The 72089-nt window shown below is 39.7% G+C and overlaps 1 protein-coding gene across 1 annotated transcript; it reads left to right on the top strand.

Moving 5' to 3' along the window:
• The first annotated feature begins 5083 nt into the window (after positions 1 to 5083).
• On the top strand, positions 5084 to 49216 carry DBX2 (developing brain homeobox 2). The gene is made up of 4 exons (XM_055143011.1): positions 5084 to 5394; positions 26814 to 26909; positions 39502 to 39689; positions 48269 to 49216. The coding sequence occupies exons 1-4, from the start codon at positions 5106 to 5108 to the stop codon at positions 48623 to 48625; spliced, it is 930 nt and encodes a 309-aa protein (XP_054998986.1). The 5' UTR covers positions 5084 to 5105; the 3' UTR covers positions 48626 to 49216.
• The last annotated feature ends 22873 nt before the right edge of the window (positions 49217 to 72089 follow it).

Consider the following 72089-nt stretch of genomic DNA (forward strand, 5'->3'; position numbering starts at 1 on the left):
CTAGACCAAGGACCAAGCACTTTATGAAACATAACTGGTCTACCCCATGATGTAGTGGTAACATCATACAACAGGATTATCTATTAATAACTTTATTGGGGTTTGTTCATGTCACAATCTACTCTGTTTGCTGGTCTTCCATGTAGTGATTCCAGAACTTAGATTTCCTTTATTTTCTATTTTTGGGATATGTGTGTGTGTGTGTGTGTGTGTGTGTGTGTGTGGTGGGGCACTTGTGGTAATACTCAGGGGTTGCTTCTGGCCCTGCATTCAGGAATCATTACTAGTGGTGCCCAGGGGACCATCTGGGATGCCAGGGACCAAACCTGGGTTGTTCACATGCAAACCAAGCACCTGACTTGCTTGTACTATCTCTCTGGTGTGATTCCAGAACTCATGCTCTTTCATTTTATGACTTCACACACCCTTCTGACTTCAAAATCCTCATTTGCTTCTGGAACTAGATGTCCAAGGAGTGTTCAAAAAAGAACAAAGAGGGGCTGGAGCAATAGCACAGCAGGTAGGGCACTTGCCTTGCAAGTGGCTGACCCGGGTTGATTCCCAGCATCCCGTATCCCTGAGCACCACCAGGAGTGATTCCTGAGTGCAGAGCCAGGAGTAATTCCTGTGCATCACCAGGTGTCACCCAAAAAGAAATAAACAAACAAACAAAAAACCAAAGAATTTGGATAACTGGGGGATAGGACTGGAGGATAAATAGATCATTTCTTTATTAAAATTTCTTTTAGTTAAATCACCAGAAGATAAACAGTTACAAGGTTGCACACGATTGGGTTTCAGTCATACAATGCTCCAACACCCTTTACCAGTGTAAATTTCTCTATGGCAGCAGTTTTCTTCTTCCTTTCCTTCTCCTTCTCCCCCTCCTTCTTCACTCTCTTTCTCCCTCTCTCCTTTCCTTTCGGTCATTATGGTTTGCGGCACAGGTACTGTAAGGTATCATGTATATCCCTTTACCTACTTTCAGCGCTCAATTCTTGTCCAGAGAAATGATTTCTACCTGTCGTTATAGTGGCATCCTCTCTATCCTAACTGCCCTCTCTTCTTTCCCCCCTCTGTGACAAGCTTCCAAGCATGGGCCAGTCCTCCTGGCTCTCATTTCTACCGTTCACAGGTAAAAGTCTCATACTGTCTTTTTAAAATCTTAGAAATGAGTGCAATCATCCTATTGATCGTTTCTATTTTGGGGGGCCACCGAGAGCTGGGCTAAGGGTTTACTAATGGCTCTTTGCTCAGGGACTACCTTTGGCGGTGCTCAGGGAAACTTATGGGGTGCCTGGGAATGGACTTGGGTGGGCTGCATGCAAGGCAAACACCAGATCTACTGAAGTTTCTTTCCAGCACACAAGATCAGTTCTATTTCCTTCCATCAGCCATACACAGCATGCAAGTTAGACCTGGAATTGCACCTGTAGCTATTTGTCCAGTTGGAGAAAGGAAACAGGCAAGAAAGCAACAGGTCTTTGCAAAATATTTATCATTCCTCCCATTAAAAATCTTCTCTTTAGAAGCTGAGAGATATTAAAACAGGTAGGTAGGATGCTTGTCTTGCACAGAGCCAACCCTGGTGTGATCCCTGGTACCCCATGTGGTTCCCTGAGCACTTCCAGAAGGGATTCCTGAACACAGACCTGGGAATGAGTCCTAAGCAACAGCAGTTGTGGCCAAAAATTAAAAAAAAAATTTTCTTAATTATCTTCATGATGCCATTATCTCTTGATTTCCATCTTCAAATATTAAAAAAATACAGTTTATAAGTTCACAATAGTTTTGACATTTATAGTCATGGTGTGGTTACCTCACCTTGTCACCACCATCATGATCGTGGCTCACAACCCACCCCCAACCCTTCATTTCAACCACCTTCAAATTTTGACTGCTTATTTTTAGCTTTCTCATAGATACTTTTAAAATACACCGTCAGCTTTTTTCTTCATACTTATTTCTCTTCTTACTGCATTGCTCTCCCTGGAAGAATCCAAAAATATTCAGAGCATCATGTATCTTCATTTGCTCTTACCTTGTGTCTCCCCATGTAAAGTGTTCTCTTTGTTGAAGTCTTTAGATATCAATATTACAAACCTTTTCATCTTTGAATTTTGACAAATTGTGATGACCTAAAGTATCTCTAGATATTGTGAAGTGTCTCTTGAGGGGACAGGATCATTTTTTGGGGGGGTCACACCCAGAAATGCTCAGTGGTTACTCCTGGCTCTGTACTCAGGAACCTGGGTCGGCCGCGTGCAAGGCAAATGCCCTACCTGCTGTACTATTGCTCCAGCCCTAGACAGGATCATTTCTTACTGAGAAGTGTATCAGAGAGACTTATAGATTCAATTACTATAGTAATTTATTTCTGCCATTATTGTTTCTTGGTTTTATTTATTTATTTGTTTATTAATTAATTTATCTGTTTATTTGGTGGCTGGCCACCCCGGAGATACTAGGGCTTACTCCTGGCTCTGTGCTCAAAGGTCATTGCTGGCAGAGCTCAGAGAAACCATATGGGATGCTGGGGATGAAACCTGGGCTGGCCACATGCAAGGCAAGCACTCTGCCATGACAACTGTTGCCTTGGTCCCTCCTTCACTACATATTTGCCGTTTACCTTAGTAAACTCTAAAACATTTAATGTATATTTTTCCACTTGTCTTGCTATGGGACATTAACAGACCCAACAGTTAGTCTTGACTCAGATATTCATTGCCATTTTGTAGTGTAGAAGGAGAGAATTATGTTCAGTCTCCCACACACAGCTGGATGATATCTCTTAGTATGGCAAAATCAAGCTGATGGAGTGAAACAAAGTTTAAGAGCAGCGCTGAAAGATAGCACCGCAGTTAAGATGATCACCTGGAACATGACAGTAATCCCTGTCATGTGCAGGAGTAAAAAATTAGCTCTCCTGAGCACTGCCAGGAGTGACTCCTGAACAAGGAGCACGATAGTACTGAGTAATTTTTGACCTCAGCCCAACGAGGCCCCAAATATGCCTCCCTAAAGTTATTATACTCACATTGCTAACTGTATCTAGTTTCTAGAGATGAACAGTGATGATCTGGGGATGACAGCAATATGGTAATCTCTTCTTGCTAGTGTCTAAGGTCATTAGCATCCTATTCTCAAACACTGCTCACCTTTCAAGACTCAGTTCAGGGAAAACATCCTCTGGAAGCGTTCTTACACTTTTTCATTCAGATTAAAATCCCTTTCTCAGAAATTGTTTTTTTCTCTCACTAAGCTATGAAATTTGACCAGGCAAAGACTAGTGTTTTATTTTTCTCTATATATTTCAAAGCTCGATATATGAAATATCAGTAAAGGCATATTGATAACATCAGTCAATGAATATTCGTTGTATATCCCAGCCTTGAAGATAACTTTCATGTAGCAGCAGGTGGAGTGCTTTAAAAAACTCTCGAAGTAGATAGAAGACATCAATTTACTAAAAGATGACTTTTTAAAAGGAAATTTATCACACTAGCCTGGCAATCCCAGCTAGCTTTTAAGTAAACAGAAGCCAGGCAACAAATTATTTTTAGGGTAAGGAGGAAATACATTTACTTATGTGTATGTAAATGTGTATTCATATATGTATGTATGAATCTTACACACTGATATATCATTATCCTATATGATATCCTATATGAATACCTATAGTGCAAATAAACACTTGCATTTATATGTGTATATAATGTATACACACATATACACTTATATAATATCATGCTTTGAAGATGCTTTTTAAAAGGCTTATTCTAAATAAACACAAACTTCACAGGAGAGTGACAATGAAAAGTGTTAACTGACAAAGAAATCACAGTTTTAACACTACATTAATAGTCTCCTAAATGCAGACTTTAAAGCTGCCTTCAGGTTAAAGAAACTGAATTTTACACATACAAACAGACTCTTTTACTCGTCTAGTTTCTATTTAGCAGACTTTTTTTTTTTTTTTTTTTTTTTGCTTTTTGGGTCACACCCGGCGTTGCACAGGGGTTATTCCTGGCTCTGCACTCAGGAATTACCCCTGGCGGTGCTCAGGGGACCACATGGGATGCTGGGAATCGAACCTGGGTCGGCCTCGTGCAAGGCAAACGCCCTATCCGCTGTGCTATCACTCCAGCCCCAATTTAGCAGACTTTTAATAAACCAGCAAAACCCTCCCCAAATTTCTTGGGGGGTGGGGTGGAAAGGGTATCTGTAATAGCCAGCAATTCGGTGTCCCCATGCCCTTCTCTGTAGAGAAGGACGGAACTTGACCACTGATAACGGTTAGGAGCCCTTGGAAGATTCTAACTAGGAAATCTCTCACTTTTGGGGGGTGTGGGTGGGTGGTTTGTTAGTGCTTGGTTCAGGGGTGACACCCTGAGGAGTTGGGAGTCTATGCCACGTGATTCTGGGGCTTGAACCCGGGGCTCCAACACCTAAAGCCTTTTACCAGCCCTTCTGGTTAACTCCCAGGTCCCGAGAGTTGCTTTATCACCAGCTCCAATTGTATAATATCTTTTCTTAGGGGTGATTCCGAAATCAAACCTTCGGAGCGACCAGAGGGGATCATTAAAAACGAATAAATTTTACAAAAGGTTTCCAAAATAGACTCAGGGTCTTTCCTCTTTCAAATAAATTGGCGCCCACGACCTTAAATCCGCAAACTCACTAAGTAGGGGCCCACGTTTTTAAGTCCACAAGTTCTGTAACCAGGGGCCCGCGAGTTTTCCTAACTCACTCTCTGAAGGAGAGCTTGCCCAGACACCGGTGACTCCTGAGTTCCAAGGGCGCCCTGCGCTGGCCGCCCAAGTGCCACCCGTCCCCGAGGCTCGGGCCTCGGCGCAGGTGACGGGGCGCGCGTGGGTCCCTGGGGCGCGCGTCCCGCCCAGCGCCCGCGCTCGGGTCGGCCCGGGAGGGGTGTGCGCGGGTCCCCGCGGGCCGAGGGGCAGGAAGGGCCGAGCTGGACACACCCCCCGCCCCCGGGTCCGGGCCCCCGCCGCCCCGACGCAGCTCCCCGCCCCTCTCTCCTCCCACCGCACCAGCCGCCCGCGCCCGCCGTCCGCAGCGCTTCTCTGCCCGGGCGGGCGCCCACGATGCTGCCCGGCGCGCCCTGGCACGCGGCGGCGCCCTCGGAGCTCCCGCAGCTGCCCGCCGCGCCGGGCCCCGGCAGCCTGGGCCGCAGCTTCCTCATCGAGAACTTGCTGCGGGCCGGGGGCGCCCCGCCGCCGCCCCCCGGGCCCTTCGCCGCGGGCGCCCAGCTCCGGCCGCTGCCGCTCAAGCCCGGCCCGGCCGCGGCGCCCTACGGCTCGCGCTGGCCCTTCCAGGTGCTGCCTGGCCGAGCCCCGGGCCAGCCGGACGGCGGCTACGGCCCCGCAGCGCCAGGTGAGCCTCGGCCGCGCCGTCCGGGGGGCCGCCGACCCCCTGCCGGTGCCCCCCGGCGCACGGCCACCCCCGCCTGCCCGATGCCCCTGACCGGTGCCCCCCGGCGCACGGCCACCCCCGCCTGCCCGATGGCCCTGTCCGGTGTCCTTCGGAGCACGGCCAGCCCCTCCTGCCCGGTGTCCCCCGGCGCCGGCCATCCCCGCCTGCCCGATGCCCCTGCTCGGTGCCCCCCGGCGCAGGGCCAACCCCGCCTGCCCGGTGTTCCCTGGCGCACGGCCACCCCCGCCTGCCCGAAGCTCCTGCCCAGTGTCCCCCGGCGCACGGCCACCCCCGCCTCTCCGGTGTACCCCAGCGCAGGGCCACCCCCGCCTGCCCAGTGTCCCCCGGCGCACGGCCACCCCCGCCTCTCCGGTGTCCCCCAGCGCAGGGCCACCCCCGCCTGCCCGGTGTCCCCCAGCGCACGGCCACCCCCGCCTGCCCGGTGTCCCCCTGCGCGCGGCCACCCCCGCCTGCCCGGTGTCCCCCTGTGCGCGGCCACCCCCGCCTGCCCGGTGTCCCCCTGCGCGCGGCCACCGCCCCCTGCCCGGTGTCCCCCTGTGCGCGGCCACCCCCGCCTGCCCGGTGTCCCCCTGCGCGTGGCCACCTGCGGCTCAGGAGCCTCTGGAGGGTGCAGCGCCCCGCGAAGCGCTCTGGGCTCCGGGGACTGTCGTCTTGGGCTTCCCAAGTCCAGATACTCGGCCCCAAGCTCCTGTCCACGGCGCGCCCGCGGTACCAACTTCTGCAAAGTTCCCGACCAGGTGGACCCCGCGAGCTTTGGGGCGCCCCGCTGCCCGCGGAACCTGGGCAGACCCCGCGGAGCCCGGCGCGAGCCTCTCTGGGAGGAGAAGCGCACTGCCCTGGGGTATGGGCTTCCCTGGGGTGTGGGCTTCCCTGGCTCGGGAGCGAGCTCGCGGAGGGCCAAGGGGTCACCCACTGTTCCCGCAGCTCACGCTGCGCTGACATCGGCACCAGAAGTTCGGTAGCAGATGAAAATTTACTGAAACGGGCACTTTCTGCTTTGTTTAAATTCCCATGAAATCTAAGCCGTGGAGCTGGGGTGTGGACCGTTTAGTCCAATCTTAGTCCAAACGGATAAAGAACTGCCGAAATTGGTAGCCAAAAAAATTAAAAGCTCTCTTATCCAGAAACAGATACATTTAGATTAAGAAATTATTTTTTTTGAATGTGTCCTTAGGCGATCTTAACTCATTCTTCAAGCCCCATGGGCTTGTCCAGAATGACTAACAGACGCTTTTTCAGCAGATTCCATTGTCCCGGCAAACTGTCGGATCAAATTTATTGCTAATGACTTTATAGAATCTAACATGTTTAGAACCTGCCCTATCTTTCAACTTGAAATGGTTACTAACAAAATGGAACAAATGTAATTATATGAACACCGCTCTCATTCGTATAGCAAAGCCTAAATTTAGGAAGCTTCTGCTCCCTCTGCAAAGAATATAGTTAAGGCAAATATACATGTCTTGAAACTTTGGGTAACTTTGTTCTTTTTTTCATTAGAAAAATTAGAAGTTTCATTTATACAAGAATTGGTAAATGGTTTCTCATAAAAATAGCATTTTAAAGGTATTTGGTGATTTGAATAACTTTTGGTGGTTTGGATTATGTTCCTGTAAGTTATTATTCAAGGATTCTTATATTGTTGCTGAACATGATTGGCTTCTCCACCTGGTAAGTTATTTAATTGTCACCTTTCTACATTTTACAGATTAAATTTAAATACAGCAAATTCTAATCAGATTCAAATATCCTAATTTCTAAAAATAGCTTCATATACCAACCATTTCACTAAAATATCATAATGATTGAGAATAGGCTTGTCTAACTGCATTTAAGACATTTTCATGAATATAGTATTATTTTGTACACCTAAAAGTGTCAGATGCAAACAATGATTTTTGAATATTAAGGATATTAGAATTTACATTTATCTCTGAAGTGTTCTAATACAGTTAAAGCCTGTGTTTTTTCTAATACTTGATTCAGTACAAATAGAAAATTTGATGATCTTTTATGTTCATTTTCATTTGAATAAATAACCTTTGTATAAAAGAAATTACTGTGTCAAGTATGTTTAGTTTTAAAGAAGCAAGGAAAAAAATCCTCGGCAGTAAATTAAAATGTCATAATGTGTGTCCTAAAGTATAATGCTACAATCAGCATTGGTGTTCATTAATTTTAGTAATTTGGCAAAGTGCTGTTCTTTAAGCATTGCCCATGTTTTACTCAAATGACAGTCTTGCTCTTAGACCAAATATTGGTTTTAAGACCAACTATTATATCTCAGAGAGTATAGCATATCACTTGGTAATGAGGTGAGGATGAAACAGAGATTGATCTTCTGTGAGGCCAAAGGAGGAGGTAGAAAAGATATTGTTTTCAGAGGGAAAAAATATTTCCTGTTGAATTGTCAATGAAAAGCCAGTTTTGATAAGGACTAACTTGAGAGTGGGTCAGTAAATGTGATTTTTAGTAAGTATCAGGGTATTGATTATTCTTTCTCTTTATTTATTGAGAATACTAGTCTAAAAGTTGAATTAAAAAAAACCTGAATTCTTTTTGAGCATTTTGGTGAAGTACAACACTATTTAACTGGGGGATTTTGTCACTGCTTGCATTTCTACTTCTTAATTTTTGTTCCCACTATGTTCATGGGGCTGGAGCGATAGCACAGTGGTTAGGCGTTCGCCTTTCACGCAGCCAACCCATGTTCAATTCCCCCGCCCCTCTCGGAGAACCCGGCAAGCTACCGAGCGTATGGAGCCCTCTCAGCAGAGCCTGGCAAGCTACCCGTGCATATTGGGTATGCCAAAAACAGTAACAATAAGTCTCTCAATGAGAGACGTTACTGGTGCCTGCTCGAACAAATCGATGAGCAACGGGATGACAGTGACAGTGACAGTGATTATGTTCATGCCATGTCCCAAGTGTGAAGCTCTGTCCTAGCTCCTTGGAATAATCAGTACTCAAAACAGATAACTGTCCCTGAGGAATTCACATCCCATGCTTGGTACTTCTCTATGGTTTACCAAGCACTTTCATAATTCTTCGCTACTTTGATGCTCCTAATAGGCCAGTTTTTCTTACTACAGTTACTATTCCACTTGTTCCACTTGTTAATTTTGTTCGTGTCTATGGGACTGTAGAGATAGTACAGCGGGTCAGGCACTTGCCTTGCTTCCAGCTTATCTGCTCCCATATGGAATCTACTTCCGCTTCCTGAGCCCTCCAGTAGTGACCCCTGAGGGCAGAACCAGAGGTAAGCCTTGAGAATTGCTGGGTGTGGTCCTCTCAAAAATTTTTTTGTATAATAAATATAATAAACAACTATGGATTTGGGAAAGAGAAAAATTCCCCTAAATCTTCAGAGACCTTAAGTTTCTCTCCTTGAATATGAAAAACTAACGAGGTATAATGAGGTAATCAATGATATATCATCACATTAATAAGTTATTATTACTGTGTATCTGAGCCACAAGGAAAGAAATTGGCTTCACTTGCTTCTTTAGACCATGGTGGTCCAGCTCAAAGGTCAGGCAGACTTATAAGCCAGGGATCAAAGAAGAGCAGTTAGTGCTCTTGTCCCTGTAAAGTAGCAAATCTGTTGCCAAGTTGTTTATTTACCTGAAAAACATAAAAATTCAAGGCCCATTTGAATTTTGGGCAAATTTGGTGCAGTAATATATACTAAATAGATTCTCTTCCAGCTAGTTGTATTTAAAAAGAAAAGAAAAATGTCTTGGAGCTGCTATAGTTTATTGGTGAAAACCAGGAGGTCTTGTAAGTAAATCCGATCATCAAAGACCTTTCCCTGGAAATTAGGACTTGGTGAGTACTGTAGGAGATTAAACTATTCTTTTCATACTTAAGAGAGGATCTAAAAATGTAAAAACTGAAAATTTAAATCATCCTTTGTTATTTTCTCAAAAACATTCTTAAAAAATAAGGATAAATAAAGTTGATTGGTAGTTTTTGTATTAGACCCAGAGGTGTTTTAGGGCTGCTCCAGTTGTTCTTGGGGGACTGGGTGGTGTGGGGGTAGATGGGGCACCCACTTGGAAGGGTGCTCTCCAGTCCTATGGGAGCTCTCCAACTCCAGAACTGATATTTTAGTTACATCTGTCAATTTAACTATTTAAGGAAATGTTTGGAACAGAGTGATTTCCTTAAGATAACTTCTTAAGTCTACTTGTGCTGCATTAAAAAATTAGAAAGCAAATTTTTATTATAGACTGATGAGTTGAACTGTTCTTTTAGTTGAATTGAAGTAATTTTGCCAAGTGGCACTGTATAGTTTGTAGATTCAAAGTGTCTTGTTCTGACACTTTATTAAGTATGTTTTTTACCACTAATAGTTAATTTGAATTCTAACATATTCACCTTATGCTCCCAGTTACTGTTTGCTTGTTAGTTCTTGCCTTTTTTCTTAAAATACATCAGTGCATAAGTACATATATGTTTCATGCTCTACCTAATAGTGTTTACCATTTTTCAATGGGATGTTAAATAAAATAGTTTCTCTTACACTTTGGATACATAGAAGGATACGTAGCTATGCTGTAAGTATGGGACTCCAAACTAATTCAATACTTTTGATTTGAATTATTTCAGAGTTTATTGTTTACTTTTAATCATACTACACTTATTTGGGTAGATTAAAAAAATCACAGACTCTTGCATATTTGGGCTGACACAACTAAAACAATGTAATTGGAGGAATTCAGAATAAGGAATGATGAGACTCAAACTAGTGGTTTTTTGCTCTGACCTTCGTAATTTTTCGGTAGAATTTGTAGATATCAACCATGTTCTTCCTGTGTCTGAATGTTTTTAAAAATCTGCTTAGTGTATAGTAATACATTTGTTTTTATCAATTTACTGTTCATTTTTTAATACTTGATAAGGAATCAGGTCTGAAAAATTGCTATATGACCCCCCACGTTGAACACCTTCAAGTTCAAGGTGAAATTCTTGCAGTGATGAGATTGAATAGGAGTCCTTTGCTTCTGGTACTGGTTAGGTTAACCACACTTCTTATAAATGACCCCTGAGTCGTAATTACAACAGGGTAGCAATTTATGGGCACTAAACCTTCCAGTAAGCATCCCTCTTTCTTTCTTTCAATTCCTAACACATGCATCTTTTCTTGGGATCAACAATAAGAAATCGCAATCTATTAACATATTTTGAAGCTGTTGGTTTAATTAAGAAAGCAGGAGTAAATCCTGCCAGTTAAGTAAGTAAGGACATTTCATTTTTTATACAGAGAAGCATTTTTACTGGTGTTCCATATTAGCCTGTAAGCAACTTTTTTTCTTGTATTGGAGAGAAATGATGATTGCTAGTATTCAAAGAAGCATTTATTTTTGTGTGCTTGTTAATTTAATATAAAATATGCAAACATACCACCATACTATTATGATATGTACATTTATAAGGCATAAGCACACACACAAACTAAAGGAGTCACATGGCACACAAGTAGCGTTTCTTATGTTTTCTTTCATTACAGTGCTTTATTTCTTAGTGGTTATGGGCATCCTCACATGGAGTCCACTTTAATTATAAACCCTGAAGAATTATTATTATTCAACATGCTATTGTTATTGTGTATTTGTTTTCACTTTAAAAAAGTAAAGTTGTTATAATACATTATATGCATTTCAGCTGTGCATTTTTGCAAATAAATATGTATTCTACATTAAGTTTGCCACAAAATGTACCATTCTAGTCTTTACCTCCAAGGTAGTCATTTTTGTTTCAATTTACCCTTTCTTCCTCCTTTCTTTCTGGCCTTAGTGTATAAATGTTTATTTTTGTTTTATTTAATTTATCCATTTGCTTGCTTTACAATATGAGCTAAATCATAGAGAATGTCTTTCTTCATCAGACTTCATTTAGCACATTTAGCATAGCAGTATTCTATTAATGTTGCAAATGAAGATTTTGTCTTTTATATTGCTGAATAGCATTTCATTGTATATTTATGCCACATATTTTTTTCTTCTTCTTTTTCTTCTTCTTCTTCTTCTTCTTCTTCTTCTTCTTCTTCTTCTTCTTCTTCTTCTTCTTCTTCTTCTTCTTCTTCTTCTTCTTCTTCTTCTTCTTCTTCTTCTTCTTCTTCTTCTCTTCTTCCTCCTCCTCCTCTTCCTCCTCCTGCTCCTCCTGCTCCTCTTCCTCCTCTTCCTCCTCCACCGTCCTCTTCCTCTTCCTCTTCTCCTCCTCCTCTTCTTCCTCCTCCTCCTCTTCTTCCTCCTCCTTCTCTTTCTCCTCCTCCTCCTTCTTCTTCTCATTTCCTCTTTATCAGCTGTTGAGCATTTAGTTTGTTTTAATTTCTTGGTTATTTTAAATAATGCTACAGTAAATGTGGAGGTGTGTTTGAATTAATGTTTTATTATATTTTTAGTAAAACAAAGAAATGAAATAACAAGATTATATAGAATTTCTATTCTGTTTTTTGGTTGAGGAATGTCCATACTACGTTCCTGACTGATTGTAGCAGTTCACATCAGTTTGCATTCCCATTAGTACATATTGGTTTTCTTCTTTCCACACATCTACTACACTTGTTTCCATAATTTTCTAAGGTGGTCATCTTTTTCAGGTACTACAGATGCACATCATTATTCTTACTAAATTTCCCTAATAATAAGATACAATGGATATATGGACTGGAGCGATAGCACAGAGGGTAGGGCGTTTTCCTTCTACACAGCTGACCCAGATTCGATTCCTCTGTCCCTCTTGAAGAGCCCAAAAAGCTGCCGAGAGCATCCCGCCCGCACGGCAGAGCCTGGCAAGCTACCTGTGGCATATTCAATATGCCAAAAACAGTAACAAGAAGTCTCACAATGGGGACGTTGCTGGTGCCCACTTGAGCAAATTGATGAACAATGGGACAACAGTGACAGTGACAGTGACGATGAACATATATTGAATATATAGTTTTAAAAGACAACTAGGCCTAGGACACTTAATGTTTTGTTCAGTATCATCTGCTTTTTTCTTGATGGCTGCAGATATGTCAAGCTTGTTGGTGGTCATTGATAGCTTCCCTGAGTGGGATGGAGTCTCTCCTGAGTACAAGAAGTCACTTGTATAAGCTGCTGTCAAACCAGTAAGCTTGCAATTTTCAGGATCGTTGGTAACCTGGGCATATTTTCCCCAAATAATTTTGCCTCCCTGTGCGACAAGGCCCAACTCCCCATATCCATCCACTTATAAGTAAATTTTATGACTTCATCTTTCCTAACAGTATTCCATTGTGTAGATCTACCAAAGTTTCTTTAAGCAGTTATCTGTTCCGGGCACTTGGGTTGTTTCCAGATTCTGGCTACTGTGAACAGTGCTGCAATGAACGTAGAGGTGCAGAAGTCATTTCTACTATACTTTTTTGCATCCCTGGGATATATTCCCAGAAGTGATATTGATGCGGTCGATGGAAGTGCAATTTCTAGTTTTTTTGAGGAATGCTCATATTGTTTCTCAGAAGGGCTGGACCAGTCATCATTTCCACCAACAATGAAAGGGAGTCCCATTCTCCCCACATCCTTACCAAAACTGGTTGTTCTTGTTCTTTTTGTTGTGTGCCAGTCTCTGTGGTGTGAGATGATATCTCATTGTTGTTTTGAGTTGCATCTCCCTGATGATTAGTGATGTAGAGCATTTTTTCATGTGTCTTTTGGTCATTTGTGTTTTTGGGTTTTTTTTTTAATGAGGAAGTTTCTATTCATTTCTTCTCCCCATTTTTAATGGCAAACCTATCATCTTTATTTTTTGTTTTCTTTGAACATCCACAAGCCTTTAGACTTTCTTTCTTTCTCTTCTCATGGTAATCCAAGAGATACCCATAGTGCTTCTGGTGTAACTCAGTGCATTCATTTTGTGGTATGGTGGTGGCTTCAGAGTACAGCTGCCTGGATGTCAAGAAGCTCTCAAGAGACCCAGAGCAACTTGCACACACCTGGCTACAGGAACAGCATGGGTCTCTGTTCATGTGCCTGCTGACTTCTGTTGGTCCTCTTTTGAAAGGTGTATATGCTCAGTCAAACAGGGGCCCTTTCTGGTGATGGCCTGTGGGTGGTGCAGACTGGATGCTTCAGTGGTTAGGCTCAAAGATCCTGTGCTTGTGGAACACCAGACCAAACCTGGCAGTGCTGGGCATATGGTGCTGGTGATCCACTCTGGGCCTTTTACAGGCTAAGTGATAATTCTATCATTTAAGCTGTTTACCCGTCACTTCTGCCCATGCCTTAAAGGGGGGTTTGCTGTTCTTACAGTTGAGTTTTCTGCGTTGGTGTATGCTTTGCAATATTTATCTCCTGTTGAATATATGTTGTGCAGATATCTTACTCTCAGAAGGATGTGTTTACAGTTTGCTGCCAGTCCCTTTCACTGTGGGAAGCTTTGTAGTGGTCCAGTTTGCCTTTGCTTTTGTTTTCTTTGTTGATGAAATTTAAGTCTCCAAACACATCTTTGTAATTTCCTCATTGACTCTTAATAGTTTAATAGGTTGGAATGTTGTTTTATCAAAGTAGCATGCTGACTTGAATGCCTAGAGAATTGAGTGTTACAAAGTGATATGCTGATTTGAATGCTCAGAGAGCTGCACATGATAAAATAAAACAGATAGTTAAAGTTAAGAATTATGTCAGAAAAACCAAGGGATGCTTTGTTCAATTTGAAAGGATTGTCAATGGTGATTTTTTCTATATTTGTTTGTCAGAAATGTTGCTAATATATTGGAACCTAAGTTATATATTAGACTGTTGTCTCTTTTTGTAGATGTGCTACTTCCTTCTTGTTGTGTCACCAGAGGAAAAGTTTGTTTTTGCTGTAAGAAGATATTTTACTATTACGCTTGTGGCAGAACAATGATAGGGGTGGTAGCAACTTAAGAGTGAAGACAAAGAACACTAACAATAGATATTCATAAAATGCTGTAGGTTCTCTGCTAGTGAGAGTTTTTACAGAAGTGAAAAGTTATCACGATCACGATCACGAAATCCCATCACGAAATCCCACTGATCGTCGAATTGCTTGAGCGGTCTCAGTAACTTCTACATTCGTCCTATCCCTGAGATTTTAGAAGCCTCTCTCTTCTTGGCCTTTCCAACGATGCTGCACTGGAGGCCTTTCAGGGTCAGGGGAATGAGATTCAGCTGGCTTTGGCATATGGATACACCATGGGAAGCTTGAGAGGCTGTCCCATGTGGGCAGGAAACTCTCAGTAGTTTGCGAGTTTCCCCCAGAAGGAAAAGAAGGTTATAAGATATTGCGCAGTTACAAAGCGGCCTCGTGCTTCTGGGAGCTTGCTTTTAAGTCTCTGGATGTTGGTCGTTGATGGGATTACACACACCTGGGTTCCTCTGGCGGTATCTTCATGTGTGAGGCTTGTCCGAAAGTGTGGAGAGGGGCCTTGAGCATGGCTGTGGCTAGGTTCCGGTGGTCTTTGGCCACCAGGAGCTCTGCTCTGGGGCAGGGAGGAAAACTGGAGCCCATGCCCTCCGAGGGGCCCCGGGGAAGACAGCCAGGTGTGCGGGCAAGAGACTCTCTTCTATCATCTTTTATCTGTTATCATCTTTAAATATTTCAGTGGACATGCCCTTGTGCTAGGATGGGGGTAACATTTTATAACTTTGCACTCATCCTATGTTTCACCAAAATTTCTGTTGTTGACATCGTTCATAATTTCATGTCTCATTATTATTGTTTGGCTTTGGTGTCACACTTGGCTGAGCTCAGGACTTATTTCCTGTCTCTGTGTCCCGGGATCACTCGTGGTGAGGCTTGGGAGTTGCCCTGGGGATTGAAATTGGCATAGCCACGCGCAAAACAGGCAGTTGACCTGCTCTGCTGCCTCTCTTGCCTGGCATTAGCCATGACTTTAGAATCCATTTCATTACATATTCCAGAGGATTTGATTTACTACTTTTAATTCATCATGGGTTAAACCGAGGCTCTAAAGACGTTTTTAATCACGATAATTACTGTTTTCATAATTATTTATGAAAACTTTTGAAAAATTTTTATACCATTTTGACTGACTTAAAAGTTAAGTAACTTAAAAATTGAGTACTTTCATTAGTTATTTTATTCAGATATATTTGGAGTATGTCAGGAATAAAAAAACATGTTGCAAAATGAAACAGTATAATTTTTATCTAGGAATTCTTATTAGAATTCTTGTTTATAACTTCATTAGATCATGCTTTTTATTTTATACTCTTACTCAGAAATTGGATTTTGTCTTAATATCTAATATACTTAACAGACCCTTATATATTTTATTCCAATATATTTTATTCTACTTTTATTAATGTTTCCACTTTTAATAAAGTCTCCCCTTTTCATTCGTTTTAGCATCCAGTTAGTACTTCATTTGGCAATGTTGAGTGATTCATCACTTTATATAATGTTAGCAAAACTGGTTTAATTTTTAATAACATTACTATGTGGTCAACAAACTACTAGTTGAAAATATTTCATAGGCACAGTTTTGTGAGTTATATGAATAATAAACTTAAGGCTTAAAGATTTTCTCTGAAGTCAAAGATCAAACAGTATGTTTTTAAACTTCTGCTTTTGGGGTGCTAGGAACTGAGGGCAACTAAGGCTTAAGTGGAGAAAGCAGATGCCCGGGAGGGAATAATATTCGAGGCCAATTAATTCCCAAGTTATAAAAGCATAATATTGTCTTCTCGTGTCCATACAAAAAGGACATTGCTTTAAAGTAAATTATTCAAAAGGCACAAGAAGAGGAGAAAGGCAATATTAACTTATATAATATAAATTCAGTATCCTAGGAAGGTCTGACCTTACAAATTAGCAGAGTCAGATTAAGGGAAAACTGCGGATTAACTGTTTTGGGGAAGAGAGCATAGAGAAGTGATTATAGCTAAACAAAGGGATGGGAGAGATTCGGGAACACCTTGATGGGTGAGACTGGGGTAAGCCTAAACTCCGGGAAAAACCGGGACAAGCTACTTGTGGCAAGGGGGGAGAGGACAAAGTAATGTAATCCTACACCAAAGCATCCAAGAAAAGACAGAAAAGAATTTTTCTGCATATCACTTAATATTTAAATGCCTTATTTTATTAGTACTTCAAAGATAAAATAGGTTTTCAACTGTTGATTTATGTATTTGTCACTATGCTACAACAATATTAATTCTAAGTGACTATCAGAAATATGTTTATTTCTGACATATTTGTGACATATACCTTACTAAGTCTCAAATTTTCTCATTCTTTAAATCTCTGGTTATTATATGTCAAAGTGTAAATTATCCTTTGGAATGATTTATGTGCAAAAATAATATCCCTAACTATAGGTCTGATAATAGAATAAACTAGGATTTGATTGAGCCAGTTCTGTAGTTGTTATGGGTTTGAAACCAAAAGACATGTTTCTTCAATGAGAATTAAAATCAGTCCTATTTATTTACATAGCTTTGGTAGGCACTTTTGCACCACAAATGTATAGTTGCAACAAAAATCATTTGACTCAAAACTCTAATATATTTACTATCTGAGCCCCACAGTAAAAATTTGTCAACACTTTCTCCAAAGCAAAAATGAAAAACTGAATAAAATTTAAAATAAGCATAGTCATGAGAGCTGTTTTTTTCACAGAATTTAAATAATTTTTAAGCTTAGGTTCAATGTAATATTATTGATTGCAAGATTGGTAGTATACATATTATATTTTTTTCACATAACATTGGTAATTTTCCATTTCCTCATTTCAAAATGGAAACAGGCGTCAGGGGCCACCCTTGGCCATTGAGGGTCAGCGCCATAGCACAGCAGGTAAGGCACATCCTCTTGAGCCTCCTTTGGCCCCTGGCACCTCATATGGACCCCGAGCCCCACTGGCATGATCCCTGAGTGAGTTCCAGGAATAAGTTCCAAGTGCCGCGGGGTGTGACCCAGAAAGGAACAGAAGAGCCCCATAAAAAACAAACCGAAGCACCAGGTTTGGCCATTGATGCCCACTGATGAGCAGTGAAGAAAGCTCTGGAAAGCCTCGGAGCCATCCCAAAGTAAAATATTGGCACAGGGGTATTGTAGTGTGAGAAATCATCTCAAAGCTTAGAGGCTTACACTAATGACTTATTTTTCTTTCACAGTTTTATGGGCTGACAGGCTCAGGTGGGTGGTTCCCCTGTGGAATCTTACAAAATTACAGTTAGGTGTTAGCCAGGATTTAGTCACCTAAAGGCACAGCTGGGCTGTACATGTCTGTTGAGCACCCAGTTGGTGCTGCTACTGAGTAAATTGATTATCAGTTAGTTGGAGCTGGTATAGTACCAGTACATGAACTTTTCAAGCGTTCTCAGCCTCTTGTCATGGTACCTGAGTTACGAAAGAGTAAGCTTTTTTAAAAAAATTCTCAGTTGAGGTTCTTTGATTTACAAGGTAATGATTGTTTATTTACATTTAGTAAGTAATAAGTTAGTTCATATTGCTTGATTCAATAAAACATGAATGGTAAACAAAATCATAAGAAAATTAATAAAAGTCAAGTAGTGATTATTACTACATTTTCAACCTTTCTTAATCTAGTAGAGGATGACCAAATGCACCGTTGGTGAGTGCCATATTCAGTGCCACAGATGGAAAGTCTCTTCTGTCCTTTAAAGGAGTCCTTTTAATGCTTCTTGCAAAGATCCCTGAATTTTGTATTTGTAAATGAAATATTGCTTATCTCTTTCCCTTCTGTCCTTTGCAAGTTTTACTTTAGAGCAATGTTCTTTTTGTGTAGACACAGCAAGACAGTTGATGCTACGCTTTTGTAACTTGGAGGGTAATTGACTCCAAATAACATTTACTCATGGGCATCTGTCATATTTTCTTGACTGAATCCTTAGTTGCCCTTAGTTCCTGGCACCCTAAAGCAGGGTTCCAACGAAGGGACTGAATGACCCAGGGCACACTGTAAGCTATCCTGGCATAGAAATGGGACAGGCAGAGCACCATAATACTTAACTATAAGTTAAGAGCATGGTTATGGGCAAATTCTGTCATGGTCCAAAGAGAAGCAACTGGACAAGGACCCTTCTTAGGGTTAGGAAGGGCTCACCTGGCCTGAGCACTGGAGTCTGGGATCTATTGCGAGATGTCCCCAGGAGAGCCACTCTATAAGTTCAATGCATCTTTTACTGTGTCCATACAAAATGACTAATATTAAGAAGTAGAATTAATATTTGCACAGCAGAGCCCGGCAAGCTACCCATGGCATATTCGATATACCAATAACAGCAATAATAATGTGTCTCATTCCCCTGACACTGAAAGAGCCTCCAATATGGCAGCATTGGGAAAGACAAGTAAGGAGAAGCTGCTAAAATCTCAGGGCTGGGAGGAATGGAGACGTTACTGGTTCCCGCTTGAGTAAATCAATGAGTAGCGGGATGACAATGATATAGTGAATTGTTTATACTGGTGATCTGAGTGAGTGGTATATCCAACACACAGACACAACAAAACTGAAAATATGAGATCTAAGCTGCAACCACTGAAACTTTGTAATATGCCTATCAAGTTGGCAGGCAGGAATGGGGTGAGGATTGGAGTGGGAAGGGAATACGGGAACCCTGGTGGAGGAAGTTGACACTGGTGGTGACATATTATATGCCTAAAACTTAACTATCAACAAGTTAGTAAATAACACTTCTTTAATTCAATTTTTAAAAAATAGTTTCTCATGCACCTAATTATAGCACCCTACCCATCACCAGGGTACCCCTTCCTTTTTCAAGGACTCCAACATCCCTCCCTCCAAATATTCCCCACCCAACTCATTTGTGGATCAGCTATCCCATTATGTTGCCTTGGGACCATTGTTGCTTTGATGTATATCTTTAAGGTCCATGCATGAGAGAGATCATTCTGTGTCTATCCCCTTTCCTCCAACTAACTTCATTCAGCATGATATTCTCCAGTTCCCTCCATGTCACAGCAAACTGCATGATTTTGTTCTTTTAGAGCTGCATAGAATTTCATTCATGTGTATATACACCATGACTTCTTGATCCATTCATCCGTAGTTGGGCATTTGGATTGGATTGTTTCCATATTTTGACTACTATAACCCAGGGGGTAGGGCGTTTGCCCTGCACGCGGCCAACCCGGGTTCCATTCCTCCACCCCTCTTGGAGAGCCCGGCAAGCTACCAAGAGTATCTCGCCCCCACGGCAGAGTCTGGCAAACTACCCATGGCATATTTGATATGCCAAAAACAGTAAAAGAAGTCTCACAATGAGGATGTTACTGGCGCCCGCTCGAGCAAATCGATGAGCAACGGGATGACAGTGACAGTGACATACTAAGTGCGGTGATGAACAAGGACTGCACATAGCCTTTTGGATTAATGTTTTTGTGTTTTAGGGATAGATGCCAAGATTTTTGGAGGATCTCCATATAGCTTTTCCTAACAACTGAACCAGATACTCCTACCTACAGTGGATGAAGGTTCCCTTCTCACCACAACTCAAAGGATTAGTTATAAGAGCAAGTAGTTTATGGAACTCCCCAAATGACTGAGAGACTTTTCTTGACCTAGCTTTGGAAGTTGCAGAATGTCGCTTCTTCCATAGGAGTCAGGCAAGCCAGCAAGGCCATTCCAAATGCTAGTCTAGATTCTACCACTTAGGAAAGAGTAATCAAATATTTCATAGCCATTTACAATCTGCTGTAGGGTATAGTCAGGATAACCATTAACAGACAATGTTTTCCATTTCTATTGGAGTAGACTAGTACAGGCATTAATCTATGGAATCTTCAACCTGTATCTATCTCTAGGAACCTCCATAAAAATTTGAGAGCTACAGATCCTGTTTGTTATGATGTTCTCTACTATGACACAAACGTTTGAATACAAAGGAGAAGTGATTTACATTTAGCAGACGATATTTATTGTGTATCTATACTATGTTCGGACAACACAAATGAGAAGGGTGAAATAATCATTCCCCAGAGCTGACTAAAGGAGACTCCTTGAAAATAAGACAGCAGTTGTAGTGATCGCCTTCTCTCTTTCAGTCAAAGTACGAATCATTTTGTTTTCAGTGTTTCTTACAGCAGCACTTCTCAACTAGAGCGGTATGGCAAGCTGGAGACTCCAGGTGAAAATCACACAAGTGGGAAGTTGGAGGCTGCCAATGAGGACGGGAGGGGTGCACAAGACGGGAACGTAGCTGGAAAAAGATCATCTCAGAATATCATTGTTTTGTGTTCACTTCCTTGGTGTTGTCCTGAGTAAATATCCTATTCGCCTGTGCAGATTTTGAAACAGAATAATACTAGGGCTGGGTGATTTCCAGCCTTTCTGATATGATCGTAAGTTTGTGCTAACTGGGCATCTCTGTCTGGTTCAGCATTGTGTGAGAGTTCGGGGTTGGAAACAGCTGGTGAAGGAAACAGGCAAACGGCATCTTCATCTTGGAGAAGCTCAGGTTTGACAGCTCACAACTGAATTTGGAAAATGGAGAAACATTTAATTTCTTTTACTGAAGATTCAAAATCTGTCAATTAAGAAACATTAACAATATTCTTGTGGGGAGGAAAACTATTCCTTTTATTTTTGAATCCCAGTACAATGCAGTACTTGCCACTTAATGATAGACAGCATATGTTGCTTGAATGAGGACAGAGTCAAACATGTACACACTGCACTTGATCTATTGATTTATTGAATCACCATGTAGAAAGTTACAAAGCTTTCAGGCTCCCCTCAGTTACACAGTGCTCAAACACCCATCCCTTCACCAGTGTACTACACTGCACTTAATTTATCTTCTTGTGATCTATACCGTGACACTAAGATCTTTCATATTCTGTATTAATTTTGAATACTGAGGGAAAAATTGCTGGCTTCTGTTGTTTTCTGATGAGCGGAGAGGTAAAGAATGAATTTACTTAACTTGCCCTGTTAGTGAAGGCAAATTTGTTTGTGTGTGTGTGTGTGTGTGTGTGTGTGTGTGAATAAATTACTCCCAGGCTGTGAATGATAAAATCAATCAGACCTACTAGATTCTAGCTGACATTTCTTAGTCTACCTCTCAAATAGTTGGTTGCCATTCTTTAGAGTCTTGCTTATGGATCCATTTTAATCCAGATAGTTGATTCATTGATGTATTATTTTCAGATCAGGAATTTTATTTTTTTTTATTTCTGGTGTCTATGTACCCAGACTGAAGGCAAGCATTAAACGTATTCTTTTGAAATTATTTAATTCCCTGTTATTTTTCCCTCAGAGGAATTGTTGATCCTTCAGTAACTATAGTCAGATATTTTTCATTTTTTACTCAATCTTCTTATAATTTACTGTTCAATTGCATAGCAGAAGTTGGGCTATTGAAATCTATTTGAATATTTCATTAGTTTTGAATATTCTTTCTTTGATTTGTCAGCTCAAGTTAGTGAGGACCAACTTTCATTGATTGTAAAATGAATCCAGTTTGATACTACTTATATGTCCACTTTTTGTCAATAAAGGAGAAAAAGGAATAAAATTCGTCCTGAATTACCATTGTAATTTTTTTTAAATTTTTTAAATTTTATTTATTTATTTATTTATTTATTTTGGTTTTTGGGTCACACCCGGCGATGCACAGGGGTTACTCCTGGCTCTTCACTCAGGAATTACCCCTGGCGTTGCTCAGGGGACCATATGGGATGCTGGGATTAGAACCCGGGTCGGCCGCGTGCAAGGCAAACGCCCTACCCGCTGTGCTATCGCTCCAGCCCCCGAATTACCATTGTAATTAAATATTCAAAATATTCAATAGATACTTGGGATTCTACAGAAAAGTCAGAACTTTTGCTTAATAAGTTAAGAAGTTCATAAAGTTTTCTGAGAATAATTTGATTTTTTCATTTGGATTTAGACAAGTTCCAATTTAATTTCACATTTTTAAGATATCTGTTGTAAAGTGTCATTTTTTCCTGCAAAAACAGAGATTGTATTTGTTGTTTGAATACAATTTTGTATTTTGCTGAAATGTTTTGTACCAAGAGAGACTAGCATCATAGTGTAGACCCTGATGGTAAACTTTTTTTTTCTTTTTCCATAGGAAAGGCCATTTGTTTTTCTGCCAGGGAAAGCTTGGGAGAGTATATATTTTTAGAACTTTAGCTCTTGTAGTCTTTTTATGTGAAGCCCTTATCCCTCAAGGCTACTAATAAACATTATGTTAAATTTTTTTATGTTCCTCTTGTCCTTTAAAAATTGCTGAAAGAAATCATAATTATATTCCAGATTCATGCCCTTTGGGGGCTGAATGTTAATGAATGAGAGAACATGTGTAAAATTTATGGCCTGTTCATTGCCTGACAACAAATATAAATATTGGTCATTAAGTCTACAATAAATTGTTTCTCAAATGATGAAATGACTGCTTCTAGTGGTACTGATAGGCTTTGAAATGCATATCATCCAGGATGAAATTGCCTTGTTTTCTACCCTTTTCAGAACATCTTCAAAGTAGTTCTTAATGGTTTACAAATGTTTTAACACATCCATCAACCTGTCATTTTATTTTCTGTCAAACTTGATGGAAATAGTTTCATATGATTCACCTTTACTAATGCTACTTTTATTTAATGCTATGAAAAGTATGAGGTTTGCAAACACGCAAAATTGTAGGATATATTTTTATAATGCAATTGCCTTGACTTAAATGGTTATTTTCTAATGCCATTCAGCAGTCACAGGCTCAGCTGGTTTAACATTTGACTTATGTCAGAGTAAGAGCATGTAAAAAAAAATGAAGCACTTAATTGAAATTTCACAGTGATTTCCACATAAACCAGCTTAAACAAAATGTATTTATGTATAGCAATCAAGATTGACTAATCTCCTGTGTAAATATTTGTGTGTCAAAGAGGTTATTTAAAGTGGAAAAGAAATTCTACACAATAGAACCTTAAGCCCAGTCATGTAATTCTTTAGCTAAAACTACTTATTACTGTAGATAGGAAGTCATTTTGATTATGTTTTTTTTTTTGTTTTTGCTAAGATAGGGCAATATATAACAGTGTAACAAACTATTTAAAACTTTGATTTTTGAGAGGTGGGTATCTGGTTAAATTTAACACTAGGATCATATATCTCAGCACCTAACTTATCACAAACAAATTTCATTGGTCACTTCTCTCAAATGAACAATCCGTTTGTTTTTATCCTTTATTCTTCCATTTTTGGTGTTAGACTAAAAATTGTTTTGCATCTTAGGAATAAGAAAATTTGTACTTTGTAGATCCTGTTTCATATTATAATACAGTTAGTTTTGTACTATATCAATTTGTAGCATTATTTTAATATCACTCATATACTAGGTAATTTTGTTCTCTATATTTCATTTTTATGTATATTTCCAACTATAGCAATTTATGCTTAATTATATTATATAAATGCAACATAGAAAGTAGCACAATGTCCATTACTAAATGATTCTTTTGCAGTTGAAATGTTAGCTAACAGAAATGCTTAAGAATAGGTGTGAGGCAATTTTTATATATAGGAACATTAACATTTCTATTTACAAAGTAAAAAGTATCCATAAAAATAGAATGCAAAATGTAAACCTACCTAAATAATGCCATACTCCTGTAATATAATTAAAATGTTAAATTCAAATGAAATGATTTTGCATTTGTATGATGGTCTTACAGTACTTATGTAATGATGAAAACATTTAAAAATTTTAATATAACTTTTGAGCACCAAAGTGAATCTCTTTTTCTTACTTTATTTAGTTATCATATATATATATTTTTTGCTTTTTGGGTCACACCCAGCAATGCTCAGGGGTTACTCCTGGCTTTGCACTCAGGAATTGCTCCTGGCAGTGCTTGGGGGACCATATGGGATGCCGGGGATCGAACCCGGATCGGCCGCGTGCAAGGCAAACGCCTACCCGCTATTTAGTTATCATATTAAAAAAAATCCAGGTGAAAGAGCTAATAGCATTAATATTGACAACTTTGTATTGAATCAGAGAAGAAAAGAGATCTGTTTCATATTTTCCATTTGTGGGCATTAAAGGTCCAGAGATTATAAAATCAGTACTTGGTAATGTGCTTATTTTGAAGATGCTATGGAAAAAATATACTTTGCTTGTTAGTTAGTTAAAATACAAGTCTGACATTGTTGCATTCTTGTATTTGCATCAAAATTCAACTTGTAGCTTAAGGGGAATAATTACCATTAATTATGAAAGGAAGAGCAATAAAAGTATTTTCAAGTAATTGCTTTAATTTCAAGATAATTTATTTTGGGGGATACTGTGCTTCAGGATATGTCAGGAAGGGGAAGGGATTAATTTCTGTTCATCATTATTAAGAAGATCAGAAGTTTCCTGTTATATGCTTTTAAAGATCATTCATTCATTTATTGAAAATTTACTATTTGGAATGGACCACATGCTCAGTTTGGAATGCCATGATAAAAGGAAGTTGTCTACCTTCGGGAAACTTATCCTTATTTCTGTTGTATGAAACCATGCTACATTAAAAAAATATGGTGTAGCTAGGCACATCATGGAAGCCTGACAAGGTGCTCAAAAGAGAAGATTTGTAATTAATATTCTGTAATAAAATTTACAGCTTTTTTCTTCAACTCATGACAAATTTAAATTTTCGTCAATTTTCCAGACCAATAATAATTTTGACTAGCATGGTTTAATAAAATAAGCAGAATAAAGTGAGTTAGATTTCTCTTGAGTTAGATTTCTCTTGAGATAATGTCATTATCTTAAAAACTGTTCTTAAAAACTTTGAAACATATAGACATGATTATAAATACCACTTTGTTTTTAACACTTTTTGTTATGGAATTGCTTAGTAAACAGTTTTGTAATTGATTCTGGGATATAAATCGGCATATACACATATATATCAAAGAATCTTCTGGGGGCCGGAGCGATAGCACAGCGGGTAGGGCGTTTGCCTTGCACGCGGCCAACCTGGGTTCGATCCCCGGCATCCCATATGGTCCACCAAGCACTGCCAGGAGTAATTCCTGAGTGTAAAGCCAGGAGTAACCCCTGAGCATCGCTGGGTGTGACCCAAAAAGCAAAAAAAAAAAAAAAAAAAAGAATCTTCTGAAAATAAAGTCAAGTAATTTAATCTTTTAAAATTAAGCACAAAATATTTAAATGCTTTCATTGATAAGTGATGTATACCATTGATATGATCATTTAACGTCATGCTTTCAGTTAAATTTAAAATCATCATCATCATCATCATCATCCTGTTGATCGTCAATTTTCTTGATCAGTCTCAGTAATGTCTCTATTCGTCCTAGCCCTGAGATTTTAGAAGCCTCTCTTTACTTGTCCTTCCCAATGATGCCACATTGGAGGCTCTTTCAGGGTCAGGGGAATGAGACCCAGCTTGTTACTGGTTTTGGCATATGAATACACCACGGGGAGCTTGCCAGACTCTCCCATGAGGGCAGGAAACTCTCGGTAGCTTGCCAGATTCTTCGGCAGGGAGAACTAGGCTATAAGATGTCCGGGAGCTTGGTTTTGTAGTCTTTGGATATTGGCCATTGATGGGATTACATGGCGCCGGTGGCAGTCTCTGGGTGTGACCACCTAGCTACTGGAAAATGGGGGATCTGGGCGGAAGAGACCTAGCACTGATCTGAGCACGCTTGGAGATCTCAGCTCCGGGTCCCGAACACCTGGGTTCCTTCATGCGTGAGGCTCGTCCAAAGAGTCTCTTGCCCCTGCACCTGGCTGTCTTCACCAGGGCTCTGGGGCCCCTGGGGGGAGGTGTTGAGTTTCCCTCCCCGCCCTGAGCAGAGCCCCCGCAGCCGAAGACCTCAGAAACTCAGCCACAACCATGCTGAAGGCTCCTCTCCACACGTTTGGATGAGCCTCACACATGAAGGAACTGGCAAATTTAAAATAACACATTAATAATTTAGATACTCAGTCTAGCTGATCATGTTTCAAATGCTCAGCTGTTGCATGTTGCCACAGCTATGTATGATATTACATAAATGTACATAGGACATTTTTGTCATTACAAATGACACTTTTGGACTGTGTTGCTCTAGGAAATGTTTATTTTTTTTATAATATGACTACACAGAAAATGAATTATCAAGAGTGGTTTTGACCCATTTGACTCTTTTCACAACTTCCAAGTCTTGATTAAATCATTTGACAAGCTCTTTCCCAAATAAAAGCTATTTTCAATTGACCTTAATGTTAGTAATGATCGTAATTCGGTAAGGCATGGCTAAGAAAATGGAATGTTTTTACGCAGTCCCTTTTGAGCAACTGGAGTTTGGAATATTGTCTGCAAGGATTGGTTAATCAATGAGATCGATGCTTTCTCTGCAGTGCCTTCCAAGCCCTTTTTCCTGACCGCCCCACCGTTCTACTCGGAGTGCTGCGGAGGGTCCTGCCGGCCCCCTGCGTCCCCCACTGCCTTCCCAAGTAAGTCTTTCTGCTTCATCAGCAATGCCTCAGTCATTCTGTAAACCAAAGCAGCAGGGTTTAATGTGCTCTGGCAAACTAATTGGTAATGCAATGGCAAGGAGCTAATTCCTCACTAAAAATCACAGGGATCCTATTCAGGAAGGTTCCAGAGATTTATCAAACCTCAGCACACTGAGCAATTGTGAGCATTGAAGCCCAGGGCTGAAACTCCAAGGACGGAGACCTGTTTTCCATTTGATATAAAAAAAATCTCAGAAGGGCCAGTTTGGCTCGTTTAAAAGCATGTAGCAATACTCATTTAAAGAAGAAAAAGAAAGGTTAAGAATTGTGCTTTGTAAAATTTGCAACCAGTTTAAAATGTGACTTAGAAAGTCTCTGTGTCCGTAGAAAATAATTAGAAATTGCCAAAATTGTTAAAAGGAGACAGATGCCTTCATTTTATGGTGTTGAGTAAAGACAACCAGAATTGTAGGAAATGTTTTAAATATAACACTTTAAACATTTTGCAAGGTTTTATTTGTGTTTTGGGGATAGAATGAGAATAGAAAGCCTTTGAAAATGCTTGAGAGCATGTGCAGTTACATTCTCTCTCTCTCTTTCTCTCTCTCTCTCTCTCTCTCTCTCTCTCTCTCTCTCTCTCTCGGGAAAATATGTCCCACTGAAAGCAAATAAAGTTCGCCTTGGTCTTGAGACTTCTAGGCCACATCATAATCTGTAGGTAGAGATCTGAGTCTATGCTAAAGAAGTCCAGAGGAGGGGGACATTTATTTCAGCTGCCAAAGAGAAAATGCTTATTGAGGCTAGCAGCTTTGTCTGGTGAAAGCGAAGCAGGAGTCTGAGCCAGGTCAAAGCGCTGAGCTTCATCACAGTTGAATTCAGATTCCCTCTGCGCCTCTGTATGTTTTCTGAATGTTTCAGGAGCGCACTTGCCCAACGGACGGTTCCTGACAAGTGAGGCAGCAAATGCTGTCCCTTTAATGAGCTGCAAGCCTCTGAGCATCTCTTTAGGGGGCTGATACTTTCCCACAGAGACTTTACATGGCAGGGACCCAGCCACAATGGGTAACAGACCCGTGACCAATCGTCACTTTCACTTGACTCATCCACACGCGACCTCACCACGATTTTTCACTGTGCATATGAACTTTAGGAATCATTTCACATGGAAAAAGCTCGGGCAAGGGTCAGTTGTCCTTTTATATGGTCATAAAGCAGGCTCTGTGTGTCCGTCTTTTCTCCTGTCTCACGTTCCAAGAGAATTTCTGGACACCATTTAAAGCCCTTGACTGAAAATAAAGCAGTGAATAAAACTGACTTTTATAGACTCATTCTAGCTCATCTTCCCATATAACGCCGTCCACCTGAAAAGGGATTTAGTGGGTGAGCTGAGTGTATCAGGGACTTGCTGAATACACAGGACCCATTATCATCTCTGGGGATTGTTTATTAACCAGGACTGATACACTACTATTTTGGAGGTGACCTATTAATTGTCCATTTAACTAGAATCTATTGAATTCAAATAGAAAAATGGAAACCATGACTAAACCTTTTTCTCGGTCCTTCAAGGTGGTCTGCTATGAGGGCAATTGAAAACTGTCATGCAAATTAAGGAGACATTTATCACCGCATATTAGAGTACCGGGACACTGCTGGAAGAGATTGCACTGCAGCTCTCTGGTGTCAGGCCCAAGCGGCGTCTCTGTGAGGTTGAATAGTTAGTGTTATCTCCTAGGAGGAAAGATGAAAAGAGAATATCCATCTAATTTAGTTATTTTTTCCTTGAATATAATTGCTGGTATTTAAAAAAAGTTTTACCAATGCAGTTTAGGTAAGTGGAAATGAAATGAACCTTGAGATTTCAAGGAGCAACAGGTAGATATTCACATTGTATGCGAGTTGTGTGCACATTTATTTTATAGTGATATTTTAATGAGTCTTTAAGCCACAAAAGTAAAAAGTAATGAATAACGTTAAATGGAAGACATAAAAGAATTTTGAAGATGTTTTCTAGACAACTTTATCTTTTGATTGCTTAAAATTTCCCTTCATATGCTTCTTTGTTGTTCCCTTTCATATTTTTTTTGTCTGTTTTGTCTTGGTTGGGACCACACATGGCAGTGCACAGACATTATTCCTGGTTCTGAGCTCAGGAGTCACTCCTACAGACTCGGGGGACATTATGAGGTGCATTATAGGGATCAAACCCAGGTCTGCTGCGTGCAAAGCAAGCACCTTACTCCCTCTGGCGCTTCCCTCCTTACTCGTTTAGAATAAATGTTGAAATTGTATGACCTGTATCCGGATCTTACAAAATCCTGTTTACTTTTTCCTATTTAACACACAAAGTAGAAAACATTTTAGTTCAGATAAGGGACAGAGAAGCTACACCTGATTTGCCCTCATTTCTAAAGTTGGCATTTCAAAAAAGCTTAGAGATGCCATAAGTATTTTAAATCAACTTTGAGGTTATAAATCTCAAATGAACTTTTAATTTTCATGTTCATAGTGTTCAGTGTATTGGCAGTGAGTGGTAGTGAAATGTTGGAATTATTTTGTCAATAAAGAGTTTTACATAAATGTGATGTCAATGAAAGGTTAATAATGCTTCCATCTGCATAGTATTTTTAAAATCTAAGACATTTACTTAAAGTTCCTTTTCTTTATTTTAAAAATTATTTGAATGATTCTTTTTGTTTAGATTTTGGTTTTTGGCCTGCAGCCGGTGGTGCTCAGGGACTACTCCTGGTTCTACTCCGAAATCATTTGATGGGCTCAGAGGACCATATAAGGTGCTAAGGATTAAAATTGGGTGGACCATGTGCAAGAAAAGCACCCTACCCGCTGTGCTATCCCTCTATGCTACCTCTCTGTCCCAAATAATTTGAATGATTTTTGGTTGTTTGCTTTTGGGCCACATCTGGCATTGCTCAGAGGTTGATCCTGGATCTGCACTCAGGAATTACTGCTGGCAGTGCTCAGCAGGGGACCATATAAGATGCTGGGAAATCGAACCCAGGTTGGCTGCATGCGAGGCAAACACCCTCCTACTTCATTATCTCTCTGAGCTCTGAGTGATTCTTATACCCAAGCATTTGCTTTGTTTCTAACATTATGTAAGAGAAGGAAAATGAGTGGTTCAAGTCATCTTAGTCTGAATTTCAGCTCAAATGGCAAAGACTTAAAACTATAAAGTTTAAGCAAGCAATAAATAAGTGTTCCTTATCATTTTGCAATAGTGTTTTCACTCCAAAGTGTAAGATCAGATCAACATGTCCACGGTGAAGCAAGTGTAGTATTATTTTTGCTTTATTATTGTGATTTGGGCTGGAGTGATAGCACAGCAGGTAGGGAGTTTGCCTTGCATACAGCTGATCCGGGTTCGATTTCTCCATTCCTCTCGGAGAGCCTGGCAAGCTACCTGGAGTATCCAACCCGCATGGCAGAGCCTGGCAAGCTACCTGTAGTGTATTCGATATGCCAAAAACAGTAACAAGTCTCACGATGGAGGCCTTACTGATGCCTGCTCGAGCAAATCGATGAACAACGGAAGGACAGTGCTACAGGACAGTGCTACAGTGCTACTGTGATTTATTTGTTTCAAATTGATTTAGTTTTTCTTAAACTTTTGAGTTTATGATTGACTTGTTTTTTCAATGAGGAAACAATCATTTGTCTAGTGCTTTCCTTACATATAATAACTAGTTTGGTAGGCTGTTTGGGAACCACCTTTACAGTGGGTAAAAATTAAAAAGCAGTGATTAACTTCTTCCATCCTCCAGAACAGTGCAAGGAAATTCTTTGATATTACACACATGAGGTTAATTTTTGAAATAACACATTTCTAAATGAAATAAAAATTTGTGCAAATTATGCAGAAAATGACTTAAAAAACTGCCTGAAGAAGCATGGAAGTTTTAATTATGTATATGAAGTAATTTAATTAATTGGATAGTTATTTTGTTTTGTCTTTACAGTGTCCAACTTAAATTTGACCTTTTGAGAACTTTTTACTTAAAAAAAGACATAGTTTAAATTTAGGGCAGCATTATAAAAAATATGAGCAGGGAATGAATTTGCATTACACATTTTCAGATCATATTCTGTTCAGTTTAAAAGAATGTAATATGATTACTAAACTTGAACCTAAGATTTTGTTGAAGGCAGTAGGAAAGAGACCTTATGTGTACTATTGTGAATGTAGTCTAGTTCTGTGAGTGTCATTGTCAAAGATGGGAAATGCTGATTAGTATTCTCGCCGCCTACCTGGTAATGTTCTCTTTTACGGCTCGCAGCTGGAGGGGTGAGTGAACTGAGCTAATTGACCAAGCAAGGCCTGGCTTTAGTTTCAAAATGATGCAGCATTTGTTTGAATATAGAGAAGAAAACCCAACCATTTTGTCAAACCATTATCAGGTTTGTGAAATTAAGTTTTTGCACAGCAAGTAGCCTTATAGGTATTGATTTCTAACAGTGAAGCAAGGGGTGTTTTGTTGACAGATGACATTTGGTCAACTAGGAACAAAGTTCAGGGAGTCAGAGTCTTAGAATAGATTTTCCAAGTTGATGGCTCTATTCAGCTGTTGCAGCAAGGCGGTGAAAGTATTTGAGTATCACTCCTGGAATGGGGTCTCTTTTCTCTAATCACTCATTAGCAGCCTAAGGATGGAGTGGAACTGATTGTTAATATAGCACGCAAGGTCTGTAATCTTGCCACAGCCCTTTCCTCAACAAGAAAGTCTTATGGAAGCAGTATGAAATCTCACCTATGGATTCTAATAGGGCAGTGATTTTTGATTTGGAAAAAAAAGTGCACAAGTATAGTCTATAGGAGGCATGAAATTGAGTAAACAGAGCAAAGTAGGAAAGGGTTTTACAAAACATTTTGATAGTATATGTTCACATAATGATATGGAGATATTGGATTATGCTTTTAGCAATAGAATAACCAGAAAAAAAAGGGATGGAATAATCCTCCTAGATTGTGTTAATTGACAGCCTGTACCTAGAACTCTGGAGGCCTATTGAACTAACTTGAATTTCGAACTTTGGAGCAGAAGGATGACAGTAATAAAAATTGTGAAGGGTCTTTATTGATTGGTCAGAAAGTTTTGAAAGATACATAGAGTGTTTGGCCTGGAGAAGATATGAGTGAACATGAGAGTCAACTTCAAAGTATATTTACTGAATTTAATATACTTGTAAAGAACACAGTTAGGACCAATGAGTAAGGTTTAGTGAAAATTGAATTTGAGCTAAATACATGGTAAATTATTATTTTTTTCCTTTTTTGAAAAAAAATTATCACCATGAATTACATAGTTACAGAGTTATTCATGTTTAGTTTTCATGTGTACAATGTTCCAACACCAGTCTCTTCTTCACTTTTCTTTTTCCTTTTTTTTTTTTTTTGCTTTTTGGGTCACACATGGCAATGCACAGGGATTACTCCTGGTCTGCACTCAGAAATCAATCCTGGGGGTGCTCAGGGGGCCATATGGGATGCTGGCCCCACTCAAGGCAAACGTTCTACCCACTGTACTATTGGTCCAGGCCCACTCTCTTCACCTTAATCCACCAGGGTCCAAGCTTCCCTCCCGCCCCCAGGGGCTCAGGCACTTTCTTTTTTCTTTCTTCCTTCTAGGCTACAAAGTATTATGGTTGACAGTCCTCTTATTGATAGGGTATCTTGTACAGCAAAAGGGATTTTTTTTCTACGTTAAACTGTATGGTAATGAAGTGTTATTCCATAGCATCCCTACATAAAAGTGTATTTAGGAACTAGAGGTAGTTTTAAGTTTCTAGTTTTTCTTTAATTGAGTCACCAAGAGACTACAGAGTTATTCATGATTTGCTTTCAAGTATATAATATTTCTTTTTGTTTGTTTGTTTGGGGGGTCACACCCGGTACTCAGGGGTTACTCCTCCCTCTGAACTCAGGATTTATTCCTGGTAGACCATGTGGGATGACAGGGGTTGAACCCCGTTCATTTGCGTGCAAGGGAAATGCACTATCTGCTGTATTATAACTCTAGCTCCTTAAATTTCTAATTTTTTATTTTTTGAATTATTTTTAATTTTTATTTAATTTTTAATTTTAATTTTTTGAATTATTTTTTTGAATGAGAACAGTTACAAAGCTTTCCAGTTTATGTCTCGGTCATACAATGATCAAACACCCAATCCCTTCACTAGGGCACATTTCTTATAATCAAGAACCCTAGCATACCTCCTGCCCCATCCCTCCCCCGCCTATGTGGCAGATGATTTCCACTTTACTCTCTCTCCACTTTGATCACATTCAATATTTCAACAAAAGATCCACCATTATTATTTGGAATTTCCCCCAACAATCAGACCTGCCAAAAAGGCATTATTACATAATTTGTTTTCTTTCTTTTTTTTTTTTTTGCTTTTTGGGTCACACCTGGCGATGCTCAGGGGTTACTCCTGGCTCTGCACTCAGGAATTACCCCTGGCGGTGCTCAGGGGACCATATGGGATGCTGGGATTAGAACCCGGGTCGGCCGTGTGCAAGGCAAACGCCCTACCCGCTGTGCTATCTCTCCAGCCCCACATAATTTGTTTTCTATTGCTGATTATGAAGTACATATGATGTCACACAGCTGCAAAGTGGCCACGCGATTTTGGATTTCTGATATTTTTGTAATAAATTTCTGATTTTTAAAACTTCTAGTTTAAATATAGCATACTCAACTAATACTCCATTTTGTGCATCTTACCTTCATTGCACCAGGTATACCACCCTCAGCCCTCATTGAAAACAGGAACAATGAAACTCTTTACTGAAAGAAATTGAGAATTCTTGAAAGAGAAGCAAGAGAGAGTTATGAGTGTTGTTGAGAAAAAAGATAAAACCATAGACCAGAAGTGTTCCATATTTGAGAAAATTTGACCCTGAGAGACAGACTAGGCACTTGAAATAACTTATATTTGGTGATATAGTTAATGAAGACTTTTGGCATTTAGGTGGCTTATTAGAAATCTAAATTAAACAAATGTTTCTTCTAGCTCTGAAAATCTATACAGGAACATCTAAAGCTCATGGTAAAAATACAAAAGGATTATCAAGGGTCCTTCAAAGCTTTCCCAGTGACAACACCCCAATTTAGTCTTATGCATGAAGTGAACTCCGGGCCAAAACTATCTGGAGAAGTCATATATAACCTTATCCCCAAACATACTCTGCCTTTTCACTCTAGAGTGGCCTGTTTCTCTCCTGTTCTCTCTTGAACATATAGATTTTCCTCTACCTTCACATTTCTTTAAGTAAATTTCTTTAAATGAAATGACTTTTACTTCATTTAAAAAGAAAAAGTGAAAAAGGACGTTGGAATTCTATTTCTGAAAGATTTTGGGGTGACTTCTGATTCAGTATCCTGGAAGAATTGTATGCCCGTGTAACGTATATTACAAAAAAGCATTTCGATCGCTAATAGAGGCTTGAATAGGAAACAGCAAAGCAAGTGGACAAGGCAAAGAGTAATACTGAGGGGCTGGAGCGGGAGCACAGCAGGGAGGGCGTTTGCCTTGCATGTGGCTGACCCAGGTTTGATTCCCACATCCCATATGGTCCCCTGAGCACCACCAGGAGTAATTCCTGAGTGCAGAGCCAGGAGTAACCCCTGTGCATCGCCGGGTGTGACCCAAAACGAAAAAAAAATGCTATTATAAATGAATTTGATCTTGCACGAAATGTTCTTTAAACTACTTTTGCTTAAAGTAATAGGATTAAGCACAACAATTCTTATTTTGAAGCTATTTTTTCCTTAAAGTGATTGGAAATTAACTTCATTAGGTATGCTTTTTTTTTTCATTTTGAATCACACCCAGGGATGCACAGGGGTTACTCCTGGCTCTGCACTCAGGAATTACTCCTGGCGGTGCTCAGGGGACCATATGGGATGCTGGGAATCGAACCCGAGTCGGCCGTGTGTGAGGCAAACGCCCTCCCCGCTGTGCTATCACTCCAGCCCCAGTGAAGGTAGTTTCTTGAGGCAAAGGAAGGGGAGGCAAAGAAAGTGGAGGAAAGACATATTTCACTAGTGTAAGTATGCTGTTTCTTTGTCCTAATCAGCAGCCCCTACCACTCCACATAATATTTGCATATAATATTTTTACTATATTTCAATGTCCTCATCGGCCACGCTCCAGAACTCACGGCTGCTTCTCCCAGAAGGGAGCATAAATTGAGGCTCCCATAACCATGCCACCGGACTACGCCTGGCTGTTTCCACTTGGGGCGCCCCAGAAGGGACCCAGCGCCGGCAGCTGACCTCCACTACCCAACTGCCGCCACGCTTCAGGTCGCTTTTCACATGCTCAGGCCAAGCCTTACACATGAGTGAACATATTCCTGGACCACGCGCCCACGACACATCATAAGACACTCCCTACCCATTTCCCACAAAATCATTGAGGGAATATATATATATATATATATATATATGTGTGTGTGTGTGTGTGTGTGTGTGTGTGTGTGTGTGTGTGTATACACACACACACACACACACACACACATATGCCTCTTGGAGAATCTGGCAAGCTACTGAGAGTATCCTGCCTACACAGCAATCTGCCAAGCTCCCTGCTGCGTATTTGATATGCCAAAAACAGTAACGATAGGTCTCATTCCCCTGACCCTGAAAGAGCCTCCAATCATTGGGAAAGACGAGTAAGTAGAGGCTGCTAAAATCTCAGGGCTGGGGACGAATGGAGATGTTACTGGCGCCCGCTGGAGTAAATCAAACAATGGGATGACAGTGATACAGTGATAGGTTTCATTAAGCTCATTGCTCATGTGATTCCTGGGAGATGCTATTTGAGGGCTTTCTCAGGATCCAGGGGAGCCTGGCTTGGAAAACTTTTCTGTCCTACGTCATTCTGCCATTTTAATATGACGCTCCTCCTCTCATAACCTTCCCCCCTGCCCACTCTGAAAATATTTGTGTGTCATAAGATGCAAAGGTCTGGGATTCTCTGGATCCTCTTTCAAGATCCTCCTTCTTCACTTATGAGATGCTATAGCTGAAACTTGTTTCAGTCACCCCCTAGTCCTAGATCTTTGTCTTCGTTCAAAACCTGCAGTCTGAAGCTGCCAAGCTGTGTGAGATTCCTACATTCACCGTTTGACATTTGACCCCCCGGGCTTGGCGTCTGCAAATGTTAACCCTGCTATCTATGGCTTTGGATGCTGTTGTTGGCTGACTCTGTTGGCTTTCAGACACAAGTGGTTTCTCTCCTAGTTGTTAAATGCTTTCTGTACTAAGCTCCATGGGTATTTATCTCACTGTATGTGCCCCAAACAGTAAAAACAAGTCTCACAATGGAGACGTTACTGGTGCCCGCTTGATACTGCTACAATTGTAACAGTGTATATTCTTGAATTTCATCTACTGTGAGCAATTCCACTGTAAAAATAAGGAGTTTCATTAACTGTCCCAGACTACCCCTTAAAACATTCTTACAATGTTTCTTATTATCCTTAGAAAATTGAAATAGAATTAAAACACAGAAAAAATGGACGTGAATTATTTGTATGCAATTATGCAACGTTGATCTAGTTCAGTGTTTGTTTTTGTCTTTTCTGTATTTTTATTTGCATTTTACTTAATGATAAGCATAGCATATAACCTAAAATGTCCTGTGTATAACAGCATGTTATTTTTGCTGCTACCTTATTTTTAGTGCCCTCATCTTAATGGTTCTTTAAGATTTCTTTGAGTCAACATGCCATAATTTTCTTAGGTACTTTACCCTTGTATTTACTTTATCCTTAATTTATATAAACATATTTTCCCCTTAATCATGTATATATACACGTATATATTTGTAATAGTGGTGGATCGTGTATATTTACAAATGAATAATATGAACAATGACAAAATCAAAGCACCATGCCAGAGAATACATGGAAGATGAGGGCACCGTTATCAAGAAGATGCTTGATAATTCAGATGTAGACTTTTCTAGAACAGTGCAGAGAAGCCTGTGATCCAAACTAGAGCTCTCAGTGTGTGCATACATGTTCTCCCTCCTCAGGCTTGACGAGTCAAGCCTGAATACAGAAGCCACGTGGGCAGAAGAATGAAAATAGAGTTTGGATCTATCGGACCTTGCAGTCAGCTGAGCTCTGTATAAGGTGGCCCAGAGGACTCTGGAACCTTGAGGGCTCTTGCGGTGCGATTCTTTGGTGAACACAGTGAGCAGTCACAAGGGAATAAAATGGATCCATAGGACCCTTACCTGTGATTTGGGCATTGGAATTTTCTTCTGCTGTTTCTTCCTATTTTTAGATTTTTCGAATTAAAGGAATCTTAGGTAAATTGAGAGAGATGTAGTAAATTGCTTGAAAGGGATGAAATGCACAGGGAAATTCAGTTTTTCCCAGACTTTGAAGTTCTTTGTTGTAAAAAACTAAAGCTCGCCGAGGGGCGCGTGCACTCGCGGGCTCTCCGGGCGGCTCTGTCTCACCACCCGCGTCCGGTGCCCCAGAACCGCTGTGTGTGCTGTTAGTCGAGGGCAGGCGACGGAAGGAAGAAGGAAGAAGGCCAAACTGGTTGCTCGATCCGTTTATTTCATTCTCTCCCTCCGCTTCTCTCCCGCTCTCCTGGATCTTTCCCGTGGATCTGCCCCGTGGATCTGGCTCGTGGATCTGGCCCCCCAACCCACTCTCACAGCCTAGTTAAATCTCCACAGCATCAGGGGGTTGGGGCATACACGTAGGTGTGGTCACCATCAATAGAGTAAGGTTCCTTTCCCTTAGAGGATGCTTAATTAAGTCCTAGGACTTAATTCTCTTTCAGCAGGAGGATCCACCCAAGGGCGGAGTCCCATGAATGTGTTTCTCTTCTCCTCAGCCAGCAAACATATAAGAATTCATAATATTAATTATTTTGTATGGACACAATAAGAGATGCATTAAAGCTTATAGAATTGCTCTCCTGGGGCCATCTCAATCTCAGACTACAGTGCTCAGGCCAGATCAGTCTTTCCTATCCCTGGCAGGGTCCCAGTCTCATAATTACTATTGGATCATGACAGCGTTTGTCTATGATCAAGCTCTTAACTTATAGTTAAGAATTAGGCACTTTGGCCAGGCCCATCTCGATGCCAGGGTAGTACATAACTCACCGCTTGCCCTGGATCCTTCCTGTCCCACGTCGGGGACCCTACTTTGGGGTGCTAGGAGCTGAGGGCAACTGAGGCTTAAGTGGAGAAAGGAGAGGCCCGGGAGGGAATAATATTTGAGGCCAATTAATTCCCAAGTTATAAAAACATAATATTGTCTTCTTGTGTCTATACAAAACAGTCATAGCTTTAAAGTAAATTATTCAAAAGGCACAAGAAGAGGAGAAAGGCAATATTAACTTATATAATATAAATTCAGTATCCTAGGAAGGTCTGACCTTGCAAATTAGCAGAGTCGGATTAAGGGAAAGCCGAGGATTAACTCTTTTGGGGAAGAGAGCATGGAGAAGTGATTATAGCTAAACAAAGGGATGGGAGAGATTCGGGAACACCTTGATGGGTGTGACTGGGGTAAGCCTAAACTCTGGGTAAAACCGGGACAAGCTACTTGTGGCAAGGAGGGAAAGGGCAAAGTAATGTCATCCTACACTTTGTCCTGAGATTCCTACTGAATATCATCTGTGAAGCAGTACAGGAGAACCAACTCCATGGCAGTATGCCAAGGACGTTCTGAGAAGAAAAACAAACAGAAAAATTAAAAACCAGGATACTTTTATTATTGACCAGTATTTAATAAAGTCAATAAGTATCTGATAAAGAATAGTAACTCCAGTTGTCAGAGTCTGGCTTTAAGACAGGTTGTTGCCATGATATTGGCAAAAATAATTGGTACCATAGGTGAGAATTAAACATGAGAAGAAGAATGGAAAGGGCGTCAGTGAAAGCAGCTCCTTTGTAAAATATGGACTTGGTTACATTTCGAGAACCATGGCATTTATACGTAGATATGAATATTGAAGACCTGGAGAAAAACAGGGGTGATCCAGTGAAAGATGAGCTGGAATGTGAAGTACATTCCAGCCCACCCAGGTACAGCCCAAGAGACCAGTAGTATGTATCAAGGCACCCTCCTTAGGAATAACTCACACACTTATAATATCCAGTAAATAGCCTTCTTCTGGAGTTTATGGTAATGAGAGGGACACAATGTATATGTATATTTAATTTTGCCAGTGTATTTATTTTCTATATGCATAGCCTGACCTGTTGTGAGTGTTTAAAATCTGAATGACTAGGTGAATGAATAAGTGAATAATTAGGGGAAATGCAATATTTAAATTATCCTAGTATTTGCTAATTGCTAGGGCTTTGCCACTAGGACCCTGGGCTTCCCAACAAGACACACACTCTTGGGGAAACCACATAAGCGCTTTGTTTCTCAGTAGCATCAATTTCTCCATGGAGAGATGACCAAAAAGAGGTTGAGAAGCACTACTCTGAGTGCAGAGAAAAGAGACAAGGTGAGCTGTGGATACGGAGAAACACAGTGTCTGGGGACAGAGTGACAGGCATTTCCCCCTCTCTCTTTCCTCTCCAGGAGAAGAGACTGTGCTGCCTCTCTTCACACAGGACTCCAATTCCAAGACCCGGAGGGGTATTTTAAGGAGAGCTGTCTTTTCCGAGGACCAGAGAAAGTCTCTGGAGAAAATGTTCCAGAAGCAGAAGTATATCAGCAAAACAGACAGAAAGAAACTTGCCATCAACTTGGGACTAAAGGAATCTCAGGTAGGAAGATCTCTGTTGTTCCTGATCTTTGGAAGGATATTATGAAATATGTTCATTTGGCAAATACTTATACTAGGCATGGTGCAAACCTGGCAATGTTGCTGGAATTTAAAAAAATGCTGGATGGAAATATATGTCAGGATTTCTATTTGGAAATAGGTTCACTTACTGTCGGCTTTAGGTTTTTGTTATGCAGCTGATTAATATTCCCCATATGAAGAGAAATGCTAAGGTTATGGTGTTGTACACCATTATATTATCTACTATGAATTTAGAGAGGCAGACTACAAGATTTCTTCCAAATGTAGGAACCAGTATTCCTGCCTTTCTCTTTACCTGCCATCTAAATTCAAAGCAGAGATGAATGACTCATAAATGTCACATGATGGATTTCATTATTTTACTTTTGTGATTTAGTATTTTTACATTCGCTCTACTTACAAGCCTTTCTCGAACATTGATGTTTCATATCCTTTTGAGTGAAACTTTCTGGCTTCAGGGAAGCACAGATTACTCTATTTGAAAATTGGCTTAGAAACAAATCAACGTTTTAGGGCAGCAACGTTTTTCTATTTAATCCTTCCTATAACATGTTCCATGTGAAACGAATACTGTAATCATCCTCTTTTTGAGAGAAGAGAAGTGGGGAACTAGCAGTATCACCTGCAGCAGTGCTTTGCAGCTGGGTCCATCTCAGGCAGCTCCACTCTAGAGCTTCTTTATGTATTTATTTAGTTTTCTGGACTAAACCCAAGGGTGTTTGGAGGCTGTCCTGGAGTCTGTGCTCCTGGGTTGCTCCAGTCGCACCCACGGGACTCTACAGTGCCAGGGCCAAACCTGTTCTCCGGTTCGTAGAGCTGGTCCTTTTTCCACTTTGGCCTTGGGCCGTCACCTGTTGTGGTGCAGTGTGCTCAGTGCACAGGGGCGCTTGACGAAGGGGGAGAAGAGTAAGACTAAAACTCTGCAGGTGCTCTGTTTGGCTGCCTTTCCTGAGGCAGGACTGTGTCCACCTGCAATTAAAAATTATTTTTAAAATTGAGATTCTATGGTTCCAATACCATTAAAAATGGTTTCCCAGGAACATCGTTTCAACACCACACCCTTCATCAGTGTACCCATCTTCCTGCCCCAGGCACCCACACGCCTGCCTTCTCAGTGTCCTACCCAACTCAATTGTGAGGTTCAGTTGTCCCATTATGTTGCCTTTGGGCCTTGCTATACCTCGCTGTGTTTCCTTAAGTCCCTCGTATGAGAGAGATCATGCTGTATCTACCCCTTTCCTTCTGACTGACTTCATTCAGCACGATACATTCCAGTTCCATACATGTTGCTGCAAATTGCATGTTTGCTGCCCTTAATACAATAGCCATTATTTGGAAATGATACAAATATCCAACTATAGATGAATGGATCAAGAGAATGTCACACACACACACAAAATGGGAATATTATGCAACTTTAAGAAAGACCATCTGGTAGGGCATTTGCCTTGCATGAAACCGACCCAGGTTCGATTCTTCTGTCCCTCTCGGAAAGCCCAACAAGCTACCGAGAGTATCCCTCCCACACGGCAGAGCCTGGCAAGCTCCCTGTGGCGTATTTGATATGCCAAAAACAGTAACAACAAGTCTACAGTGCTACAGTGCTAAGAAAGACCACCTGGAATTTAATGAGAAAAATGGAAGACAAGCAGACATTTTGGGTTAAGCATCATACTCTTCTAGTCTTTCTTCAAAACATATCGACTGTTTTCTAATTTTGTTCTTTATTAAACTAGTTATTGCTGAACAACTTCTCCTTAAAAGATCTTGCTTTCCCTAAGGTGACATGTGTCATTGCACCACGGCCAGTTTTCTTCAATGATAGGAAGCAATGGTGCTGCGGTTAGGGTAACTGGCCTAGAAAAGCCCATATGTGCTCCCATTGTTTTGTGAACTTGTTTGCAGTGATGAGTTATTACCTTATTTGCAGGAATGAGTTCATAAACTTATTGACTGTTGGGCTTCAGCTTCTTACCTTAAAATAGACAAATATAAAAATTTTGTGTCACAGAGTAATTTTATGTAAATGACAAATAAATTAATCACTGTCCTATTTTGAACAGATAAATTAGTAATTGTCCTATGTGAGGTAGGTAGTAAGAAGGACGGATTATGACACTCTTTATAGTCCTGGAATTTACATGCCCAATTGGGAAAAAAACAAGAAGTTTACGAGATGCTTGATAATAATACAATAGATTTCCCTAGAGAGCACTACGTCAGTCAGTCTATAGAGGAGCTGTAGCACTGTAGTGCTGTTGTCCCGTTGCTCATTGATTTGCTTGAGCGGGCACCAGTAACGTCTCCATTGTGAGACTTGTTACTGTTTTTGGCATATTGAATGCTCCACAGTAGTTTGCCAGGCTCTGCCATGCAAGCGGGATACTTGTGGTAGCTTGCCGGGCTCTTCGAGAGGGATGGAGGAATCGAACCCGGGTCGGCCTCATGCTGGGCAAATGCCCTACCCTCTGTGCTATCCACGACATTTATACATGGTATGATGCTCTCAATGCAGCCTCTTGCTAATCCCTAAATCTGGGGGCAAAGAGTCAGGAAATTGGCGCAATTAGTCTCTAATGATCCTGTGACGGGGCCATCTGGCATCAGAGGAGATGTGGGCTTGAGTGAGGGTCTCATAGGGACTGTGGGCTTAGCCTGCATCCATTTCTTTGAATTAGGAATTCTAGAGTCATGTTTAGGAGTTGGGGCACCTCTTGCTGAGTGCATTATTTCACATAGTTGATTTGGGGACCTCTGGTTAAGTGCATCATTTCACATAGTTGATTATATTTTTTTTTAAATTCAGGTTTCCCAGGAATTAATATTGTTTATTTTATTGAATTTGTTAGACCATCACTGAGGTTATTTAGCATTTTTCTCATTCACTTGTACGGTTAAGTAAGCAAATTCTTGGTATTGACTATGATAAATTAAAAATAAAAGGAAATTAGCAAGTTTGAAAATAAAAACTCAGGCTGGTGGATAGTACAGTGGACAAGGTGCTTTCCTGGCACACGGCCAACTGAAGTTTAATCTGTGGCACCACATATGGTCCCTGAGCACTGCCAGGAGAATGCCCCAGCACAGTCCAGTAGCCCTAAGGAAAACACATCTCTTCTTAGCTCTCAACATTTTTCTTACTTCTGTTATTTATAAATGGTTCTTGTTCAAATCGGTTTGACTATCATACATTTTAAAAATTTAATTTACGTAACCGTTATTATGTAATCATCTTACACCATTAAGAATAGCATATGACGTAAGTATTGGGACAATCTGTGTTGGCAAGGGTGTGGTGAAAAGGAGTCCCCTCCTCTGCTGCATGAGTGCTGTCTGCCCAGCCCCTGTGAAACGGTGTGGCGGGTCCTCAGTCAGCTGAGAAAGTGAGCTGCTATGTAACCCATTTGATGGTCCTTTGATGCCGCTACAATAATTCTAAGAAAGAGAAACCTTGAATATTAATATAATACTAATAATTATAAATAATGAAAGAAAGACTTAAAATTATATATGTGTATATAAAGAAGCAAGACTCAAAATTGTATATATGTACACAATATATATATATACATTTTTGATATATATATACAATTATATATGTGTATATATATACAATTTGGAGTGTTGCCTTCATTATTGTAAGGTATAAATATATTGGTTTGGGGGCCACACCCAGCAGTGCTCAGGATCAAATCAGGGTTGACCGCATGTAAGGCAACTTGTTAACCCCATACTATCTCGTTAGTCACATATTTTTCTAACTTCACTTAAACACAGTGGCTTACAGGTCATTCCTATATAGTTGTCTTGGGCGTCCTCTATTCCAGCACCAGTCCCTCCACCAGTGTGGCCTTCCCTCCAGCACCGTGACCCGTTTCCTGCCCCTCGCGCCTCCCCAAGCATGCCACCTTAGCAGTACAAAATACTTCATTTTGCATTGTTTTGTGACAACAAAATGGGAAATGAAATTATAAAATAATAGTTTAGTAAAAGAAAAATTATGAAAATTGTTGTATCTCATAATGGTATTATTAAAGTCATTATCTGAGGATTTGCAGAGTTGCTTTTTACTGGTTGAGTTTTCTGTGTTACTGTTTTGATTTATCAAGTCCAGTGACCTTCTCTGTTACATCCTCATTTAATTTGCTGGGCATTTTTAGTTATTTAAAAATTATTGATTCATATTCTGTGGTTTACAATACTATTAGTAATCGTTTCTTGGGGCCAGGGCAATTGTACAGTAGGTAGGGCACTTGCCTGGCACGCGGCTGACCAAGGCAAGTGTCCTCCCTTGGTAGGTAGCACCCCATATGGTCCCCTGAGCCTGCCCGGAGTGCTCCTTGAGCACAGTCAGGAATATCCCTGAGCCACTGCTGGGTGTGTCCTCCCGAGAAATAGATTTTTGGATGTATTTTTGAAATATAAAAGGAATCATAGGCTGTAAATATTGCTCAAAGGGCTGAAATGTAGAATGCTATCCCTGAGACCCCACGATCCCCGAAGTACGAACTGGCCCAAAACACACAAAGAGAAGAATCATCTTCCAAATATACATTCTATTTTTAGAAAAAAAATTGCCATTTATTCTTTTATTTTCATTTTTTAAGTTAAAGAACATTAAATTTTTATTTTTCTTTTTAAAATTTTTTTATTAGTGAATCACCGTTGAGGTACAGTTACAAACTTATGAACTTTTGTGTTTGCATTTCAGTCATACAGTGATCATTTACCCATCCCTCCACCAGTGCCCATTCTCCTCCACCAATGTTCCCAGTATCCCTCCCACCACCCCCACCCCACCCCCCACCATCCCCAAAATATACATTCTAAGGGACAGTGCAGATCACCCCTGTAATTGATACACTGATCAAAGAGTAGAACATTAACACTAGGTTAGAAGCCCCACAGACCCCCTCCCAACACTACCGGCTCCTTCTAATTACATCCATTCTCTTAGCTTTTCACAGCAGAGATTAGTTTTTATACTCTACAAATCAAAGCATGTAGTAAGACTCTTTGGTATGTGACTGTTACACTTAACGGCATGTTTGTAAGATTCATTCATCTAGTTGAGTAAAGGCTCATTTCTGTGTAGTGCTCCATTATGGCAAGCTGTAGTTTAGCCATTCCACTGATGGTCGACACTTACGTTGTTCTCAGGTTTGGAATATCACAAATCATGCTGCTTGTATTTTGCTTTTCGTGTTGTTTTGAATTTAAATTTTCTCCATTGATTCATATCAGCACATACAGATCTACTTCATTCTTTTTTTTAAGTGTCACATAACAGAGCATTCTGTCAGTATATCATCTTTTTTTTTTATTTTTTGCTTTTTGGGTCACACCCAGCGATGCTCAGGGGTTACTCCTGGCTTTGCACTCAGGAATTACTCCTGGCGGTGCTTGGGGGACCATATGGGATGCCGGGGATCGAACCCGGGTCGGCTGCGTGCAAGGCAAACGCCCTACCTGCTGTGCTATCGCTCTGGCCCCTATCATCTTTCTTTTAGCCATCCTCAAGTTAAAGTTGTTTTCAATTTTTTAAATTGCATATGTTCATGCACTTAAAATATGATGTAGAATATAATATAGATACAAGATTATATAAATAAATGCAAATTTAGATAGGTTTAAGAGAAAAATATAAGGGAAGTGGGAGTGAGATTTATATATTAAAATTTGTATGCATATTGTGATAGATAAAAACATTTCTTTACAGATACGTTAATGCTTTGAGATACTGAATTATATCAATTTTATTGATAAATAATAAATTTTTCATGCTCTCTAATTATAATTTTAAAAGATATTGACAACTTCATTGTAAATATTATTTGTTAACTTTAAGTTTAATGTTGTTCTTTTGTTTTCTTTTGTTGTTTTGCTTTGTTTTGTTCTGAATATAACTATTTATATTCAGAATTTTTCCTACCTTATAAGACTAAAATTCTGTAACCATTGAATAATAACTGCCCATCTTTTAGCCCTCCCCAGTCTTCAGCAATGTTAATTCTACTTTTTGTCTCTATGAGTTCCACTACTTGAAATAATGAATGGGATTATTCCTGTTTGCCCCTTTGTAGGATTTGTTTCCTTTTTCCCCTCTGACATTTCTGGTTTTGGTGTGGTTTGTTTCACTTAGCCTAGTGTCTTCAAGGTTTATCTACATTGTGTCTTTTGCCCAAACTGCTTTCCTTTTATCTAGTAGCACCTTTTTAAAATCCATTTAGCCACCAGTGGACCCCGGCTTTGTAACACCTTTTAGTTGCTGTATAAACATAGCTATGAATACTTTTCAGGTCCCTGTTTCAATTATTTTTGGGTAGTCTATCACATTATGGGCAGATCGATAGCACAGCGGGTAGGGCGTTTGCCTTGCATGCAGCCGACCTGGATTTGATTCCTCTGCCCCTCTTGGAGAGCCTGGCAAGCTACCAAGAGTATCTCACTCTCATGGCAGAGCCTGGCAAGCTACCCATCACGTATTCGATATGCCAAAAACAGTAACAACAAGTCTCACAATGGAGACGTTTACTGGTGCCTGCTGGAGCAAATTGATGAACAACGGGAAGAGTGCTACAGTACAGTGCTGTCACATTATGTTTATGGTATCTTTGTACAGAACGTTAAGTTTTGCGTAATCACCTTTATTTGTCTTTTCTGTTGTTTCCTCAAGTGTTTCGTGTCTTTTTAAAGAAAGGATTCAAGGTGCTAAGGAGATGGCTTGAGAGTCTGTACCTTGCATATGCAAGACCCTGAGTTCAGTCTTCTGCTGACATTTCCCCTTCTGCCCACCCACCCAGAACTGCTGCTTGCAGCCCTCGAGATGTGCAGCCCGTCCTGTGTGGTGCTGGAGCTTTTCAGCGCCCCAGACCCTACACTGCTGAACATTGCTTGGCTCCCCTCAAAAGAAAGCATTCATATCTCCAAGCTTATGGTGATAAACACATCAATTTCTTTTCTTAACTTTCACAGTTTTATTTTTGTATGTAGCTTATATCTGTATAAGACAAATACTCCATCTGGTATTTGTCTTATCATGTTTGGGAAATATAAATTTTATTTTATGCATTCTTCTCTATATGTGCATTTTCCCCAACACCATTGCTTGTGAAGAAACTCCTTTTGTGGTTTTCTTTCATTGAGATATAGCAAATATTTTTAGACATGCAGAAAAGCTAAGAGAAGAAGAAAATAACAAATGTGATGAGAAAGGCAAGAATGGGAACAAATAACTGTCTTAGTGAAAATTCATTAGAGCTATTTGGCAGGCTTTCCAGGAGTAAATGCCCATTGCAATAATAAGTGACTTTAAGAGTAGAATCAAATGCCTTGAGAGGTACACATTGGAACTGTTTTCGTATGAAAAGCCTGAATCTCAGAATTGTAATTTAGATGGCAGTTTTGAACAGAATTGCCTAAGGTTGATTTCTTTTCAGATGTTCTAAACATTTTCAGTCTAGTTGAAAGAGTGAATAATGAAGTTTCTTTTTTATTGCCAACCTGAAAAGATCATCACAAGAGTTTTTCCTTCAGGAAAAAGTATTTATTGACTTTAATAACTGTTTAGGAAAAATATTTGTCTAAAAATAAAAACTATGAAACAACTTGTATAAACATGCAATGCAATGAACAGGAAAACTATGCAATTGCTTCTAAGATATTAGCAAAATAATGAAGTCTGTGCAGATAGAGTGGATAAAGAGAGAGGCTAAGATAAAGATATAATCAACTTCAGGGAAGGTATGGCTTTGATTAGAAGTTGCTATCATAAACAATTTTGACTTAATTATAACCACTTTTATTTATTGAGATTTTTTTTCTAGCTTGCTAAATGATTGGAATAGTTAAAGGGAAAACTGTATAAAGCTTGTAAGTAAATAAGACATTATCTAATGTACTGTTAATTAAGTTTCCAATGTTCCTTATATAAGGAGCTTTATTTTTAAGAGGTTGGAATTGGGAGTCAGTTGGAATTCTGGTTTAAGCATTTCCATTTTGTTAGCTCTGTCACCTCGAATTGATCCTTTTCTGAACTTTAGTTTTCTTACGTTATGAAAAGGAGGACTTCTTGCAGTCATTGTGAGGAACAAATGGTATAATTATGTAGAATGCATGGTCTGATCCTGGCACAAAATAAGCACTCGGCTGCTATTACCAGCCAGTAAAGTTTCCTTAAGTATATTCTTTCGTGCAGGCTGACAATATAAGGTATCTAACAGAGTTAAATCTGTTTGGAAAGATGCCAGACTTACAGGACATAACCAATTTACCACGGTCATTCTGTCTTCAGAGTGTGGGGGAACATATTACTAAAGTAATTTTTTAGGCATTTTTGGAAAGAAACCACGTAAAAGAAGCCACAAGGACTTTGCCACGCTGCGGCTTTCCCAGTCAGGCTTCCTGTAGAAGGGATAATGCCATCAGCATCTGAAACGCTCGCACTGGCACCTGGGGCTTGAATGGATTCAGTGCTCTCATAACGTGTTCAAGTAACGTGGACTAACTGATCCTTTTGTACGATTGTTTCCTCACTAGGTGAAAATTTGGTTTCAGAACAGAAGGATGAAGTGGCGGAATTCCAAAGAAAAGGAGGTGCTTTCCAACAGGTGCACCCAAGAAGTGGGCCTTGCCGAGGGGCCCCTGGGCTTCTCTGCGCCTTGCTCCGCACTTTGGAAGGTGTCCCAGCAGCGCCTGAGTCCGGGGTGGAGGGGGCACTCGCCGGCACCTGCGGACGCGCTTCCCCGGGGGGCTCCAGCCGCGGCTGCCCCGAAGGCCAGCGGGCCGCAAGCCGCCGCGTGTCTGTGCTCGGGAGGAGAGCCTGGAGACCCGGGGGCGCACACCGGGGCCGCTGAGAACGGGCACCTCTCTGTGATAGCTCAGAACCACGCGTAACTAGCACTATTCGTACTCAGTGCCTGAAACCTAGTGCCTTGGGTGCCCGGAACTAACGCTCTCCAGTGCTCTCTTAGATGGGCCTGGACCCAGACTGGTGTGCGTAGGAGAGTCTTCCAGAAAGCGTAACGGAATAGGAAGAACGAGGGTGGGAGCTGGTGCAGCCCCTGCGTTGAATATGTGTATATGTGTCCATTTGTGTGTATATAAGTGTTCATTAAAAATACAACAGTAGCAATTAGTTTCTTTTTAAAAACTGCAGTGAGCAAATCCATTTACTTTTTTATGAGGAAAAGCAAAGCACTGATTTATTGTCACTATTTTTGAAGTCATCTAAAATTTGTCCAAATTTGTCCAAAACTGTAAGAACATGTTTTAGAAAGTTCCCCATTTTTCTGGTTTCTTTCTGTATCCAGCTGCAAATAAATTTTAATAATTGAGTTCAACAATTCTAACTATTATTAGACATATAACCACTGAAAGTATATATTTAAAGTTAACTCGATAAGCAAGTTTGAAGAATTTATTAATGTAATTACCATGTTCTTAATTTTTCAAGTTCCTGGATTTATTAAACCATCAGTAAGAGAAGGTGGTACCCATATGATTACATTTTGTCTTCTTTTCTATAAGTATGAGCCTTAACCAAAATTTGCAGAGCTATATACCTATATTTACCTGTCAGGCAAATAGAGGTAGAGAGGTAAATAGAACTTACCAGATATCTGGAGTTTAATATATTTTTAAAACACTGTGTTGGACAAATAAAATATCTGGCTAAGCATACTGTGACACCTCGCCAAGAAAAGAAGCTTAAAATGTTCCCAACTGGATATTAAAACAGTACTTATGGAATCTATTGTGTTTTGTTTACACTTCTAGTAATAGATTCAATTTCCTATTTAGGTGGTACAAATTTGTGTATGTAATATTATTTTAATATGTTAACAAACACCACACAGATGTGTTTTGGCTTTTTGGTTTTTTTTACTGTCCTGAAATTTTAAAATTGCATTTCTGGTAACAATTTGCTTATTAATATAGAATTTTTTTATTCCAGGTCCAAGAAAAAATTATATTTCATTTTGGATGAAATAAAGCAGAAAAAGGAAGTGATGTGGTTTGGGGTTAGATTATTATTAATATGTGGATAAAAACCATATTAATAGAAATTCATGATGTGGAATTTTGTTAGTGAGAATGCTACATGAAAGTAATTTCTAACTTGTTTAAACTCTTAGTTATGGATTAGGATGGTTTAGTTATTAGAAAAGGTAATATTTTAGATGAGAAATGTTTTGAGTCATTACCAGGAAATTAGTTTGTACTAATAGAATTTGAATTGGTAATTGATATATTGTGTCTTTAACACTAGATCTTTTGTTTAAAAGTTGTCTCAAAAGAAGCTTATCTCAGTGCTTCATTGTAGGGAGTATGGGGTAGGGATCTGCTGACAACAATTTAAAGTGAAATCTGTCTCAAGGTGATCAATAATATGATTGATTTTCTTTGCATATTGTTAATTTACACTTATTGCTTTATGTTTGTGTGCTAGAGATTGTGCTTACACCTTCAGAAAAGGTGATCCCCGGAGTCCTCATTACAAAGACCCATGTAGTAAGTCCTGTGACTCTCAGTGCTCCTGTCACCTTTGTGCAGGACCCGAGGCAGTATTGCCAGGGTACTTTCCCAAGTTCATGGAATTAACACATAGGACTTATAACTCTGGAGGTCAAATTTCAAATTTTGAAATTTTACCAATATTCTGGAGGTGCATATAACTGAAATATCACTCAGTATTTGACTTACTGTAAGTAGTAAGATTTGGGGTTTCTGGTGAGATTTATTAATGAAATTCAGAAGCATATTCTACTTTACAGGAATGATTTCCTCAATAGTATCCTTGACTCCCCCAATTATGAAGTTTAATAAAAGTAACAACCTTCAAATATGAAATCTATAAATTATAGTCCTACTGGAGAGGTTATATAGAAAATAGCTATGAATTTTAAAATCATTTCCAGTTAAACATCATAAAGGTTCATGCTCAATCTTAGGGTAACATGAAAATCAAATCATTGGTTATGACCATTTGATTACCCAGTACTTTTTTCCCTTTTTGGTGGGTGAAAGGGCATTGGTGGTGCTGACGGGGTTATTTCCAGGTTTGTGTTCACACATGACCCATGGCAGTGCTCAAGGATCAAACCAGGGTCAGCTGCATACAAGACAAGTGCCTTACTTCCTGTACTATTTCTTTGACACCTGATTACGCAGGTTTATAATGATGTTCCTTCCATCTTGAAACTCAAAGACCAGCCAAAGGGTGTTGTAAGATTCACCTGATTTGAAATTTACAGATCAATCTTTTAATTGTTTCTATTTTGGAATGTGATAAGGCTTAGGAAAAATATACTTTGATGAATTTAAAGTGGTACTTAGGAAACACACACAGTACGCATTCATTGCTTGCTGTTGTGTTTTAACTTTGCCATTATGCACATGAGTTGTTTGGAAAGGACTGTTGAACTCATTATATTAATTGAGAGGACTGACTCTCCCTTCACTCTTAGTTTGTATATTGCTACACCTTCCCTATCTTTAAGGTACTTAAACAGATCTTTTCCTTTATTAATATATGCAGACTTCTTTTTTTGTGTTGGTTATATTTTAGAATATTTATTGGTGCTCTAGGAAGCACCAAGCCCATCAAAGCCTGCAAGCATTTTTATTTTTAAGAAACTATTAAGTGTATGAGGAGGAAAACATGGTGAACACCATAAGTTAAGCTTTTGTGAAGATTCAGTAAGGGTGAATATCAGGGCTTAGTGGCAGTTACTGTATCTAGCAGCTGAAAGCCCTGATCACTGACTTTTGTTTTGGTTTCCCAAGGGGTGCACAGGAAGCCCAGGGACCCCTTTCTATGATGTTCTGGTCAACCTGGCTGGCCATCCAGGGCCTGAGGTGGGCCCTGGATGGGGTGCAGCGGGAGCTGGCAGTGATGCTCGTGGGGAGAGTGCTGCAGAGGACTGGGCTGAGGTTGGCGACGTGCAAGGCCTATGCTATTTCTCTGGCCTAATCACTCGTGTTTAAAAGGCAATTTCATTTCCTTTGTGTTGAGATAATTTGAGGAATAAAGTTTACTGAATTCTTGTTTTAAAATTTGTAGCATGAACACACCAAGCACTCCAGCGTGGTCTGGGTTTATGCTCAGATAGGAGCATACACTTTACACACGTTTTTCACTATCCGCATCATCTGGTCTACCTGAGGATTATTATATACAAACTGTTTCTCAATATAAATTATAAAATCACTATTAAGTATACTTGCCCAAACCACGTTTATCTTTTCTGATTCCTTTTAATGCATCCTGTTTAAAGTTACACAGTCCCCAGCTTGCTCTGTCACCTGCACCTTGCTGACTAGTGATTGAATCAAACCCTATTGCTCTTTGATGTGACTCTCATTTCACTTTATTCAGAAGCTTCATATTTACTGCTTTGGCAGCCATCAAATTATTTTTCTTTCTATAATTCAACTTGGGTGTTGTGTATGAAATGCTGCCTTAGGTGCTACTTAACAAATATAAGGGCGAATACAGTAATTGCTATTGAGGGTAATTACTAGTGTCTTATATAAGTCTTCTTGCCAAATAACTTTTAAAATACTCCATGCAAGTGGGGAATGGGCCCATGGAATTTGGGGAAAAGAATCATCTTATATTCTCTAAACCCTCTTGGAGAGCCCGGCAAGCTACCAAGAGTATCCAGCCCGGACGGCAGAGCCTGGCAAGCTCCCCGTGGCATATTAGATAAGCCAAAAACAGTAAAAACAAGTCTCACAATGGAGACGTTACTGGTGCCACCCAAGCAGATCGATGAACAATGGGATGGCAGTGATACAGTGCTATATTCTCTAAAACACCTTTAGCAATTGATGGATTATAAGTTTCCTAATTAGAAAAAAATAATACAAGCTGCTTGACCTAGTGGGATTTCTGTGCTATCTCACCTCTATTCAAGCTCCCAGGGTTGGAGAAGGAATCAGAAAGAGTCCAAAGGAAAAATAACTGTTTTTACTGTGTAGTTATACTTTGCTTTATTGATTCTACTTTCTCACCCTAAGATCAACATACTTATCAGGGGTGAAGAGAGAGAAGAAAAAGCAAATACCCAAGGTGATACATATTCTTGACATATAGAAAAAATCGTGCAGAACTGACTTTATAAATAATTTCTGAATACCTTAAGGATATATAATACTAACTCCATAACGATCTTTCTTAGCTTCCAGCTATTGAATGAATTCTGTTACATTATTACTTTGGGTTATAAAAGTTCTACATGCTCATTATAAAACATGCGCATTTGAAAATAGTTTACAGAGGAAAAGTTATGTATAATTTTAGCATTTGAATGTAGTTAATTTAGCTCTTGTGAATTTTTCATCTCTGAAAGTATATATATATGTAAATGTGCATGTGTCTAAACAAACTTAGAAATATGTATTCCCAGGTTTCCCTGATTTTTTACTTAAATTTATAGAGATTTTTCCCATGCCATTAAAAATTACTGGTAACTATTTATGATGCCAATGTAATATTGCTTTGTAAGTCTCTTACTGCTTGGGGTGGATTGGGGGTGGACCAGCAGATGCAAGTTATGGAAAAAGGCTACTCTGCTATAAAATGTACTTTCAAAACAAAGGACCTGATGCATGTGATTTCATTTACCCGAGAGAAACGTGTGACGGGATGACAGGGGATACTTCTGTCATCTTGAGTATCAAGGAGTATCAAAAACACCAAATAGGAATCCTCTTTGAAAAGCCACTCTGAAGTTTGTGAAAAGATAGCTAATCCGCTAAGAAAAAAAACGTGAGACCGAGCACACTTTGTTATCAGTGTGAGCAGCCCACGCTGCAGTTCTGCCTCTTCCTAATTGTGTTTTGCAGTCACAAGAACAGACTCATTATCCAGTAAAAAAAATTTCCACAACAAGGACAGAAGTCAATCGAATGGGCGTCTAGCATCGTTTTGTAGGTTCAGACTTCAGTGCTGTTTTAACTTCTTAGAATCTCAGTTTTCACAATTATGGATTGTCTTAAAGTTGCTAATGATATAAACTTTGGGGATCAGAATATTCTGAGTTTGAAGGGAACTGGGAAGCCTTGAACGTGATTTGACCCACAGCAGAGGCAACACGTGCTAGAAAGTAGTCAAGGGCCAGAGAGGTCAGGCACGTCAGATTTGAATAAAGTACAGTCAGAAAAGTATTGATTCATAATGTATTCATAATATATAAATGAATACTTGAATCATTCCTAAATCATAATACTGTGGGTTTTTATTATAATGTCCTAGTGCTGCCATGGCAGGTTGCTATCAAGTGAGTGTCTTGAAACAACAAGTTTGTTCTTTGATGGTTGTAGAGGTCAGAAACCAAAATCACAATGTCAGCAGGCATGTATTTGCTCTCCAGGCTCTAGGAAGCTGTGCCCTCCAGGACACAGGGGCCCCTCCATGGGATCTTGGCTTAGGGCTGCCTGACCCCTGCCTTTACCTCTGACTCCCTGCGAGAAGACCATGGTCTCGACTATCCATATCTTAAATTTCCCTCTGCCTTTGTCTTACAAGGACACCTGTCATGAGATTTAGAGCCAACTCAAAGCCAACAATGATCACATTTCAAGGGCCTTAACTTAATTGCCTCTTTCCTGTTCTCTAATAAAGTTGTATTCACATATTCTAGGGCTAATATATAGGGAATATATCTGGTGGGGGGCACTAATATAACTGTGTTATACAACATCACAAACAACATTCTGGAATAAACAAGCACATAAGATTTACACTTCTTTAATATGCTCTGTAATAGAATTTGATTTATATTTCTTTGATTTAAGTTATTGTAAACAACCAAGCAAGAACAAAATGCTTACCTCCACTTTAGATTTCTTTCTAAGCTAGGAAATCTTAAGAAAATTCAGTGCTAATTTTTAAAGCCCTCACATGTATTCCAGATGTTGACCGTTCACTATGAGAAGGTGTTTTCTTATTATACAAATGTGGTGCACATCAAAAAATTGGCATTGTTTAATTTATGGCTCATATGTGAACAATTGTTTTTTGTGACGTTATTTTAGGTGATTCATAAACTAAACAATGCCTATATTTTGGACACATACCATATTCATATAATGAGGAAACACCTTCTCACACTAAATGGTCAACATCTGGAATCCATGTGAGAATTTCTTTGAAATTTTAAATAAAGACAAATTAGTCTGGAATACATTTTTTTCTCAGAGATGATTTTAGCTGGTCATAAAAAAATCTGAGTGAATATAGTACTGCATTGTGGATAAGAAAATGTTGTTATTGGCAGGAGTATCTAATGATGCTGATTCCACACTGTTTTGAGGCAAATGTAGGTGTGAAGTAAAATTAATGTGAGTGCTGAACCAAGAATCAAAAATCAACTCAATAAGTTGTTTGAATAAGAGTATAAGTTAATAGGAAAATTTTTTGAGGACAATTTGTTAATAAAACTTTTTAAATAAGCATACCCTTTGATAAGACAACTTTACTTCTTGAAATTAAGGAAATAACAAATAATGTATGAATAGCTTGATATAGTATAATGCTCACTATTATACATTGGAGTTCATTTTATAGAGCAGTTCTGTGCAGATGGTAAAATTGAGTAGACGATATAGATCTATTTACTCTCTGCCCCTATAATTACAGCTTTCCCCAGTATAATCTTAAACAGAATTGGTATAATTGAAGAGCATACACTGATAATCTGTTATCACAAATCTATGTTTATGGTAGGGTTTATACTTGGTGTTGTGCACCCCATTAAAAATGTATAATGATCAATATCTGCCCTTATAATATCATACAGAATACTCACAGCCCTAAGAATCCTCTCTCCTATTTAGTTTATATCAATAGAGAATTCATTACATCAATTTAAGCAAACCTTTATAATGAAATTATACATACATACTAAAAATAATAAGAGGATGGTGCTCATAAAATTTCCATGATTGCTTAGGAACAAAATAAATTACAAAACAATGCCAATAACCAAATTGTACATACATGTATACAGGATTAAAGGAAAGATGGAATATCCATATAGTCACTTAAGTTGTCTCTGGGAAAAGAGGATGATTACTTTCTTACCCTGCTTTCTATTTTTTAATAATGTTTGTGTTACTGGTGAAATTAGAAAACATGACAATTGACTTAGATGTTTTACAGGCCTATCAAATTCAAATAAGCTCTTCTTTCACCTGAACTCTGACCAATATTTTCTTCTTTTAGTATAAAGGAAGATACAACAACCAACTACTGAATTTGATGAAGAGCAATTTAATATGACTTTCTTCTCCCATCCCTCATGCTTATTCAATTCTAAAGTCTTTTAAATGTATTTGCTACTCTCTTTATGACTTTTATGTGTCTCTAGGAGACAAACTCTCTTTTTTTTTGTTTTTTATCTCTCTCTTTTTGCCTTCTTTATGTCTTTTATAAGTTTTTTGTGTTTCTTCTAATCCTTTCCAACTTCTCCAAGATGTAGTCAGAAATATTCTTTAAAATACATGTTGATTGTGCCATTTTTCTCATTAAATCTTTCTATACATCTTAAAGTAAGCTTAGAGCAAACCTCCTTCATATAGTTTACAATATCCTTTGAGACGTGATTTGTTTCCTAGTCCATATCTCCATTTTCTCTCTCCGAAATTTCAGGCATGCGGCATTTTCTTCATTTCCTTTATTTTTTAATTAATTTTTAAAAATGAATCAATGTGAGATATACTAACAAAACTTTTATGATTGAGTTTCAGTCATATAATGATCAAACACAGTCCACCAGTGTACATTTTCCACCATCAATGACCCCAGTATCCCTCCCATCACCCTTACCCCACTCCACCCCCTTCCTTTATGGCAGACAATTTCCTTTTTACTCTCTCTACTTTTGGGTATTATGGTTTGCAATACAGATAGTGAGAGGCCATCATGTTTGGTCCTTTACCTACTTCCAGCACACATGTCCCATCTTGAGCGATCCCTCCACCATTATTGACTTCGCGATCCCTTCTCTATCCCTGCTGCCTTCTCCTCCAGCTCATGAAGCATACTTCCAAACCATGGAGCAATCTTCCTGGCCCTGTCTCTACTGTCCCTGGGTGTTAATTTCATGTTATTTTATTTTATATTCCACAAATGAGTGCAGTCATTCTATGTTGGTCCCTCTCTTTCTGACTCATTTCACTTAGCACGATACTCTCCATGTCCATCCACTTATAAGCAAATTTAATGCCTTCATCCTTCCTAATAGCTGCATTGTATTCCATTATGTAGTTGTACCATAGTTTCTTCAACCTGTTCTCTGGCACTCAGATTGTTTCCAGATTCTGGCTATGTGAACAGTGATGCAATGAACATACAGGTGCAGATGTCATTTCTACTGTGCTTTTTTTGCATCCCTGGGATATATTCCCAGAAGAGGTATTGCTGGGTCATATGGAAGCTCAATTTATAGTTTTTGGAAGAATATACATATGTTTTTAAGAAAGGTTGGACCAGTCAGCATTTCCAACAACAGTGAATGAGAGTTCCCTTCTCCCCGAATCCAAACCAGTAATGGTTGTGCTTGGTGTTTTTTTTTTTTTTTTTATGTATGCCAGCATTTTTTCATGTGCCTTTTGGCCATTTATATTTCATTTTTGAGGGAGTTTCTGTTCATTTCTTCTCCCCATATTTTGATGGGGTTGGAGGCTTTGCCTTTTACAGTTCTACTAATATCTTGCATATGCTGGATATTAACCCCTTATCTGATGGTCATTGGGTAAATGAATTTTTCCCTTTCTCTTTATTTTGGTCACTATTTCTTTTGTGGTGCAGAAGCTTCTTAGTTTAATTTTTATTAAGCAAAATATTTGGGCTGGAGTGATAGCACAGCTGGTAGGGCAGTTGACTTGCACGTGGCCGACCAGGGTTCGATAACTCCGTCCCCCTCGGAGAGCCCGGCAAACTACCGAGAGTATCTTGCCTGCACGGCAGAGCCTGGCAAGCTACTCATGGCATATTTGCTATGCCAAAAACAGTAACAAGTCTCACAATGGAGACGTTACTGGTGCCTGCTCGAGCAAATCAATGAGCAATGGGATGACAGTGACAGTGATAGTGACAAAATATTTATCCCATTTGTGTTTGTTTCCATTTGCTTGGTCAGTGGTGTTCATCCTTAGAGATGGCTTTAGTTTCAATATCATGGAGGGTTCAGCCTACATTTTCTTCCATGTACCTTATGGATTCAGGTCTGATAATTGAAGTCTCTAATCCACCTTGATCTGGCTTTAGTGCCTGGTATTAGGTAGAGGTCAGAGTTCATTATTTTTTTCAGGTAGCTCCAGTTTTCGCAGCATCATTTGTTGAAGATGATTTCCTTATTCCACTTGATATATCTTGCTTCTTTATCAAAGATTAAGGGATTATATATTTGAAAGTCTGTGACAGGATATTCAGCTCTGTTCCATTGGTTCTGTGGGTCTGTTTCTCTTCCAGTACCATGCTGTTTTAATTACTACTGCTTTGTAGTGGTTGGAAGTTGGGGAAGGTGATACCAGCCATCTTCTTTTTCCCAAGGATTGCCTTACATATTTGTGGGGGTTTATTGTTCCATATGAATTTGAGGAGTGTTTTGTCTATTTCTTTCAAGAATGTTTACAGTGGGTAGGGCGTTTGCCTTGCATGCAGTCGACCTGGGTTCGATGCCCAGAATCCAATATGGTCTCCTGAGCACTGTCAGGAGTAATTCCTGAGTGCAAAGCCAGGAGTAATGCCTGTACATCGCTGGGTGTGACACAAAAAGCAAAAAAAAAAAGAGAAAGAGAGAATGTCATGTGTCATGGGTATTCTTATAGGGACCACATTGAATCTATATTTGTAAAATATTGCCATTGTGACAATGTTAATCCTCCTGATCCATGAACAGGGGATGTGTCTCCATTTCCAAGTGTCATCTTTTATTTCTTGAAGTAGTATTTTGTAGGGTTTTTTTTTGTGTGTAGATCCTTTATCTCTTTAGTTTAGCTGATTCCGAGGTACTTGATTTTCTGAGGCACTGTTGTGAACAGGATTGGATTTTTAAATCTCTCTTCTCTTTCATTATTTGTATATAGGAAAGCCATGGACTTTTGGGTGTTGATTTTGTAGCTTCCCACATTAGTATACAAACCTATTGTTTCTAGGAGATTTTTGTAGTCTTTAGGATTTTCTAAGTATAATATCATGTCATCTGCAAATTGTGATAGTCTGACCTCTTCCTTTCCTATCTGAATGCCCTTGATATATTTTTCTTGCCAAACTGCTATGGTCAGAACTTCCAATAGTGTATTGAATAGAAGTAATGAGAGTGGGAAACCTTGTCTTGTCCCCAATCTTGGAGGGAAGGTTTTTAGTTTTTCTCCATTGAGAATAATATTTGCTGTGGACTTGTGATAGATGGCTTTGACTATACTGAGGAAGGCTCCTTCAATTCCCATTTTGTTGAGAGTTTTTAATATGAAAAGGTGCTGGATCTTGTCAAATGCTTTCCCTGCATCTATAGATATGATTATATGGTTTTTATCTTTTTAAAATTGATATGTTGTATTATGCTGATTGACTTGCAAGTGCTAAATTATCTTTGCATTCCCAAGATGAATTCTACTTGGTCATGGTGTATGATCTTTTTGATGAGTGCTTGGATTCTGTTTGCTAGGATTTTGTTGAGGATCTTTGCATCTGTGTTCATCATGAATATTGACCTATAATTCTCTTTTTTGTGTGTGTGTTATCTCTGTCTGCTTTTGGTATCAGGGTGATATTTGCCTCATAGAAACGGTTTGGAAGTGTTTTTGATTCTTCAATTTTCTGGAAAAGCTTGAAAAGGATTGGGAGTAAGTCCTCTATAAAGATTTGGAAAAAAATCAAAAGTGAATCTATCTAGGCCAGGACTTTGTTTTGGGGGCATCTTATTTATTACCATTTCAGTTTCCTCAAATGTGATAGATCTGTTCAAGTACTCCAAATCCTCTTGGTTCAGCCTTGGGATGCTATAGAAATCCAGGAATTTATCCATTTCCTCAAAGAATTCTTGTTTTGTGGCATAAAGATTCTCAAAGTAATCTCAGATGGTTGTTTGAATTCCTGTAGTTTTTTTTGGTGATGTCCCTCTTTTCATTTATGATTTCTGCTTATTTGGGTTTTCTCTCTCTCTGTGAGTCCTGTGAGACGTTTTTTATGGGGTTTTGTCCCATATTTTTGCCAAAGTTTGTTGTTGTAATCTTAAAGTAGTCTGTTTAGTTGCTCATGTAACCATGGTTTTGAGTCTATGAAGTTCCTGAGTTGTTTTTCTGTGAAGGTGCGTGTTGCTCCTCCAGTAATGAATGAGAGTCTAGCTGGATAGAGTATTCTTGGTGAGACATGTATTTCATTGAGTTTTTTCATTATATCCCACCACTGTCTTTGGGTCCTCAGTGTATTATCAGATAAGCCAACTGTAAATCTTAAGCGTGTTCCTTTACAAGCAATTTCTTTCTTTAATCTTGCTGTTCTCAGAATTTTATCTCTGTGGTTTTTGTCATTCTGATAAGGATGTGTCTTGGATTATTTTTATTTGGATTTCTTTCTTTAAGCTGGTACCCTGAATCTGCTTGCATGTACTCTTCAGTTCTGGGAACATTCTAGCAATGATGTCTTTGGGTTTTCTGCCTGTCCATCTGGGACTCCAATGATTCTTACATTATTCCTCTTGGCTTCAGCCCGATTTTCTCTTGGCATCTGTTGGTTTATTTTGAGGCAATTTTCCATTTTCTGCCGTTGTCTGGAGATTTTCTGCATCTCATCTTGTAGCTCACTGATTCTGTCTTCAGCAGCTGTTACACTGCTGTTGAGACCTTCCACTGAGTTTTTAAATTCATGTACCAGGGTTTTCAGATATGTCATTTATATTTGTAAATTTGTTTGCATTTTCCCATTTCTGCTCTTCAAATCCTCTTTTATTTTATTGGCGGTGTGTTCCATTGTTTCTTTTAGCTCCCTCTGCATCCTCAGTAGCTCCCTTCTAAATTCCTTGTCAGAGAGGCTGTCTAGCTCACTATTACTGGTTGCATCATCTGGGCTTACTTCTTCACTTGCTAGGCCTGGTGGGCTTCTGTGTTGGCTTACTACTGTGACCTGTGCACTTTGGTCTTTGACACCCACTGTTGCTATTGTGGTTTTGGTGTAATATTAATTGAGGTAGAGCTAATAAATTATTGGCCTTTTTTTGTGATCAGACTGCCCTAGTGAAAGTTTTACATAAGAGGGTAATTTATGATTCTTACAGGATGTGGGGGAGGGGGGAGTAACTCACAGCCACGTTGGGGGCCACCACTCCAGAAGCCACACCTACCGGGCCTGTGGCCTAGATTGGCAGACTCTGAATCCCTGGAGTTCGGGTACCAGTGGTGGAGGCTCCCTCCCTGCCTGGCTTGGTGTCCTTCAGAGACCCGTCCTTGAAGACTCTTCATTTCTTTTAATTTCTTAAGGTCGCACAACTCACCTATCTGTACTCAAACTTATGTGAGACTTATTCCCCACCTCCGTTTTTCTTAGCCAACTCTCATTCATTCTTCAGGTCTCTAGTCTCCTAAATTGTGTTTCCAAGCACACTGAACGGTCTTCTTACAGACACCCTTGTAACTTTTTACCATTTTATCATTCAAAATTTGTTAATTTTTTTATTAAAGCACCATGATTTACAAAGCTACTCATGGTTGAATTTTGACATACCGTGTTGCAGCACTGATCCCACTACCAGCATCAGCTTCATCCCACCAGCGTTCCCAGGGTTTCTTCTATATCCCCCATCTACCCCCTCCAGCTTGTCCTCCTGACAGGCACCTTTCCATGTTCAGTTGTTGAGTTAGGGTCTCTTGATTTCAGTGCTGTTGTCTCCGTGCTTGACTCGATCAGTCCCTAACACCCCCTGATCTGGACCCCCTTGCTTGTCGTATGTCTCTCCTCCTCCTCCCCCTACTCTTTCTTTCCTTCTCCTCTGCTATACTCTGAGACCAGTATTGATCTGGGCATCCCCCTGTAAATTGTGTTCCCTCATCCAGTTATTCTAGTATTTTTTGTCTTATGAGTGTAGATATATTTTTAGCTTTGTAAGGTTAATGAAACTGAAAGCACCTTCTTTACTCTATGGTTACTAACCGGTAGAGATGCTGAAATTTATTAACATCACAGTAAGTACTTGTTAACTTGAAATGAAATGATATCCAAGAATTTTAGTTCATTTTGCTTCAAGCCTTTCCTGTTATATGATTCTTTTATTAAATGAAAGGGAACAATATATGTGAGAGGAAAAGAAAGTGAGGAAATCACATTTACCTGCCACTGTCATCCTATGATGATCATAATCCAGTGTGTGGCACTTTCATTATAAATACTTGTAGTTATTTGTAGTCTAGTCTTTTTTTTCTTGTGTTGTATAATATTGAGCTCAAACTCAAATTATGTAGAAACATCGTGGCAATTAGCAACACTAATAATAACTCCAATGTGTTTATGATATATGCATACACAATGTGTGTGAGGAAACCATGACATGACTATGTGACAGAGCACCACAGATTGGGTGGCTTAAATAACAGCAATTAATATTCTCATTGCTTTGGAAACTTAAAAATACTAGCTCAAGAGTTAGTCTGGAGATTGTCCTTTTTCTGACTTTTTGAATACCACCTTCTTATTGCATTCTTGTGTGACCTTTTTTTTCTGTGCGTGTGTGAAAAGAGAAGCCGCTGATATCTCTTTCTGTTTTATAAATATTAAGGTAAAGATTTGTTTAAAAGAAATCATTATTGCAATTATCTCATGTTTCAGGAGAATAATGTTATCACAGCATCCTTGCCACCAACCTTCTTATATCCTTCCACCACTTTGCACAACACTATTCAAATTCCACTCTCATTTTGGTAACCTCAGCTCTGTCATTAGATTGAAAGTTTATTTTCATTGGACAAATGAATTTATTTCATTTCTTCATTTTATTGTATATCACAGATGAAGGAGATGATCCAGATTTGTCTTCATCCAAATTCATTTAGCATGACAGATTCCATGCTAAATTTATCCATGTTTACCAAAGGCAAGATTTCTTTTTCTTTCTTTCTTTCTTTCTTTCTTTCTTTCTTTCTTTCTTTCTTTCTTTCTTTCTTTCTTTCTTTCTTTCTTTCTTTCTTTCTTTCTTTCTTTATTTCTTTTTCTTTCTTTCTTTCTTTCTTTCTTTCTTTCTTTCTTTCTTTCTTTCTTTCTTTCTTTCTTTCTTTCTTTCTTTCTCTTTCTTTCTTTCTTTCTTTCTTTCTTTCTTTCTTTCTTTCTTTCTTTCTTTCTTTCTTTCTTTCTTTCTTTCTTTCAACTTTAGTTATATTTGTTCTATTTTCCCAAAAATGCCATTTGAATTTTGATAGGCATTACATTAAATCTCTATAATGCTTTAGATAGGATGGCTCACTAACAATGATAATTCTTTTCAGCCCATGAACATGGAATATTTTCCCGTTTGTTTCTTCTATTTCTCTTAATAGTGACATAGCTTTTTTAATTTTTTTATTAATGAAGCACCGTGAGGTACAGTTACAAACTTATGAACTTTCATGCTTGCATTTCAGTCATACAATGACCGTTTACCCATCCCTCCACCAGTGCCCATTCTCCTCCACCAAAGTTCCCAGTATCCCTCCCACCCCCCCACCCCATCCCCCACCATCCCGCCCTGCCTCTACAGCAGGGCATTCCTTTTTGTTCTCTCTCCTGTTGGGTGTTGTAGTTTGCAATAGAGGTATTGAGTGGCCTTCATGTTCCGTCTACGGTCTATTTTTGGCAGGCAACTTTCAACCCGAGTGAGTCTTCCCAACATCCTCTACTTGGTGTTCCCTTCTCTATCTCAGCTGCCTTTTCCACCAGCATGTGAGGCCAGTTTCCAAGCTGTGGGGCATACCTCCTGGCCCTTATCTTTACTACTCTTGGGTGTTACTCTCCCACTCTGTTACTTTATATTCCACAGATGAGTGTGATCTTTCTATCTCTCTATTTCTGACTCATTTCACTTAACATGATACTTTCAATGTTGACCCACTTATATGCAAATTTCATAACTTCTTCATTTTGAGGGCTGGAGTGATAGCGCAATGGGTAGGGCATTTGCCTTGAATGCAGCCGGCTTGGGTTCAATTCCTCTGCCCCTCTCGAAGAGCCCGGCAAGCTATCGCGAGTATCTCACCCCCACGGCAGAGCCTGGCAGCTACCCATGGCATAATTGATATGCCAGAAACAGTAACAACAAGTCTCACAACAGAGCCGTTACTGGTGCCTGCTCAAACAAATTGATGCGCAATGGGATGACAGTAACAGTATTGCTAGGTCAAATGGGAGCTCAATTTCTAATTTTTTGAGAATCGTCCATACTGTTTTCCAAAAGGGCTGAACCAGTCGGCATTCCCACCAACAGTGAAGGAGAGTCCCTTTCTCTCCACATCCGCGCCAATACCGGTTGCTTTTGTTCTTTTGGATGTGGACCAGTCTCTGTGGTGAGAAATGATATCTCATTGTAGTTTTGATCTGCATCCCCCTGATGATTAGTGATGTAGAGCATTTTCTCACGTGTCTTAGCCATTCGGATTTCTTCTTTGAGAAAATTTCTGTTCATTTCCACACCCCATTTTCTGATGTGGTTTGATGTTTTCTTCTTGTAGAGTTCAGCCAGTGCCTTGTATATCCTTGATATCAACCTCTTATCTGGTGGGTATTTGGTGAATATCCTTTCCCATTCCCAGACTGTCTTTGTATTTTGGTCACTGTTTTTTTTGAGGGGCAGAAGCTTCTTAGTTTAAGAGACTCCCATTTGTTTATCTCTGTTTTCACTTGTTTGGCCAGTGGTATGTCCTCTTTGAAAATACCTTTAGCATCAGTGTCGTGGAGGGTTTTGCCAACCTTGTCTTCCATGTATCTTATGGATTGTGGTCTGCTCTTGAGATCTTTAATCCACTTTGACCTTACTTTTGTGCATGTGGTTAGGTAGAGATCTGAGCCCTTTTTTTTTGCATGTAGCTGTCCAGTTTTTCCAGCACCATTTGTTGAAGAGGCTTTCCTTGCTCCATTTCGCATTTCTTGCTTCCCTATCAAAGATTAGATGATCATATATTTGAGGGTGTGTGTCAGGATATTCAACCCTGTTCCATTGGTCTGTGGCTCTGTCTTTGTTCCAGTACTATGCTTTTTTAATTATTACCACTTTGTAGTAGAGATTGAGGTTGGGGAGGGTGATTCCTCCCATATTGTTTTTTACCAAGAGTTGCGTTAGCTCTTCGTGGGGCCTATTGTTCCATATGAATTTCAGGAGTGTTTACTCCATTTCTTTGAAGAATGTCATGGGTACCCTTATAAGGATCACATTGAATGTGTACAATGCTTTGGGGAGTATTGCCATTTTGACAATGTTAATTCTCCCAATCCATGAGCAGGGGATATCTTTCCATTTCCTCATGTCCTCTTTTATTTCTTGAAGTAGTGTTTTGTAGTTTTCTTTGTACAAGTCCTTTACAAGTTAAGCTGGTTCTGAGGTACTTGATTTTCTGAGGCACGATTGTGAGAGGAATTGATTTTTTTCATATCACTTTCTTCTCTTTCATTATTTGTGTATAGGAAAGCCATGGACTTTTGGGTATTGATTTTATAGTCTGCAACTTTACTATACAAATCTATTGTTTTTAGGAGTTTCTTGGTAGAAGTTTTAGGGTTAAGTATAGTATCATATCATCTGTAAATAGTGAGAGCTTGATTTCTTCCTTTCCTACCTGAATGCCCTAAAAATCTTTTTTTGCTTAATTACTGTTGCAAGTACTTCCAGTACTATATTGAACAGATGTGGAGAGAGTGGGCATCCTTCTCTCATCCCTGATCTTAGAGCTCTTAGTTTTTCCCCATTGAGGATGATGCTTGCTATAGGCTTGTAGTAGATGGCTTTGACTATATTGAGAAAAGTCTCTTATATACTCATTTTGGCGAGAGTTTTTATCATAAACAGGTGCTGGATCTTGTCAAATGATTTCTCTTCATCTATCCATATGATAATATGTTTCTTTTCTTTTGTTGATATGACGGATTATGTTGATTATTTTCAAATGTTAAACCATTCTTGCATCCCTGGGATGAATCCCACTTAGTCATGGTGTATAATCTTTTTCATGAGTTGTTGAATTCTGTTTGCTAATATTATGTTGAGAATCTTCGCATATGTGTTCATCAGGGATATTGGCCTGTAGTTTCCTTTTTTTGTGGTGTCTTTGTTTGCTTTTGGTATTAGGGAGATATGAGCCTCATAGAAACTGTTTGGGAGGGTTTCTGTTTCTTCAATTTCCTGGAAAAGCTTGAGAAGGACTGGCAAAAGGTCCCCTTTAAATGTTTGGAAGAACTCGCTAGTGAATCCTTCTGGACCTGGGCTTTTGTTTTTGGGAAGACTTTTGGTTACCATTTCAATTTCCTTGATGTTAATTGGACTATTCAGGTATTCCAGGTATTCTTGATTCAGCCTTGGGAGATTATAGGAATTGAGGAATTTATCCACTTCTTCTAGGTTCTCTTGTTTCGTGGCATACAGATTTTCAAAGTAGTCTCTGATGATCTTTTAAATTTCTTTGGTTTCAGTTGTGATATCCCCCTTTTCATTTCTCATTCAGTTTATTAAGGTTCTCACTCTCTCTTTCTTTGTGATTCTTGCTAGAGGTTTATCAATCTTGTTTATTTTCTCGAAGAACCAGCTCTTGGTTTCATTGATCTTTTGGATTGTCTTTTGGGTTTCCATGTTGTTGATTTCTGCTCTAAGTTTTATCTCTTTCTTTCTGCCTGTTTTTTTCCTTTTGTTGGTCTTTTTCTAAAATCTTGAGCTGTGAAGTCAAGTTATTTAGGTGGGCCCTTTCTTCCTTCCTGAGAAATGCTTGCAGGACTATAAATTTTCCCTTTAGCATGGCTTTAGCTGTGTCCACAGTTTCTGGTAGCTCGTGTCTTCATTCTCAATTGTTTCCAGGTACCTTTTGATTTCTTGGTTGATTTCCTTCCTGACCCACTTATTTTTCAACATTGAGTTGTTTAATTTCCAGGTGTTTGATTTGGTTTTCTGCATATGTACATGATTAACTTCTATCTTCAGTGCATCATGATCTGAAAAGATGGATGTTGCAATGTCTATCTTCCTGTTTCTGTGGAGGTATGTTGTGTAGCCCAGAACATGGTCTATTCTATTACATCTACACATCAAGTGTTTCATCTACACTGGAAAAGAATGTGTATTCTTTGGGGAGGGGGGATATAAACTCCTGTATTAGCCCTCTCTCATCTATTTCTTCCTTGAAAGTCAGTATTTCCTTGGTGAGTTTTAATCTTCTTGATGTATCCAGATATGATAAGGCAGTGTTGAAGTCTACAACTACTATTATGTTGCTCGCAATGTCCTTCTTAATGTCTGTTAGCAGTTGTTGTAGGTATTTTGCTGGTCCCTCATTGGGTGTGTACACCTTTAGAGTGTGATTTCTTCCTGCTGTACATATCCCTTGATTAATAAAAAATGGCCTTCACTGTCCCTTCTAAACTTTTTCAACCTGAAATCTATGTTGTCTGATACTAGTAAGGCCACCCCAGCTTTTTTTGAGGGAGTTGTTTGCTTGCAGGATTGTTTTCCATCCTTTGACTTTGAGTCTGTGTTTGTTCTGGCTGTTCATATGTGTTTCTTGCAGGCGTCAGAATGTTGGGTTCAGTCTCTGAATCCATTTTGCCACTCTGTGTCTCTTAATTGGTGAATTTAGACCATTGACATTGAGAGAGATTATTGTTATGGGGTTTTGTGCCGTCTTTCTGTAAAGGTTTTTTGTGCTTGTAGGGTTTTTTCTTGTCTTACAATAGACCCTTTAGTCCTTCCTTTAGGTTTGGTTTTGAGTTTATGAAGTTCCTGAGCTGCTGTTTATCCACAAAATAGTGTATCGTTCCTTCAAATTTGAATGAGAGTTTAGCCAGATAAAGTATTCTCGTGAAGCGTTCATTTCATTGAGTTTTTTCACTATATCCCACCAATGCCTTCGAGCTTGGAGGGTTTCCTCTGATAGGTCTGCTGTGAATCTAAGGGGTGCTCCTATGTATGTGATTTTCTTCTTTGACCTTGCTGCTTGCAGTATTGTGTCTCTATCCATGACGTCCATCATTCTAACTATGATGTGTCTTGGAATTTTCCCGTTCAGGTCTCTTTTAGCTGGCATCGGACTCATTGAACCAGGATGCCTGAATTCTCTAGCTCTGGGAACTTTTAAGGAATGATTTCTTTGACTGCGGCTTTTTCATTGGAGTTGCTTCCCTGTCTTCTGGTACTCCGATGACTCTAATGAAATCATCCCTGAGGACTCTGATTCGCCCTAGAGCTATTTTGAGGTCTCTCCCCGTTGTTTGTTTTTGCCTGTAGGCTTCCTGCAGCTCATCTTCAAGCTCACTGATTCTATCTTCCGCTGTAACCATTCTATTGTTGAGGGCACCCATTGAGTTTTTTTTATTTCATCTAACGAATCCTTTATTCGTGACATTTATTTTTGTAGCTTTTTTATTTCTGCTCTCATTTCTTTCTGTATTTTCTCCGCTGTCCATTCCATTGATTGTTTCAGTTCCTCCTTTAATTTAATGGATACCTGTTCCACCTCTACATTGAGATCATTGACCATCTTCAGCATTTCATCTCAGGTTTGTGGGAAACGCCTATTGAGGCTTCTGGACTCCTTTCATCGTCCTCTCCTTGTGGTGGGGATTTGCGCTGTTTCTTCATGTTGTTGTGGTGGTATGGAGGAATCACCTTCAAGTTCACTATCCCTGTTCCCTCTTGTTGCGAAAAAGGATTCTGGATGGGCTCGGTCAATGGTGGTCACCTTTTAATTTTCCCCTTCTAGAACATGTCCTTCCTCTCAGATGTTCCTCTAATCCTTACGTGAGGCTTCAAGTTATGCTTTGGGAGAATTGCTCTTTTACATTGGGCTTGTACAGCTGCTTGTATTCATCAGTATTTTGATGAAATTGGAATAGACTAGTGGTCTATTGGCCTACTGGTTTTGGGATAGCTAGGGTGTTACTCACAGACAAAGGTAATGAAGACTGAGATGTAACAACAGATTGCTGGGTTTGAGGAAAATAACTGTGGCCAGCAGCACCCAAGGAGCCCATGCCCACTTTAGCAGAGGCCACGCCCCTGAAAATAGGCCACGCCCTCTGTCACCCTGTAGCTGTGTTGGAGATGCTGGCTGGGCCTCGGGAAGGTCAGGTCAGGGGCGTCACATACCTGGGTAGGAAGAGAAAATGGCTGCGGTGCTGGAAAACAGTGTGCCACGGGCCAGGGTGCAGTGGCGGGTGAGAGGGGGGGTGAGGCATGTTGGTGGCTGGGATGGTCTGGGTCCGGGACACTGGCTGGGACGTGGGAAGGGCGGGTCGGGGGACGTCACACACCTGACTTACAGCTTTTGATTGTCATTCACTTCTTTGTTTTTGATTCTTAAGTTCTTGATTATTTTATATTATCTTCACAATTATAAATGGGATTTGAAATGTTTCTTTGTCTTCTACTTTGATATTTTCATAGAGCAATGAAATAGATGTTTTGCATATAAGATTTGTTGCCTGCCATTTTGATATATTGGTTTATTTTTTTTCAATATTTTTATTTTTGGTGGATCAATAGGATTTTCTATGTATCCCTCCCACTCCTTCTCCTCTTCCTCCTCCTTCTCTTCTCCCACCCTCTCCCCACTCCTCCTTCTCTTTCTTCTGGGAGGGCACCCCAGTAATGCCTGAAGATTACTGAACAGCTTACTCCTGGCTCTGTATTCAGGAATCACTTCTATTGGGCCTGGGGTAATATATGTGATGCCAGAGATCAAACCTGGGCCAGCTCTGTGCAAGGCAAGTGCTCTATTCACTGTACCATCACTACAGCCCAAATATTTTGGGCGTTGTTATAAATGATTTATACTGAGGTAAGTTATCTCTGCCCCCATTTTATTGAGTTTTTATCACAAATTAATATTGAATATTGTCAAAAGCTTTGTATACAACTCGATATTATGAGTTTATCTTTTATTGTTTTTATGGTATAGTGCATCTTAAACTATCCTTGGAATAAATCTTAGCTGATAATGATGTATAATTCTTTAATTATTGATTAAATATTTTATTATTGGGCCAAATTTGCTAAGATTTTGTTGAATATTTTTGCATCTATGTTTATCATCATCAGTGATATTGAGCTGTAATGTTTTTTTTTTTTTAATTTCTGTCTGCTTTGGTATCAGGGTAATGTTGACCTTACAGAAAATATTTAGAAATTCCAGTTTCTTCAATTTTTTGGAAGAACTTGAGATGAATAGATAATGGGTTTTTTATTGGATTAGTCCTTGCCTTATTACTTCATTAAAGCTTACCTATCTTTTGTGTGTCTACCTCTATCGTATTAGACTTTCAACATACAGATTTGGGGGCAATTAATTCTGTAGCTATCATCTACAACATTCTTTTTGACATATAAAATCAAAACTACTTTAAAAAACTTAAATATTTAAAATAGAAATGCATGTCAGTTTCCAATGGTTATTGCAGTACCGAATTACACTTGATGGCTTAAACCAAGACAAATGTGTTCTCTCTTAGCTCTAGAGGGGAAATGTCCAGGATTAGAAGTGTTTAGTGAAGTCGTTGGCGGGGCTGGTGTTTTCTGGAGTTTTTCATAGAAGAATATGTATAATCTTTGAATATTTGCTCTTAGTAAAAAAGGAACAGGGAAGTCGCATACTGTAATTTATGTTTTCTAAAGGTCGCTGTGGCACGATATTGAAGATAAGGGTATCTTCAAAGGTGACACGGAACTAAGCAATCTAGTAAAAACAGAGATCAACAAATGGGACTACATTAAACTAAAAAGCTTCTGCACCGCAAGAGATACAGTGACCAGAATCCAAAGACTATCCACAGAATGGGAAAGGATATTTACACAATACCCATCAGATAAGGGGTTGATATCAATGGTATATAAAGCACTGGTTGAGCTCTACAAGAAGAAAACATCCAACCCCATCAAAAAATGGGGCGAAGAAATGAACAGAAACTTTACCAAGGAAGAAATACGAATGGCCAAAAGGCACATGAAAAAGTGCTCTACATCACTAATCATCAGAGAGATGCAGATCAAAACAACCATGAGATACCACCTCACACCACAGAGACTAGCACACATCCAAAAGAACAAAAGCAACCGCTGTTGGAGAGGATGTGGGGAGAAAGGGACCCTTCTTCACTGCTGGTGGGAATGCCGACTGGTTCAGCCCTTCTGGAAAACAATTTGGACGACTCTCAAAAAATTAGATATTGAATTCCCATTTGACCCAGCAATACCACTGCTGGGAATATATCCCAGAGAATCAAAAAAGTACAATCGAAACAACATCTGCACATGTATGTTCATCGCAGCACTGTTTACAATAGCCAGAATCTGGAAAAAACCCGAATGCCCCAGAACGGATGACTGGTTGAGGAAACTTTGGTACATCTATACAATGGAATACTATGCAGCTGTTAGAAAAAAGGAGGTCAAGAATTTTGTAGTTAAGTGGATGGGCATGAAAAGTTTCATGCTGAGTGAAATGAGTCAGAAAGAGAGAGACAGACATAGAAAGATTGCACTCATCTATGGTATATAGAATAACAGAGTGGGAGACTAACACCCAAGAACTGTAGAAATAAGTACCAGGAGGTTGACTCCATGGCTTCGAGGCTGGCCTCACGTTCCAGGGAAAGGTCAACTCAGAGAAGCGATCACCAACTACATTGTAGTCGAAGGCCATGTGGGGGAAGGGAGTTGCGGGCTGAATGAGGGCTAGAGACTGAGCACAGCGGCCACTCAACACCTATATTGCAAACCACAACAGCTAATTAGAGAGAGAAAACAGAAAGGAATGCCTTGCCACAGTGGCAGGGTGGGGTGGGGGGGAGATGGGATTGGGGAGGGTGGGAGGGACACTGGGTTTACGGGTGGTGGAGAATGGGCACTGGTGAAGGGATGGGTTCCCAAACTTTGTATGAGGGAAGTATAAGCACAAAAGTGTATAAATCTGTAACTGTACCCTTACGGTGATTCTCTAATTAAAAATAAATAAATTAAAAAAAAAAAAAAAAAAGGTCGCTGTGGCAACTGAGAGAATGAAAAATGAAGCATGGCAGTTCCTTCTCTGTCACCTCCAACCTAGGTGTTCTGTGCCCCACTTTGCCGTCACTGTACCTCAAACTTTCTGCAGCTCCTTCGCAGGATTTCAGCTCGCCCCACCCCCATCACGGGCG

This window comes from Sorex araneus, chromosome 6 (assembly GCF_027595985.1).
Source record: "Sorex araneus isolate mSorAra2 chromosome 6, mSorAra2.pri, whole genome shotgun sequence".
NCBI classification, from domain to species: domain Eukaryota; kingdom Metazoa; phylum Chordata; class Mammalia; order Eulipotyphla; family Soricidae; genus Sorex; species Sorex araneus.

Coding starts and splice junctions, on each gene's coding strand:
- DBX2 (XM_055143011.1), top strand. CDS start 5,106: ATGCTGCCCGGCGCGCCCTGGCACGCGGCGGCGCCCTCGGAGCTCCCG. Junction 5,395..26,813: donor CTACGGCCCCGCAGCGCCAG/GTGAGCCTCGGC, acceptor CTTTCTCTGCAG/TGCCTTCCAAGCCCTTTTTC. Junction 26,910..39,501: donor GTCCCCCACTGCCTTCCCAA/GTAAGTCTTTCT, acceptor TTTCCTCTCCAG/GAGAAGAGACTGTGCTGCCT.